The sequence below is a fragment of the Dromaius novaehollandiae genome, chromosome 9, assembly GCF_036370855.1.
Source record: "Dromaius novaehollandiae isolate bDroNov1 chromosome 9, bDroNov1.hap1, whole genome shotgun sequence".
Lineage (NCBI taxonomy): Eukaryota > Metazoa > Chordata > Aves > Casuariiformes > Dromaiidae > Dromaius > Dromaius novaehollandiae.
Genome location: NC_088106.1, coordinates 25,235,625 through 25,293,412, shown reverse-complemented (window position 1 = coordinate 25,293,412; position 57,788 = coordinate 25,235,625). Strand labels below are relative to the sequence as shown.

The window sequence follows — 57,788 nt, the reverse complement described above, 5'->3', positions numbered from 1 at the left end:
TCAACAGCAGAATTGGAAGGAACCAGCAGTCAAGACTGAGAGAGGGAAGAAAGGGAAAGAAACCAGTTACCATGAGAGACGCCTGAGAGGGAGAGTGTCACAACGTAAAAGAGTGTCAATTTAGAAAAGATAGGAATAATGACCTCAGGGGTAACAGAATAATCAGAGCTCACCTTGGTATGTACTCAGGATCAGTGTCCTCTTGATCTCTGGGAGGAGAGCCCCCTTCAGCATGTGCTTCTCCTTGATATTTTAATCATTTCCTTTTTATCACCATTCCTCTCCCCTTCCACCTGCAGGTTTTACCCAAACAGGGTGAATATCCAGGAGAAGGGAAGACTGGCATTACAAATTTGGGAGTTGGCCTCCAGCTTCCCAAAGAACTTCAAGCGGCAAGAATACTTTCAGCTACCGTGCCTTATGGCTCTTTCACTCCTCCTTTGTTCTCCCTAAAATATCTGTTTCTTACATCAGATAACCTGAAGCCAAAATTCCAACCGTGTCTGCATAGTGTGTATCAAATTATACATATTGCACCCTAGAGGCCTACAACCTTATATGGCAAACCATTTCATCTTCTGAATTAAATAGCAAATACATTTACAAGCTATTCACAACCTCCTTTTTCTGAGCAACGTATTCATCTTTTGCTTCCCTGTAGGTCTCTGTTACAGCACATTCCTCCTGGTATGTTAGCTGCATCTGTACTTGCTTGCTTTCTATAGCATTGCTCTGTTATGATTTACAGATAACAAGATTTAACCCTAATCTGTATTTCTTCATATCCTAAGGGCCCCTCAGACATTAAGCATGCACAACACACACTTCTGATTAGAATTAAGCCTATGGGATTTCCCTACTGTTCTAATAGCCTGAAGAAACAATAAAAAAAACAAATCTAGCTCAGCCAATATATTGTTTAAGTTAGTGAGAGTCTTCTCCTACTTTTGTAAGAAACATTCTAGAGCAATGATGTTTTTATCTAAAAACATAAGATTATTGTAAATCCTTAAATCCTGTGTTTATATAATTATCTGTATATTAGCTGACACAACCCAGTGCTCTATCATTCCCAAGATGGAAAAAGATCAGGAAATTCAGCACTCGCAACTGAAATCTTACATCCAGGTGAATATTTTGTAGCCTCTAGTCTCTCTAGGCTGTATTTCTCAAACTCTCTAAGCATCTAAAAGCCTGTAATACATTCTGATTTATCTTACAGCCACATTTTCCTTTATTTCCCCACAATCTTTAGAGGCTGTTAAAGGGCAGAAGCTAGAAACTGGCTTGCTCACATCTCAGTTTAAGTACTGTACTACATGTATTCCATGCCTTGAATTCTAGTTACGAAGGCTTACATATTTATCAAATGATAGACTACACAAAATTCTTAAACTTGCTGAAAGAGGCCTAAAATCTATTAAGTTTTTATTCTTGGCTTCTGTCCAATTTAAAAACAAAATGAATCATCTTCAAGTCTCCACACAGAACTGAACAGTATTAGACTCACTTCAAAATTTACTTTATAAGTGTAACTTTAACACTCACATTTTTGATCAACCCGAGTTTGTTCGTGGTAGGAAGCAAGACATTCCTCAAGGCTACCACAACAGGAAGACAGAAGAAACTCTAATGGCACCCTCCAAGATGACTTAGTACAAGGCACTTGCTGTGGAAGAAATGGAAAAACACATACCGTTGATTTAGTTTTGGGCAAGAACAGCAGACAACTCCAATCACAATCATTTATCTGAAATGGTGCACACAAAGCTGTTCTCATAGATATAAAAAGTATCATAAATATTCATGACTTTTGGTTTTCCCAAGAGATACCCCTCCCCCCAAACATCTAAAATTTATCTTCATCAGCATATCCTTTATCCTCCTCCCCTCTTCGCATGCCCTCCTGATCCAACCTTTAGTTTTAACATTATTAGGAAAACATACGGCAATTAGGCTAGCATCACATCCAGGCCCATGATGGTTCCCCACAGCAGAGCAGTCCCAGTAATCCTGTGTACTAGAGCTACACTCAGCGTCACAAGCACACGGTTGGAAAACTCTCTGCATTAGATGGTGAGGAAACCTTTACCATAAAACTTCCATTTATGAAAAGTGACAGGAAACCAGTTCTGACTAGTGCATTTTCTGAGCAAGAAAACAAGATATGCTTAGGTCTGCTGTATATACCAGAATCTCCAATACAAACCCTCTAAAAAAGGCTTGCTGTTATATTCACCAAAATCTAATTATATGTTGCCTGCATATCTCAGGGGGTTTTAATAGGGATGAGTCAGAAGATGTGTGCTTTAAGTGAGAAGAAGAACAGGTCTTTTCTCCAAAATAACCAATTTCCTTCAAATAATGCAATACTCTGAAGTGTTGCTCTCCTCCCTCCTTTCTAATTTCTTTCTATATTTTGATTCCTGCCTCCAGTTCCATTCTACACGGAATTTCAACTGGATCCAACCAGGTACACTTGGAAATACAAATTTCATACATTGTTTGGCAAGAGCTCTTCAGTAGTTAAATGTGCTCAGATCAAGCTGAACACCGATGAAAGAGTTACCATGCAAAAGAACTAGGTAATTTTCTTCTCATCAGTGGTACTAACATCATCCCAAATTACAGTATGTTTAAGAGCTAAAAGAAACTGCACTTTGAATAGTCCTGCAACAGCCAAAATCCTTGGGGCAAGAAATGCTGATAACATCACGAGAAACAAGCTAAATGACAACAGAAAAATAAAGCTGCTGCATGCAACCAGACGGCACTCTAGCTCAAGTAAACAGACATCTACAGGAAAGTAATACAGATAGGAAAATTATTCAACGAACCAGCCAGAGAAGGTCTAGAATAAAGGGAAAAATAGAGTAGCAGCCAAAAAAAGAAACCAGATAAAGTTGCCTGCTAGGAAATCCTTGGCAGGCCACAAAGAGAAGTGAACTTACCGAAACCAGCTTTGTACGTGACTCGTTTCCATGGGCTCTAAGGGCAACTTTTATTGCGGTCCTTAGTAATGTCAGCTCATAAGGCAGGTCCACCTGATAAACTCTGTAGAGAAAATAAATTTTAAAAAGTCAGTACAACATCTCCATGCATCTTCCATGCCTCCCTCCCTGCTCTGTTTCATCCAAATACCCATTCAATTACCCAATCTGATCATTTCCTCTTAATTAAAATTTGCAATTTGTTTGACTACAAATATAAACTGTTCCTTCCCCTTGTAATATGTGGTTTTACTTTGTGTAAGGGAAAAAAATACCAAAATTTTACATAAAGGCTCAAACACATGTAGCCTTTAATGAGAGCTATAGTATACCAAATATTTCTGTCTGCAAAATGTTCCAGGTAGGAAACCAGATTTTTCAGTAATTTTTGCAAAATAAAACTGGTTAAAGAATCTGCATCAAAACCCCTAAAATTTTTTTTTGTTTTTTTAAATCGAATGCATTGATTCTCTTCACATTGCCACCCTTGCATTACTTTGGGTGTCATATATGCAAAATAAGGGCAAATAATTTCAAAGGCAAAAGGCTACAGTATTTCTTAAGGAGAGAGTTACCAATTCCACAAACTTTTGCTCCTGAAATTAGGAGAGAAGGGAATGAACTAGCATTATGGAGGATTCACTTCCACTAACCTCATGACATCCTAGGTAGTACGCAGGAAATGGCATCTACTATCTTTGCCTTTGAACATGTGAAAAAGGAACAGAATCAGCAAAAGCACACTATGTATAGGCAAAATAACAGCTTATCAACAATTAACTAAAATTGATGTCTCTAATACAACACTGTCTTGATTGCTCAAAAATGTTTTTTAAGCCACCCACAGTTTTCATGCTTTAGAATTCCTTTGTCTTTTAAAGGAAGAAAGCTGAACCCCTCTAAGACAATAATGGGGAAAAGAAATTCACATCCACGAGAAACTCAACATCTTCAAAAACACAGTAAAGCACACACATTTTTCTTCAAAATTTTATTTCAATTTAAATTATGGGGCCAGCCAAATTTTTCTGATAAGAAACGCATTTTCCTCAGGAGAAACGAAATGCTACTACGGAAGTGGAAGTAGAATTACAATTGTATACATCTCAAAAAAAAAAAAAAAAAGAAAAAAAGAAAAAAAAAGAAAAGGCGCAAAACCAAAAACCCCTCACATTTAAATAACTACGTAATATCTTTAAGCCTTCAAGCAGATAAGAAACCACTTCCAGAACAATAGTTTTTTAATACGAAGAGCACGTCAAATGAGCTTTAATTTAAATACAACTTCTTTTCCAAAGCCAACATTCAAATGTTTTCACATATTAAAAAAGTTACCATAGACATTGTTTCCCAGGCCTAATAAAGAGTAACCTACATCCCAGTCCAAATGTTTTCACTTCTTTACATATATAAATCTTCAGCACTTCTACATTTTTCTAAAGAGGAAGCCGTATATGTTATGGTGAGTAACTTGGCAAATAATGTTTTCCTCCACTCAGCTATGATAAACCAAAATATAATAGACTGTTAGTACTGAACTATAATACCATATCATGGCCAATTCTGCCTGCCTGTATAAGTGATCTTCAGTAAGATTAAGCTATTTTGTTTCCAGTAGGCAAAATGAATCTGTATGCAAAGTACACATTAAGAACCTTTAAAAGACCAATTATAATATTAAGAGCGATTTTAAATTACAGAGTGAAAACACCCAGTTTTCTGGAGCTACTATCTGACTTCCCTTATGAAGGCTTTAAAATCCGCTTAAACGTCACTAAGGAGTTTCATCTTGCTGACTGCAAAATATTTTAATTAGGAGGAGGACAGGAAGCAACAAACATTTCCTATAGCAGTCTCAATCAGATTCAGCCATGCAGAATTTGAACTCTCAGACTCCAATCCATACGTTTGGTTGGTTGTGATCTTAGCATTACTATATGATGGATAGATACAATTTTAATAACATTGTTTAGCTATATTTAGTAGATTTGTTTTGTATGGTCACAGTAACAAAAACATGGTGCAAAATCAGTTGGTTTTTTGTTTTTATAAATACTGATAGTTTGCAGCATTAAAGAACAAAATCAACAAAATTAAAATAATTTTGTTACCACTAGGACATCTATAAAATTACGTTTCTTGAAGTCAGAGGGAATTAAATTACTCACTCACAACTACTGTACTGAGTTTACTGTAAGAAAAAGACGGTGCACTGTAGGCTCCCCAGAAGCAAAAGAAATCAATATTAATTTAGTATAATCTTTGCCATTTGCAGAACTGGTGAGCACAACACTAGTTTAATTGAATAAGGCCAATATTATGTAAGAATATAGTTTAAAGGGTTCCAGTTCTCTATTTCAGCCTACCCTAATTGATGGCACCCCATTTACATAAGTGAATACAAAGAATTTGGTTTTTTTCTCTTAATGCTGCCATAGTTAAGATTGTTAAATCAGCATTTTCATGTGATCTGAAGTATTCAATTACATATGAGCATTCATTTTGCAAAACTCAATATTAGGTAATAGTTACAGACTAATACAATAACATTCCTCTGCTGTACAAATTAAATCATACTTTAAAGAAATGAGCAGCCTAGGAGTTATATACAAAAGAAACCAGCAAGCATTGTTGAAATGAAATGCAAAATGTCACTGCTAGCTCTACTGTCTGAAATAAAGTAAAATTAACAAAAACCCTTAGAACATATTTCCAAGTTTACAAGTCAATTCTCAGAAAAATCAAATCATGTCAAAAAAAAAAAATCTATAAAGCAGTGAAAGGCATATATACATTTTCCTTATGAACCTTGAGATTTCACTCTTGCTAAGTTTCAATATCAGTTTATTTGCAAGACAACTGTTTATCCCAGTAAGCTCACATCTTAGATACATTTCCCCTTTGATTACAAATAAAGCACTGCACATTTTTTTTTTAATCAAGGCATATAATCTTATACTATGGTGCCAGGTATGCACAGGTCACATTGTGCTCATATCTCAAACAAGGTAAGTGCAAACGTACAGATTTATTCAGATTTGCAAGCATGCAACCTGTTGCTTAACTACATTAATACCTTCTTTCCTAAACCAAACTAGTATCTATATGTTTGCTTTCATGAACCTAGAATCTTTCTTTTCAGGACTCCTAAAACAAGCAGTGTCTTTGAATTCTGAAATGACACAAATATCAATAAAGTCCACATTGTGCAAGAAAGCAGCAGCTATGTTTTTCAACTTGGACTAAAAAAGAAAAGAGAAAAACAAAAACCGTTCACTGAACAGCAGATTAGCAGTAATGTTCCTCATGAATCGATAAGAGTGCCTGATGCTGAATATCTAACAGCAAATGCTGAATTTGGGTTTAATATTTTAGGGGTTTATTGGAGATTAAGCTTCTTGCTGTGCTGGTCTCTTCAAATCCCTGATCTGTTTAACTAAATAGGTCTTCTCATCATTAAATTGTTCATCCTCGGTCCTGTCATTCTGAAACTTGCTGAGGAACTCAATAAGTTTGGTCTGGTTCTTTAGGAGGATGTCTAATATAGGCTGTGTCTTGTTAGGATTGGCTACAAACACCTGCAAGAAATAAAAGGAATTTGGTGTAAGAGTAGGAAACAGAAGGCTCAGTTAAAAACAAACGTAGCAAATAAGACAATGATAGCAATAATTTAAAATGATGTTTTAATCACTCTACATTCCAATATCCCCACAATAAAAAAGTGAAAATAAAATGAAAATAATTTTATTTTTATTAGAATAGAAACCAAGCACCAATTCCAAGCTAAATTCATGTCCATAGGAGCTGAACAGCCCTAATGCCCTGCAGAACTCGCTCAAAATATCCCATGGTTAATTTCTGCAGCAAATGCATGGCATCATATTTAATATATCCATCTGATGCTATATAAAAGTACAACAAAAACTGCTATACCTCAAGTTATATCTCCAAACTCTTACTAATCATTTGCTTGTTTACTACTAAATCCAAAGGTATCTGTTTTAATATGCAAACTACAATTTAGGCTTTGAAGTTTAGGTGATTTGATTAAAATACTGCTATCCTCGTATCATGTAGCTTGATGAAAACACTTCTGAACCTCGAGATGCTTCATGCTTTCACATAAAACCATGCATTCTTCCTTATTCCTCTGCACTTCATCTTCCTTAATTCCAAAGTTTTTTTTATCATTACACTAACAGTCATACACTTTGTAAACAATTTATAAACAATTTTCAAAAAGATAGAAAAATAACTATTTGTAAAGATGGGCCATAAAGACAAAACACTAGCTCTTTAACTATTTAAGCTCTTTATTTCACCATTCAGCAGATGTTCAGATGAATCACATTCAGGCTTAGCACAGAATTTTACTCAACTAAATAACTTCTGTTGTGGGGTTTTGGGGTTTATTTTTAAAACATACCTTAAACACATGAAAGGCCTCAAACTGAATGTTACGACTCTTGTCTCGTAGAAGGTTCATCATTAGTTTGAGATTTTCAGGTTTACTGATGTATTTTGTCATAATTGTGAAGTTGTGCCTGTCCAATAACAATTCACCAAGAAGCTACAAGTGGGAAACAAAACCAAATAAAAAATTATGGACATTTGAAGTAAGAAACACCTTTTCCAACGTAAGTGCTTTTAAACATGCTTAGTAATTGATACTAGTCTGCAAAAGCAGTAAGATTTAAACTCAAAACTCCTGAATTTCTAAGTGCAAGGTACGTTTTTTCTCTTATTCTGATGATGATGCAGTTTCACCTTTTTCTCAATGCCACAACTGAAAAATCACCTTCCGCTCTCCCCCGTAGAGTGAACCAGAATTGGTAAGAAGAGTCTTCCAAAAGACTTCCCCTCCCCAACCACGATTTTGTTACATTTTTCATTTATAGAAAAACCATGCATTACCAATAACAATGTGATAAAAACAGAGACTCTCTACTTCAAATAATAAATACTTCTACTTCTTTTGTTACCTTCTTTGTCCAGAAGGGATGCAAAATTAAGACAGGAACTTCAGCAGATTTTATATACACATTTTCCCCAGCTCCTAAGAATATTTGCCAGTGAATAAAACACACTAAAGCTCTCAAAAGTACACAAAACCTCTTTCTGTCGGGAGTTCTGATGCAGGAGTTCTTTCCCACAAGTACTACTCTCGCCATCAGTTAGCTTAGTTATCTGTTATATTTATGTTCAATATTTTTAACTTGAATGTATGTTTGCTCTAGTCACGTTATGTGAGTCTTGTTTAAACAATTTAAACATGTCCAGATTTGTCGGGGATGGGGTGGAAAACGTACTTGCATATAGCCACTTCTGCATGAGGAGAGAAATGACCCAGTATATGCTCAACATTACTGGTGAAAGGACTGGAATAAAGAAAACTAATTCATCCAAGGAATTGAAAAATATGAAAAATTAAAATAAATATTATGCTTGTAACTAAAAGGCAGTTACCGAAGCCAATTCAATTAAAGTCAACCCACCCTGAAATTAAAGGAGTTCTCTAATTTTGCATTTAAGAAGAAAATGAAATTGCCTTTACCTTAAGTGACTGTCTTTTTGTCACATAATTTTCTGAATGAAGTAACTTCTCATACTCACTGAAGAACTAAATGGAGAATAAACAGAAGAGTTAGAACTTTTTCAAGTGTCACAAGCACTCTTCCAAAGATTTATGATTACAATATTATGAATTGATTTATAATTATGCATGTATATATATGATTATAATTATGCTTATAATAAACTGGAGGAGGAATCCATAACAAAAATCTAAAAATCTCAGTAGAATCTCAGTAGTCTTGTAAGTCACTACCGCGTAAGCACTGTATGCACTTCTAACAAAAAAAAAAAAAAAAAAAAAAAAAAAAAAAAAACACTCTTTTAGGAGCCGTCGATATTTAAACTGATATGCGTTGGAAGCACTTCTCTGGTTATTTCTTAAACCATAACAGTTCCCAGCTACTGAATGCTCTTTGCTCACCAATTTTAAGAGCGCCCAGCAGGTGGAGGAAGGCTAGCTTGCCTGCTTTTGTTGCACTGGCTGCGGCAGACAAAAGAAAAAAACCTGGGAAGGGGTTCCCTCTAGCGGAAAGAAAATACGTTGTCGCAGAACTAGATTTCCACCCTCCCTCTTTTGTTTCCACCTTAGTCTCATTTTATACAGCCAACAATAAGGTTTCAATCTTAATTTTACTGCTTTGGCACTAACTGCTGTCAGCTCAACTGGTTCAATATTGCACAGAAACTTTCAAAAAGGAAGCTAAACAAGGAATGAAAAGTCTTACTTGAGTTCTTCAAGTAAGAACAAGATATACAGTACTAGAAAATTCTGAATATTGAAAAATATTTGCTCACCCTATCATAATGTTGTTCCAAAAATTCTGCACTTAGCAACTTGTGTCTTGTAAGCAAATCCTGTAAAACAACACAAAAACAATATTTTCACTAACATATTTGAACAGTACCTGTTCATTCTGAAGAGCCAGTGAGAACGTTAAGACATCCAATAGACGATTTTGCTATTTTATTAAACAAAGAAATCTGGGACATGAATGCTGATGTTTGGACATTGCTAATGAACTTGGCATCACTTAGGAAAGGTCTGCCATGCACTATGTTAATTTACACAGGTAAATTATAGTAGCCTGTGGTATCATCACTGAAGAGCTCCACTTACGGATAAAGGCCATGCACAGAACTACATACAACTGCAGTTAAGGCTCAGCACTTAATACCAATTACTATTATGCTGATGGTCCCATGACCAGCTGTTTCGGGCCAACAAAAAATTTCTCCAAAGTTAACACCAAATATACTCAGCTTGTAACAAAATGAAAAGGAAATCACTTGCTTAAATAGCCTTACAGTTGGAGAGAGAAATTTGAAGGCCACTGGCATATGGAAGAGCACATGCATTCAACTAATGCACAGCAGTTTACATCTTGCCTCCTGGAATAAAAGTTATTGAGAATGTAGTATGTATATTTAAAAGAATCTCTTACGTCCTGAGAAATAAGGAAGAACAGTGCTCAGCTTACCCATATGCACCTGACCAAATGTTTTTTCCTCTCTCTACGCTTATTTTGCTCAAGAAAGTAACAGGCAACAGTTACATCAGTTCACAGAATGAAGAACTACAGAAATACTAATAATTCAAATATGGAACATGAATTACCTTGAATGTGGCAAATGCATCCGAAGCAATGTCAAATGTCGACATTTCCACATATCTGAAGAAATCATAGAATTGTTCTGACCACAAGATTATTTTAGCAAGTGGTTCATGTCTGATGCATTCTCGAAGCATTATTCCACAATTTAGAGCAATTTCTGGAGATTCGTACCTATAAAACAAAGATTCTTTAAAAATACCTTCAAAAGTTAGCATTGTAACACTACACCGCACAATTACAATTTTCAGTGTTATCAAGTAAACAGTAACTCAAATAATTAGAGGTACTTCACTTTGTATTAAATTCCACTTACAAATATTTTTTTGAAATATTACTGAAATCACTGAAATGATTATTGCCAACACAAATCACTTCTATAAAATGAGAAATAAGACTAAATAAAAATCTCTCCCTTTATATCCAAAATCCATTTTTTTTTCCTATTTGTGGGATTGCACATATCTGGATGTGCAGTAAGCAATCTCGGTCTAGAAAGTGGTTTGCTTACACATAACAGCAATTTACATAATACTATCTTTTATATGAGCATGAAGCTAATGGAGTAACAATACTGGACACGTCTTCGCGTGTCCTCTTTCATTAAACCTTCTGCCAGCATCCCTGCCTACTCTATGCAACATGTCCTGCTTGAAATGTTGCAACAGTGTCCTCTGATTGTAAGGACAATACTGAACACCTTCTTTCCACCTAAGTCTTGATTGCATCAAGCAGAGTATATGCAGCTTCCAAAAGGAGACCTTCTGGAACATGTCCATCACGTTGATTTGATGCAAGTGATGAAGACGTCAGCGATGGCTCCGGTTAGGATACTGCTGCTACATTTGCTCAAGCACTTTGGTGTTCCCTCAGCTGATTTTAGCGTATGCCAAGAGCAGCTGTCAAAAACTCACAACAGTGTTTAAGATGCACATTTCATAGAAATACACCTTTGTGCTCTATACTAGTTCCTTGTTTTCCCAAGTATGCTTAATAGCAGGAAACTGGATGAACGAAGGCTGCCTTTCTGGGGCAAGAACTAATCTCAACATTTTGAAATACAAGCTATCCTGATCTATAGAAAAGTTAAGTCTGTTGCTACCTACCTATATTTGGAGCAGTGAAAGCCTCTTATATACCTCCCCACCTCCCACCTGAAGAGGTCTGGGTCCTAATTCATTGAGCACTAATTTAAATTCACCAGAAGGATTCTGGAGCAAAGCGCCATTGTGTTTACTCAGCACTAACTATATTATCATACAAAAAGTTTTCTCATGCATTAATTTTCACATTACATGCTGCATTACTTTCCCATTTAACCTTTTGGGGAGATCTGAACTCTACTGAATTTTTTGCAACTCACCCCATATTTTAAATTTACTGAAATTTGACTCAGCCAGATGCCAAATAAAATATTGAAGTCATTTAAGCTAACTAAATGCTCATTTCAAACAGTTTCACTCATAACTATGTCTCAGCAAATCCTGTCAGAAAATTAGGACAAATGGGTTACATCCCTCCGTCATATATAAACAAGAGCATGCTGAGAAAATAGTTCAATTTCTCTGCCCCTCCAATTTCTTTGCCTTTCTCTGCAAGTTATTTTGAGGAAGTATTGAATCAATATCTTCGCTTTTATACTATGCCAGAATTAATAATCCTCTTGTCCTTCTAACATTTAAATCCTGCTTCCCCTCAAAATCACAACTGTAACGCAGGAAAAAAGTAAGTACCTCTGGCAGACTGGATATCTTAAACTTATAAGAATTGAAGCAAATACTTAATACCCCTTCTGGGGCTAAGCCTTTGCAGTCAGCAAGAAATTAAAAGATGCAAAACACCTGCCTTCTCCATAGAGCAAGATTTCACATTCAAGGTACACAGCTCTCCACATACAATCATGCATTCGGTATGACATGGCTCCTCAACATCCAACAACACAGATAATACAAGAATAGAGGAGGAAATAGCACTCTGGCATGAACATATGCCCTGAATCCTTCTTTGTTTGGACAAGTTTGAGCTGGTGCATTTGTGTGACTATAGGAACATGAATCGCTATGAAGAAAGAGCCACAAACTAAGAGCAGGGGATAGGACAGCAAACTGAAAATGATGGTGGTTAAAGCAAAAAAAACCCTAGCCTTTAGTACTTGATAAATAAGTAAGTTCACAAGTAAATAGTTTAAAATTTGATCAGAGAGTACATTGAAAGGAAAATATCTGCTGCATCCCAGGAAGAATCTGCTTAGGTTACTATCAGTTCTCATTTTTCAGTCATACTTTACATAAAAAAATATTTTTGGTGTTCTGTCAAACAAATTTTCCTTTCCTTAGGAAAATTACAAGCTTTAAGAAAAAAATCAAATCTACTGGAAAGGAAGAAAAAATATTTCAAAACTCACTGCTTCTCCATGAAATTTAAAACTTCTTACTTCATATAAAGGCATATTTATGCTTCATAGTGTACTTACCCTTTTAATAGCATGAACAATATATTTTGCTGAGTGCAGATGTATTCAACTGTAGGGGTTCTTGTACCAATTTGCCTTCTGAGAATGTTGTTGAAAATTTGAGCAACATCTTTTTTGCCCTGTCAAAAACATAAGCAGTTAAGTACACAATATTGAAGTCCACTATGGAAGTAAGAATTAAACGTTATCATCTCATGCCTTCACACCTAGTGAGTTTTGCAGGTCAGTCAGCCTCTGTACACTCCCTTAATTAGATCAAATACTCTGCTGCCTTATACACATTTCAAATGTGTCAAAGCACTGAAAACACTCGATCATGTTTCAATCAGATCATGAGTAACTTACATTAAGAACCAAAGCCACTTCATAGCTCATCTAATATTCCTATGTAGCGTCTATCTCCGGGACTTGTTTTATACTTGCTTTTGTTGATAACACACCAGTTTTTAAACAATGCTCTTGCTTGAAAGTAGATTTCTGCAATATCCTATTATTCTCTCACCTTCTCTAGGAACACATACCACCACCTTCGGGAGTCTGCAGAGCACTTGTGACTGCAGTGTTAACATCCAACTTAAAATTTTAACTTATGGAGGTAATAAATAAATAAAAACTCCAAAGGAAAATCATCCATTGACTTAAAATGCAAGTCTCACATTTTCTAACAGACAAAGTAGTATAAGTAAGACTAATATGCTGTAAATCATCACCAATTATACACGCACAAAAAATGCACATTGATGGCACCAGATAGCATAAAAGGAGCTGGGAATGTTCTCTTCACTGAATATAGATACACCTACCATTTATTCCTCTTGGGACATGTCAGCCCCTAGCTAAAGCTAACAAATTGGTAAGGACATTAATAAAAAGCTGACCGTAAATATAAACACTTTTCACTGTCATTCACATATATCATTTAAAAGTCAGATTTCTGAAACTAACTTTCCATTTGGTATTGCCATGAAGACACCTTTAAAACTATTTGCTATCAGATGTGATTCAGAAGAAAAACAAGCAAACTTTTGCTACGTCTAGACTTGCAGACAAAAGCCTGCTAAGCAATTCTACCTAAGGGCTCCCTGAGCCTTATACACAAGAGCTATTAGTACAGCATTTGTCTTCAGAATCTCTAGCCGTGCCTTAAAAACTCTCGGAAACATGAGCAAGCCTTCAAGCAAAATGCAGGCTGTACTTCTTTAGCAAGCCTTTTAAAAAATAACAGCAATTATTCAAAACTAATACTGGTTTCTCAAAATCAAATTAACAATGAACATTGCATAAAAAAACAATCAAATATTTATGAACATATAGGAGAATTGTTGTTTTAAAAATGGCATGTTTGGTGAATTAGCATGGATAGTTTGTTAGCGTGTTGTTTTCAGGATATAAGAGTTTGTTTGTAAATGCTTGTTTTCTCAATTACAATTCCATTGAAAGCCAGCCCAAAGCAACACCAGAACTCTTTGTTCTGGAAATGAGTGGAGCAGTGTTCCCAGAAATTGCTTTACTCAAACTCCACATAATATAGTCATCAACTCTCATTCACTAATATCGCCAATTTTGCCTTAGATCTCACTGTTTGCTTTGAATTCGCCAGCAAAAACAGCATTTTCTTATTATTCACACAATTGAACTGATAGTGGCACACACTAATGCCAAATCTAGTTATTGTTAAAAACATGTATTACTAAGTGATGTCATGGCCTAACAAGGGCAAACAGGCACTGAATCTTGTGCCAATAGTCACGACCGCGAGAGGTAAGAGTGAAACTGTGCTGGTATTGTCTTCCAAGTTGAACGATGCAGGCTCCCTTATGCAAAAGGCGTTTTTGTTTTTTGTTTTTCTTCATTTAAAAAAACAGGAACAAGAACAACAGTTATCACAAAGGATACCATCTCTCCTACAGATACAGTAGCACAAATCAGCAGGGAGATGACTGCTAAGTTCATAGCCCTATTCAGTAAAGTAGATGGTTTTGTTGACTGCTTTACTTGGAAAGAAAGCTTCCAGATACAGATATCATTTTAAACAAGTCTTTACGTACTGCAAGGTTTGGACAGTTTACACAGTTTCTTAATAAAAACATAAAAGCATTACATTTGTTACTTTTCAGTTTTTTACCATGGTATTCACCTTCAAATACACCTGAGATAGACAAGGACTCTTTACTCTGACTCTTAAACTATCATCTCAGTATATTATAAAGAAACCTTCTTCAGGAATGAGAATAAATTTCTTGACAAAATAGATGACATTTGCTCGATCCCCAAATGACTTCAGGCTTTGCAGGGGCACCAGAAGGAATAAATACTAAAGCTATTCTTAAACTTGAAGAACCAACAGGAAATCAAGTTCGTACCTCCATCAGCAATGGAGAAACCATATCAAATAAGAGAAACCCCAACCGCAGAGATCTGAAATACCAAAGCCAACATTTAATTGACTTTGTAACAAACGGGAGGCTAGTGCAGGTTTGGAGCATGGGTCTCTGCTGACGTTAATTCTGGGTAGCAGCAGTAGCTGGACAGCGTGCCAGGTCCCGTGCTTGACAAGCAGCCGCGGTGCAGCCCAGAAAGCAATGCAAATGACTTGCTCCCTCTCAAGGGGGACGGCCACATCCCCACGTAACAATGTAACCCAAAGCCTAAAAGCAGGAAACTGCTCGCAATCCCTCAAGTCCCCTTAGAATAAAATGAATAGTTCTTTTAAATGAGAGCAAGCCTGTGCAAATTATCATTCTTCATTACCAGAAGATAATGAAGGTTTCCTTCACTAATAAGCCGGCTGCGTAAACACCACGCTGATAAGAATCTAGAGGTCAGCAAAATCCAGATGACGTTGCACAATTTCCTTTCCTCAGCAATTAAATGCCATCATATTTCAGCGTTTGCTTTCAACTTTCTCAAGTCTCCTTGCTTATTTAACAACGAGAATGTTTTAAATGTTTGGGGTAAACAGTTTTGTGGGCAGGAAAAAATACCGCCATATTGTAGTAAAACACAAATCAGAGGGAGTTAGGGGTGGGTTGGAGAGAAAAGAAGAAAGAACAGGAAAAAAACTATTATTTTTTGAATGTCATACTACAACAGGACTTTATGCTATTGTATTGGCAACATGACCAACCCGTTTATGAACAGTAACATTTTCAGACAACCTTAACAAGCAGAAGGGTCTTTATGGTCAAGGCTGTGGAGTGAAATACAAGGGCTCTTGACTCTTTTCCTAGACCACCGCAGACTTCTTGCGGGACCTCAGGGAAAATGAGAAAATCCAATTGTACTGCAGTTTCTTATAAATAATCCTGTAATTTTTCACTGTGACACTGAGAAGCTAAATTATTCAATGCAATGAGGTGTCAAGTTCCAGACAGAGGTTTGTACAGAGATGTAAAATAAGTATTACTATTTTGGAGTATTCAGTAAAATCTTGTGGGTTTTGTCTAAACAGAAAAAGGATGAAGAAAGTAAAAAAAAGGTTGAATCACTTGTTACCAAAGAAGGAGAGAAACACTAAAGATCATTTTTAAAAGTAACAGCTTTAACTATTTAATTTTTTTTCTCAAAATGTTCTGATAGTTTTCTTACTTTTTCAGGTAATTTAATTTAACAAGATGAGAACAGACATAGAGCCTTTAAGTATTCTAGCTGCAATAATTTAAAGTGTGTAAGCAAGCTTGTGTTCATTACAGTATAACCAGTAAGAGATTAATCCTTTTGTGAACACAACAACTAAAGATTATTCCAAAATTTTAACAGAACTGTATAGTCAAGCTTAGAGGTTTATCTACTTCAATTTTGTGCAATTTACAATTTTGTGCAAATTCACAGATTTTGCATTCTGTATTTGCTTAATTTACTAAGTCATGTGTAATAATAAGAGTATACTTTCTAGTGGCTATGTCACAGCCAGAAAACAAAACCTGTAGATCGAAAGCTGTTTTACACAATTAAAGTGGCAAGAATTCAGATGAATTTATGTCAGCACAGACAGCATATGAAATGTCAAACTTATTTTCTTACCTCAAAATCAATTAGCTGCAAGTCAGCTACAAGGGTACTTAGAAGACCACTGTTGTACAGCTCTTGAGCAAGCTGTGCCACAGCTTCTGTCTGTGGTTCTTTTTCATTTGTGCCATATAGGATTTCTTTCATGGCAACAAGATTTTTTGAAACCTCCTCAGTGGCCTAAAGAAAACGGGAAAAAATGCAGTTAGAGTGCAGACAGTGTCATTTGGCTTTAACTATACGTCCTATTATTCTTATCATCAGCAAACTTCCATTAAAAAAAAAAATCAGGAAATGACAACCTGTTCAAAAAAAAATAGATACTCTTTCTGCAAATAAGACTATGTTACTAAAAAACTGAGGCAGCGGCAAGTCAGAAACAATTTAGTTGGCAAGACACGTTATCAAAAATTAAAATCTCTTCTTTCTCACTTCCTCTGAAGTTCTCATTCAAAAAACCCCTAAAGAATAGTGACAGTATGGCAAGAAACCGACAACATTTCCGTTTGGTAACACAGAGGTATGCAGGATCAGACTGGAAAACATGACAGACAGAGGCCTGTCTGCAGCAAACTGCTCAGAGACACCAGGCATACTCTACAGATTTGGCACTTCTCAGCTTTTCTGTCAAATAGCAGGCTCCCATCCCAGCCAGCGGGAAGGGCATTTTTCCTTTCCAACTGATAAAAGCCTGAAGAGAACCTGATTTAATTTTCAAGTTATCTCAGTATACAAGAACAAACTGGCAAATAGACCCAGGAGAAGTTGTAGTCAAAGAACACATCAGTACAGGGGACAATCCAAAAGGGCTCAGATGCTTCCCATCTGATGTTCCTCCTACAGAGGAGAGACAGGTCTGACTGCTCACTTAGGGAAGCTGGTGAAAGGAGTCCCTGGGTTCCCATGTTGGGCTGCAGCACTGTTTAGCAGTGGAAGAAGAATTATTTCATGAGAAAAACTAAATGCAAGACCAACAAGAACACTTTTAAACACCTACTTCTGTATCTTAAAAGCACAGTTATCTTCAGGGGAAAAAAAAAAACCTCCTCCTTTAAATGTATAAATCTGCATAGCTTGGAGGTAAAATGTTGAAAATGATCACCATAAATAACTGGCTTAGTTATATTTCTGTTGTGTCTCTAAAAAGTGTGAATTAGTAAGTATATTATTATATTTTATATTATATATAAACCATATTATATATTATATATAAATATAATAAAATACTAACAATATTTATTGTGTTGTTATAGGTATAATAGTGCACTAATTCTTCATAATTCCTTGAACTGACCAGCTATGTACACACACACTTTAATGTACATGATTTATGAAGGGTAGCACATGGAAAAAATCAATGAAGAGAAAGAATGATCACTTTCTGAATATTACCCATCTTATAAGGAATATGTAAAAACATATCCCATTTGCCGGGTACATCTAGAGGGGCCTAAAGTCAGCATGACCCATGTACTATTAAAGACGAAGCCATTCCAGCTTTGCTAGGTATGCAAGTAAGGACACTATGACCTTTAAGGAAGCCCTGTAGCATTTTTAGCTCCTCCACAACTTTCCACTCCCTTCTGCCTCCTCTTTCTCTCTATTTCCAGTTCCTATTCCCAGTCGTCTCCTCCTTAAGTGAAATTCCAAAGGATTTTCTGTGCACTGTTAGTGAGATAGCAAGAAGCAGGTGTTCAATATGACTGTTTACACTTCTGACAGCTCCTGAAGACCTAAAATGAGAAAGCCAGCTCACCATATTATAACACTATTACGCTACACAGCTGCTTTATTTCTTTAAAATTCGGAAGAATTATATCTTTACTAGGAAAAGAGCAGAAACACCTGTCAAACACGGAGATACAGACAGAGGCCTTTGAAACATGGCTACCAAGAAAAGAGGAAGCAGCAATGAAAATTCTACTGTAGTCTGTCTCTGCACGGTAATTTAGAAAGATGATGAAAGAGGAAGAAACCCAGAGCTTGAAGTAACTACCTATTTAAACAAGACTGAAGCAATTTTGAAGACATGCCTGCAATTAAGAAGAATGCCAGTGGAGATTTTTTCATACCAAAAACCCCAAAACAGAACAACCCCCCCCCCCCCAGACTCTAGTAATCACACTTGAAGGCTCTCCCTCACCACCACCCCAAGAAAGAGGCCTAGTAATTTAAATGCTTCCAAACCAAGCAGAAAAATCCAGCGTTTCCAAACATTGAATGCTTTAAAAATAAATCCCTCTGGCCTAATACAAACATACAACTCAATAACTTCAAAAAGAGACACCAAGAATTGAATTTCTTTCTCACTCTCTCCACTCTGTCGAGATCTTCTGAATGTGCTTTATTTGAACATGGAATGACATTCTGCTTTAATGATAAGTATTGGTGACAGATGCACAGAATCACAGAACAACTTAGGTTGGAAGGGACCTCTGGAGGCCACCAGGGTCAGCAGAGCCAATCTCAAAGTCAGGTCAGGTTGTTCAAGATCACATCCAGCCGAGCTCTCAACAGCTCCACAGACGGACATCCCACAACCTCTCTGGGCAACCTGTTCCAAAGCCTGACCGTCTTCACTGTGAAAGCATATAGACTTGCTTGTATCACTTCAACTCTGGCCAAAACATTATTTCTGGATATATATTGCAAATACAGTTTTCTGAAAATTTTTTTATCAATAACCAAGATCTTTTGATACATTAAACTTACATAAAAGATTACATTTCTATATTCCCTCTTCTACTCTATCTCAGCCTCAAAAGGACTAGAAAAACACTTAAAAACTCATTCTGGAATCTCTCTCTGCTCTATTATACTCCATGAACTCTCCAATATATCCCAAATACATGACGTGCAGAGCTATTTTTGCCATTCTGGATGCATTACAGACAGAATGGAATTTAGGCACTCTGTTGCAACTAAAAATATGATGCTATATTAAATATCAATAATCAAGAGTTAAGTGAAAAACTAGTAAAAAATACAAGAACAAACAAAAGGCTAGCTACAGAAGCATCATTTGCAAGATTTCCTACAGTATTAAAGTCTAAATAATCACTAAAAGTGCTGCCTACTTCTTTTGACAAAAGAGCCTCTAGAGAAAATCCAAACGCACAGTGAATTTGGTCCAAAAACCAAGATCAAACACAAGGTGGAATTAACAATCAGACACCAGATATGTGTAATCATATATTATGCAATATATTATACTCTTTCAGTGCAATACTGAGAAAGAGTAACCAAGGAGCAATTAGAGCTTTACAGATAGATCACATCTGAAATTCAAAGGTGTCAGACAATCAGTGATGTTTGAGGACAAGTCAGATTATAAAAGCCTAACTAAAATCTAAAGTAAGGAAAATAAATAAAGTACATACTTCTCTATTCTTATCAAAGGCAGTTAGGCACTACTTAAAAACAGACACCATGAAGTCACCTGTGACTGTCACACCACAGTCAGTTGTATGTCTTAATAGCTACAAACCATTATGGTTTATTTCACTCTCTAGGAAATTTCAGAGATACTCCCAAAACAGATTGGTTCCTCAAACACTAAGCAGTGCAAATATCAAACACTTCATTCAGACTTGTGGAGCTGGAGTATTTGCATTTTTGAAGTAACTGCTGCTTTTATTTACAGAAAGCAACAGAATAGGAATACAATATTTAAGCTGAGGAGAAGGTTATTTGTGTTCAACAGGCTCCTGGTCTATGGCTACAGGTTCTATCAACATCAGTAATGCAATTACATAATTTGCACCATTATGCAAAAGACTCATCAAAAACGTAAATTACCTACAGTTTTGGGCCTGTATGCAGTGATTTTTTTTCCTAGTGTAGAACAATATCTCTCATAAACAGAATTATTAAAATGGTAATTGGTATTTAAATTGTTTGGATTTGGAACCTTACTAAAACATACAATTCTGGAGAACATACAATATACTGCCTATATTGATGTTACTAGTTTATTATAAAGGCAAAAAAGTATTATGCTATTTTTCAGTAGACATCTGTCATAAAGACACCAAAGAGCTAGGTTCAGTTAGCAGAGAAGCATGTTGTCTCACTATTTAAAAAAAAAAAAAGTCCTAATTCAATCTCTGCGTAACAGTCCCATGAAGTAGGCAAGGCAGATTACCTAACCTTAAGCTTTCATTCAACCATGAATTGATTTTATACATATGCATAACATCTTTAAAATTTTACTGCTTTGTAAATTACGAAGTTATTTCACTGAAATCTAATCTATGGCTAGGGCAACCAGACATAATATTACACTGACAGCTGAATCAAATAAAATAGCGTATTGCATTTGTCCGTACACAGAGTATACTGGCCCGCTGTACAGAGCTGGCAACTTAAGGGGGGGAGAGAGAGAGATCATGACTTTTAGATGTTCATTTTGGCCCAAGGTTTGAATTGCTGTTCTGACACAGCCTACCTGCACGGGCGAACGGTATGGCTGAAATAGCTACCAGAGCGCCCAAACTGGAGCTGTTACGAGCAGGTTATCCCAAGGTCAGAGGGTAGGGAAGAGCAAGTATATTACATGAGTAAATATTTACCTTCACAACAGTAAACACATGTGCCACAAATCAAATGAACTAACAGCATAAAAATAAATGCTGAGGTAAGCTGGAGAGGAGGAAGAGATGAAAATACAATACCAATGTGCTAGCTCAGGGTAGGTCCCATCTATATTGAAAGGAGTTTTCCTTCCCTTTTCTTTACTCCCCCTTTCCAAAAGAACACGACTACAGAAAACTAATAGCATATGAGACGAAAAGGTTTTCAGTTATAAACCATTTGTCAATTCAGGTTTCTGAAATAACCCATCTGTAATAATAAAAGACAGCAAACTACTCCCCAGTCCTAAGCAAAAGTCATTCAAGGAGCATCGGAGCGGCAGTGCACAGGACAGGCTGCCAGCGGCGAGACCCAGCCCGGCTCTCAGCGGCCCTTGGCTCTCCTTCCCTGCTGGTCACGGTCCCGAAGCACGTGCTGCGACCCTAAAGAGCATTTCAAAATGACCTGAAGAATTACCTGTTTAACTTTTCTCCAGTATTCAGAGTTCAGCAAAAACTAGATTATCCATGCAGCACAAATTCACTTTTCATTTTTAAATTTCCAATTTTTATTTATAAAACAAATTTTCCAGGGGAAAATGTTTCATAACTGAACAAGATGCAGTAAGACCTCTATGGGTGTTTTACATCTTTTACTTAACAGAGTCCCTTCCATTTCGATTATGAAGTATATGGTATATATGAACAGGACCACATCCTGTCCAAGCTTTAAAGATCTTTCTTACACATCTGTGCTTTTTCTCCCTCTCACAAAGCAACATTGAGGGTAGAGCCAGCAGTTCAGTCTAAGTACTGGAGAAACAAGGTATTCCATTTTTACTGTAACTAATTACACATTCAACTTCTAGGGAAAATTATAATTTTCTTACAAAGCTGTATCTCCAAATGTGTCAGGCAACTGTTGGAGAGCATCCTCCACGTAGTATCGAACTAAAGTATTTTCATGACAGCATTGTGCTGCTACTGCATGGCGGGAAATACCATAAACTATATATTACACATAAACCACTGTAGTACTGCAGTAGAAAAGTACAAATTTGTGTTTGGAACCTCAGCCGTAAGACATAAAATAAAAGGGCATTTACAATGGATTTCATTTTGTGGAAGAAACGTTTAAAATGATTAAATTTTGAGAAGTTCAGTTCAACCTCTACTGAAATTTTTTTACTTTTTATTTGACACACATATTTCAAATGCCACATGCTCAAGAGTAAGGAAGTATGTAACTGTGTGTACTTATTTTTTAAAAATCATAGAGAAATGTGGGAAAAATAATTATTCCCCCCTGCCAAATACCTACCATCATGAAAGAAAGATGCCCTTACCACAAAATTAATTAACACTGAATGTGTACCATGCTGTTCAGCCTTGAGAGTTCACTATTGTTATCTGAAAAACGCACACCTTTAGATGAAACAGCAACAGTGAAGCAGAAATTTTAATAATAACAATTATAATAATAAAAATGATAATAATAATGATAAAGACAGAGAAACAGAACTATTTTATACCAGTCTAACCCCCAGTAAGATAGAGTTATTAAAAAAAAAGAAAGAAAAAAATGGCATTCTTTTTCCCTTTTCTTAAAGGGTAGTATTTGTGCTTTATGTGCAGGGAGTTCTTCCATTTCTGTTCAACTGTCAGCCATGGGACTGATCTTTTCGGCAACAGAGAATTCTTCTCCAATTGAGCTGGAAAGTTACATTGCAGAAAAGATCAGAATAATAAAAGGGATGGTGAAAGAGAGATAAAGAGATATACATATTAAGATATGGGCATGCAGAGATTTTTTTTTTTCCCAATAATGGCTATTGCTCAGACCCTTGCTATCAAGTCCAATGATTTGGACTCAAAATTATTCAATCGGTTATCTCAAAGTTACTCCAATGATTTCTATTGACTGTATAGGAACAGGCCATGAATTCAAGGTGTTCAGTCAGAGCTGGCCCCTCAAACACGCAATGACTGGTCTGTAAGATATTTAAGAACTTTATCAAACCAGCAAACACTCGGAGAACCACAGATAAACAGCTACAACCACGGTCACCTTGACGGAGATCTTAGCTTGCCAATGAAATAAGTATTTCCTGCAGAAACTCTCTATTGAGATGTGAGGACAAGTGCCTGGAGCATCCAGATTCATCAGCTGGGCTCCTTTGCGAACAGCCAAGATGACAGTGGCCAGCACTACCACATTCAACTCAGTCCTGTGAAAGTCAGTATTTAACTCTCCTCACATTTAACCTACTACAGTGAAGATGGGTTGCTTTCTTTTCTCTTTCAAGCGGAATGTATTGCTTTCTGCCTGACACAGGAGAAACAGCTCTACAGGCTTCATGCATACAGTCTGTTGTCAAAGCAGCCTCACATAAACGGAGGTAAGGGATTAAAGGCCAGCAAGAAGCAAATTGTACATAATAGCTTTCAGCTACAGCATCAAGACACAGGCATGTGATACTGTGAACAACTATGCACAACGGAATGAAGCTGGCCTGTTCCCTAATACAGGGATGTAAGGAAAAAGAAAAAGATGGCATAAAAGGGCACAGATTTCAAGGCTGAGCCACATCTCCAGGAATTAACAATGAGGTTGAGGTGAAGGAGGCAGTGCCACGTCTCATTTCAGACTACGTCTCCTCTCCTGACAGATGCCTTCAACAAAGAAAGAAGAAAAGCAGCAGCAAATGAAAATACTCTTAGCTTTGTGCTAGTGCTCTGCGATGAACGAGGAAAAAGAACAGCATGAGACAGAAGTGCGCACTCTGCACAGGTCTGAGTAACATTTGTTCCAGCAAAACAGAAAAAGCATCAGGGAAAAATACTACAGTTTGCTGTGAGAAACCTGGAACGTACCACATCCTGGCATGCAGGTGGAAGACGCTGATCCTAAAGAATATCAAGATAAAGATGGCAATTCAGTCAAGACACAGGTCTCCCTGTCTTTAAAGCAATAGGGCCAAATCTGGATGAAAATGGATGTACAGGGGCTGGTAGCACTCTACTTAGAAATACCGGTGAACATAGAAAAGATCATGACTAACTCCTACACTTGGCTTTTGTCTCAGATGAGTGAAAGAGAGCTCTAGATGAAGAGTTTGCTATTAAGGGAGCAAAGACCACAGCCTGAAAAGGACAGAGGAGCTTCATGACAGTAAAACCAAAGTAGGAAGTTAAAGAAGAGTGTACAATGCCTGACTTCCTTGGAAAGCATCTATACCTACACTTTCATGGTTTACTATTAGACCCTACACAGATGTCAGAAGAGTTAAACAGTGCTGGGAGAGGATCTGAGGAGGGTATAATAGCCTACTTGAAAAGTTGTTTTTTGGGTTTTCAGGAAAAGTTTTCTGGGTATTTGTTGTGGGTTTTTTTTTTTTCCAGTATTGCCATCTATGCTGTGGTGCTGAGTTTATCAGGAAAGCTGCAATCTAAACAGTAAATATCCCTCCATACTAGTCAGTAGGTGGGATGCGTCTGCACACAGGCCGAACCTTAAGGTAATTTTCAGTGAAGCTATCAAAATTACCAGTTGAGAAGTAAATGACTGGCACAAGATGCAGATCCTGAAAGACAGGACCTGAAGTAGCAAACCATCTTATCTAAAGGAAACTGCAGTAGCACAGGAACTTTTCACCACACCTTCCTGCAGGCTGAACAAAAGGCAAGAGAAGGTACAAGTATATCCTCTACTGATAAGTTCTTCAGTTTCAGTAATAACAGAGCCACTCTGCTCTGTGAACATCCACATGAGCTAGCAAAGACAGAACTACTGTACAATGGTAAAATCATTACAATGGACACAAATACCGGAAAGTTGTAGAACTATAAGCTGATCAGTAAAGAGTGCAAAGTCAAAGAGTTCCAAAACAAATTGTTTTAAATATCGTATCAGCTGCCAGTGGTATAAAAATACAAAAACAACCAATGTGAAACACACCAGTTCAAAGGTACATACAACTACTCCTTTATGACAGAGTGTAGAAAACAAATAATTCCTAACTGATTCAGTTTAAACAGCAGTAAACATCATAAATTTGTTTTAATTTCCATTATTGTTTAGCCACTGAAAAGTCCAAGCTGTACCTTTTCTGCCTTTTTGTCGGAGATATCTTGCTTTTCTAGAACTGCCATACTTTCCTTCAGGTTCTTCACTATGTCTGCAGGAGACTTGTGGGATTTGCCAAAGGGGAATGGCATGATGGCGAGCAACACAGGTCTTCCTTCTACAGCTCCTGCTTCACCTGGAAAAGGAAGGGGAAGAGGGGGGAAAAAAAAAAAAAAAAAAAGCACGTCAAAAATAGAAGCATAATGCCAGCATAACAACGCACATGAAGATCAAGCGAGTGTAAAGGCATTCATAAAAGGAAGAGCCACCCTTGAAAGTTCAACTAGAAATTACTATCACAAACGTAAAAACTATCTGTTTCTGATTCTTACAAAACACAAAATACAGAATTTAAGGGCTCACATTAAGATCACTATCCTGTTTTACAGCAACCAGTGAAAGAGTACATTAGTAATATCCAGAACCATAGTACTGTACAAACAACACATGCGGGCAAGACCAGCATGGATGAAATATTCAAAGTTGTGCTGGCAAGCAAAACGCTCCCTTATATCCAGTCTTTGACACAGAAGTCAGCACATCTCAGCTGCTCTTCAATGACTGGTCAGATACAGGCTTTTACCCATATTCATTCCACAAGTGTAAAGTAGACAGTAAAGCCTTCTCCTTAGCTGTTGCACTAAGAGCAGGATGCAGATGAGCCTGTGGACAGCAACTTATTCCTATGTCAAATCACTTGTTACGTCCTGGCTTTTTTGTATCAATATTACTGTAGCTTAATACTGAAATACAATCTCCTCTGAAAGTCCCCCCACTCATTTTATGGGGGAACAAATTTTGTTATGAAAACTGAGGATGTAAATAAGGCACCTAGAAACACTAAATTCACATCAGATACACCTTTTTTCAAAAAGGTAAATCTGTTCTTATGGGAGCAATTTTTCTTTTCTAAAATGCTTGGCTCTTCAAACCAAACACAAATTCCTTTGTATATTTACATATATTTGCATTTACATACATTTGTGTATTTATTTTGATGTAGGAGAAAGTATTTTATTAATATGAACGAGTACACAAAAGCTTGTATGACTAAATACATAACATCCCCATTATTAAACAATAACACAAACTTATAAATGACTACCCTAAAACATACTTCTAGAACTCCAGTCTATATAGAAGAGAACAGGAAATCCTGCATCGAAAACGCTGACAGCGCTAATTCTGCTAGACACAAAAGACAGTCGAAGCTGACAGAGCAGAGATTACACTGTCACTACAGAGAAGGGATGTTACCCTCAAAATGAGTTATTTGCTGCCTTCATGCAGTGTCTGTAAGGTTGGGAGACAGTCAAAAAAAAAAAAAGTATATGTTAAAGCTTCATATCTAATACCAAGCACTTTGATCCATGATTAAAATATTGGCTCATTCACTGTGAGCTTCAAAATGCTAAACCTGTTCTTATTCAATCGTATTACAAAAGAACCAGAAATATCCATCTGATACAATTTCTGTGTTGATTTTTAACACAAACAAGTCGGGCTGGTCCAAGGACAACAGCGTGAAGATGAAGAACAGAAGTGAGCAGATCTTTAGCCAAGAAAATTCTCCTAAATATGCATTTCAAGTAACCAATTATAGAGATCATAACTATTTTTTCATACCTATAACTGGCCTACCACAGCTGATGAGAACTATAAGGCAGATAGTTTTTAATCAGATTACTGTTCAGATAAAAGGAAAAACATCAGCATGAAGGAAGTGACAAGACCCTTCACCAGCTATTTCCATTCTTTAACAGATCATACTGGTACTTCTGTGGTTCTGTTTTGTAATACGGTAATTGCCTAGTTACAGTAATATCTCTTTCATAATCTGCACTAAGATGAGGTTATCACATTGAAATTACAAAGATAGGACCTGCACCCAAGAGATAAAAGCGCTGACCACAGGTCGTTCCTCAGTTAAAACAATCTTACGCCTCGACTTTGTCACATGTGAGTGGGACATAAACCTGCCTTTTAGAAAAGCACAACCCTCACTCAATGAAAATTTAATGCCATTTAAAACAATGTTTAATGAAAGTTATGGTATTTTTACACAGGAAGTTTTGACTTGCAAAGGCAGATGGGAAAATAAGCACAATTTCCCCACAACATAAATGGCTTATCTTTAGCATCACAGCAACATCTGAAGTGTTCCCTTTACCTCTCACTCTGATTACCATCCCTACCAAATTAAGATGAGCCCTGAAAACCAAGCTGGATTCTTTCAGGCTTGCATATCATCACTGATAATAATAGTATTTAACAACTACTCAAGCTCTTCATTCTGAAAGATGGCTAAGCACGTGACAACGCAGATTTGTTCAAAAAGCTGCTAGTCTTAATTGCTCGGACTGCATGTTAAAACAGAATAAAATCCAGTTCCGGAATCAAAACAGTTCTTAGAGAGTAAAACTATTATACAGAACCACAAAGTTAAGGAATTACAACAATACACAAAGGGAACATCAAAAACAACAAGAAAATCTCTCTGCATTCATTTTGGGGGTCTTAACTATATTACTTCCAAACAAAAAGAGTACATGGATAACATCTATAACATATATAAACATAAAGCTATGACAAACAATTGTTCTTAAGGTGGGCCTAATGTCAAAGTTTGCAAAATTAGGTTTTCCTCTAGATAGTGCTCAATTTCCTCTTCTGAATTAAAAATAGCCTACCACTTTGACTTACTCATGAAGTTTTCCAGATTCTACCTAAGTCATACAGATATACATACACATAGTATATATTATGTATACACAAATCACAAAGTTTTATTATATGCAGTAGTATATCGATTGCAAAATAATAAATTAATAACACTTCATTAATGTGTATCTACACTGAACATCTTTACCAATTAGGTAAGTTTCTGTACGAATTTCTCATAAGCAGTTTACAAAATCAGGTAACAACTACCAGCTGCAGTGAAGGAGGAAATCCACACCCCTGATTACTGAAGGCGACACTTTGCTTCAAGGTGTCCTACTCATCACGGGGAACTGAATAAATGCATTATTTCTGCTATTTCCACTCCACGACTGGAGGGAATGCAGTAGCACCGGCAGGAACCTCACCTGTGGCCTCAGGTCTGAAGAGCCTACCAACCCTGCAGCAAAATCGTATTACTGGAGACCCCATGTCACATCAGACCAAAAAAAGCCGGGGGACAATCCTTTATCTCTCAGAGATGTACTTAACGCAGCTCTGAGAACAAACACAAACTGTTCCTTTCCTAGCCTAGTAAAACTACCCCAACAAGCCAGCGGCAAACAATAGACAATGCCAACATCTGTGCGCCATCGGAAAGAACGGCAGCGACGCACATCTGCAAATTAAAAAAAAAGGAAACAACATCAAATGACACTTTCTGTACATAATTAAAAAGCAGACCTCACATCGTGTCAAATGACAATTGTTTCACATCACTAGCACCTGGTTTCCTGACAAATTCATTATAAAATTTTGACTGTAGCTTTAAAATTGACCCCAGGACTTTTCGAGAGTTAAACTACAACAAGCACACAGATGGCTCTGTGCTCCACTGGGCTGCTTTGTTTTATCTTGCATTCCTAGAAATCCCACTACTTTTATTCATTTGTTAAGAGTGACTATAACAACATTATACCAAAACTCAGACTCACCTAGGCATGCATTTTACTTTACTAATACTCAAGCAGGCCAAACCTAACAAAATATAAGGTCCACAAAGTACTGGTGTTGCAGCCAAATCTAGAATCTGAAATGACTTTATAAATCCAATTGGTCTGTGAAACAAAAACATGGCACACAGCCAGATATCCAGAGTTTTAAGCACAACTGACACACATGCAGTCACGTTGGGACATTTGGACTTTGTGATAAAAAGAGATAGCAGTCCCACTCTCTCAGATAGTATACAGTTTCCAACTATGCCAATGCAGCATGTATCCACACACAGTTTGCTTTATTTATAAGGCTTTTTATTTTTGACTACATTGACCACAAAATCAATTAACATCTAATTTAAAACTAACGTGTTTTATATATGACTGCTTTTTTAACTAATCAGATAACACTTAAAAGCATTTCTCTGAAGACAACCCTCTTCCAAAAAACCTGTTGCAAGAACAAATGCAGGAGCATGATAGACAATTCCCTCTTTTAATCAATTTTAATTCTCTAAAGAATCGATTCACTAGCCTAAAGTACGTTCTCTTTTAATTGCAATCTTTCTATTATTTGAAGGGTGAGAAAATGTGCTACCTCTACAATAGTACAAATCAAAGTGTTACAGTGAAAGCCCTGATTACTTAACAGTGGAAGGCTTTTTTTTTTTTTTAAATAAACCATATTGTAAATAAGATTCCTGCATGACTATTAACAAGAAAAGTACTGGTACAAGAAATAGTTCAGTAATGCTCATTTATGCAAAAACGTAATCCACAGACAAATGAATTGCAGACACTGCAGCCTCAGTGGTGCAGTCTTTTAAAGCTGCAACGAAGGGAAAGGAACGCTAGTGTTGCAAGCAAAGACACAAAGCAAACTCAGCCTTTCTGCTTATCAGATACCACAAACTATGGTAATGTAAAAGAGTTATAACAGTCTTCGTTTTTTTCCCCACAGAATTCACATATTAAACATCAAATGAATATTCACGTCATTCCCGCTCAGGAGAACAAATGTTTTCTTTTTCCGCCTCCAAAATGCTATCTAAATACTGTAAAAAAAAAAAAATTCAACATCCCCAATTTTGTGGAACAACCAGGTACAATAAACTCAATTTCTTCCTCTCCTGGAGGACTCACCATATAACATGACAGTCTCGCTTTTCCTTCGCTTGAAACAACACTGTATTAAGCCTTCAGCTAGATCTTGTTGACTTGTTTACACACGAAGAGTTTAAGGTGAACACTTTTAGTAAGCTGCTAACGAGCACAGAGAGGGCAAAAAACCCGTCAGCGGCTTTCTGGCTACAACTGCACATTAAAGGACTTCAGGCCCGGTAAAAATGCACATAAAACATCCTGTCAGCGTGTACTGAAGAAAACTACCACAGATCAAACAAAATCAACATAATTTTAATAAAGTCAAGCAATTATCGGTGAGGTTGCCAGAGACAAATGGGCCAACCGAAGAGGTCGCTGCCGCCAGAAGGGGCGGCCCGTCCCCCCGGCCAGCCCGGCGTCCGCAGGTGCCTCTGCGTCAGCGCAGCTGACCCGTCCTCGAGCCCGGGCTGTCGGAAAGCTCACACGCACAAGGGAAGCAAGCAACAGGGAAGGTAGAGAAACCGCATCTTTTACCCACGAGCAGCTGTTCAATCAGCTCCCCGCTCTCCCGGCCTCACGCCAGGGCGCAGGTGCCCAGGCCGAGCCGAGGGAACGGCCTGGCTGCAGGGGCAAGGTCGCTCTCCGCCGGGCGCTCGGAGCAGCGGGGATCGGCCTGAATGCCCACGAAGCGCATGCAACTTGCTGAAATGACCGAGAACAAGCCCAGTGAAAAGAACGAGGAAGAAAAGTGATTTCGGAAAGGTGCTGAAGACGAACCAGCTCGAGGCACTGCGGGGTGTGAGCCCGAGGTAGCACGAGGGTGGAATTTGGGAGGCGGCGGGGCACCGGCATGGCCCCCCGCCCCGGGGCGCTGCCGACTCACGTTGTGAAACCACGGCATGAGGCAACCACGCTCAACAGCACTAACCGCACACGGGAGGCTGGCTTAAACAAATACAAGTAAATAAATTAATGATTCTGTGACAGTAAAACACCTAGATTCACAACAGACAGCTGGATCATCTCTGCCTGTGAACTTTACACGGAGAATTTACCAGTCTATTACTGGCCAAAGAGGCTGCATCTTTCTAAAGAGTCATATATCTGTATTAACATGACAATATAACGTAGCAAGACCATCCCTGTCCTGTAAAGCTGACTCATCAGACCCTTTTCTTTTATGTATGTTACATTAACATGGATCATTAAATGTTATTAAAAACAATAACAATGTAAATCAATTTCCATCAGTTGTTACTGTCACAAGTGACTTAGTTCAGTTAGAAATCACTACCATGAAGGCTGCTCAGGATGGTAACACCAGAAACACATCAAGAAACTACACATTTTTTAGAAGCACTGCTTCCCTCTCAAACATGCACAATAACGAGAAGGAAGACTGACAGCCACTCCTTTGATCCAAGGACCTTTTTTTATGCAAGCTACTACACTTGCTGAAAAAAAAAAAAAAGAAATATTGCAAAGACAGAAGTGACAGAAGTGGACATCAAATTAGCTATCTGATCTTCCTGTACAACAGATCATAGAATCTGATCGGTCACCTTGGCATGTAGCCATAACGAAGTTACTAAATGTGCTTTCTTTAAGTACCAGTACTGAGCAGGGCAGAGGTCGCCCTTCCCTGTCCAAGCCACACAGCAGCTGGCATGTACAGGGCGACGCCAGGTACCGCTCAGAAAAATCTGAAACACCGCTGTCGACGAACCAGTGAAAATCCCCAGTTCGAGCAGGCCTTCTCGAAAGGCATCCCACCTCCAGCGGCAGGAGGAGCTGACCAAAGGCAGCACCCATCCGTTCCTTAGCTGGTTTATTTAAAGCGGGTACTCATATTCATAATGAAAACCCCGAGTCACATCTTTCTTGTGCTGCTGTCTACTACAGCTTCCAGTCCCCCGGTTCCAGATACGTGGTTTTCCACCAGATGAAAAAAATTTCTAGAACCAACATGTTGTAACAAAATAATTTTTCAGTTTTCTTTTTGATAAGCTAAGCAGACTGGAACATCTAAGTGTCTCATCAAAACACATGTCTAAATAGCAGATTTTATTGATATAACCTCACATGGAAAACCTGCCTATCGTACGGAAAATGAGACTGATAAAGAGCACACGCCACACCTCAGTCTACTGCAGCATAAACTACATAGCACAACCCTGCCTTTACCTGCAAAAGCATGCCATTAACAGAATGGCTACAGTAGTAAATAATAACAATAGTTACTGCTAAAACCAGCTGGCAAAATTTAGGAGTGTACTACAACTCTAAGGCATTTTTGCTAGCTCCAAAATACTTCTGTATCTCCATTCTGCACTTTTTTCAAGATGAATTTACAGCATGAGCAGAATTGCATGCAGTACTCCATCAACTGCTGCACACATGACAAGTACAACTTTAGACATACTAAAAGTACGAAACAATCAATAACTAACTACAAGATTCATTTGGATCTGTTGCAATAATCTGTAAGGAATATAACTTATGCATATAGGTTTGTTTGGGTTTTTTTTATTAGATGGGCACTTTCACCTCATACCTGACACATCACATCCATCATTAAATACTAGCATCTTCCTTGAAACTCACTATTAACTTATTCTATGAGGTTTGTAGCACACAGAAGCTTCAATCAGATTCAAAAATAGTTTCACAACTCTGAGTCACAGATTTATTTGCAGCGTGACCCATTTAAAGAGGAAAAGGAAAAAAAATCCCCTTTCCAACTAAGAATGGTATCTTACTTCAGAGATAAATGAAAATCATCAAGAAGAAATTTTCTCTATTATAACATGGATAGAGCATAGTAAGAGAACAGAAAAGATGGATTTAATGGAGTCAGAAAAGATGGAAAAATTCAAAAATAAATCTCTATATAGAATGAAATAACATCATACATGACAGCTTCTCACTTTCTGAAACGCTCTAACAAATTAAGTCCCCGGCAGTTCACTGCCCTGCTTGCTTCTTCAGCACCAAATGCCAGCTGATTCCTTCCATTAACCAGACTTCTCTCTTGCCATTCAATTACTTTATTGATCCTCTTCCTCTCTGAGAGCCTACTTTTCTAGTAGATATCTGCATCATGCTGGGGGAAGAAGACAGCAATGACTGTCATTTGGCTCCGCTAGCTCACTACAGCTTCCTAAAAGTACACACATTATACTTTGTGACTGGTACATTGTTTTATTCATTCCAGTTTAACACACAGTTACAGAGCTTTTGCAGAAACTTATGTAAAAATTGTTTTAAAATAAAAATGCTTCATTTAAGGGGCTTCACAGATGCAGCGTAAGTGCAAAAAGCTTTTTAATACTAATTCTTAGTATCTGAAATCCTAGTTCTTTCTCCATATTGAAGGAAATCTTATGAGTCAGCTTCTTTCCCTGGTGTGCACTTTAGAGTTACCCCACCCATTCATTTCACTTTCACAGACCTTAGTGCTATATTGCAATATGGTATACAGAGAAGCATGTAAATGCCTCACCCAATCCTTGGTAAATACATAAGAACATTTAAAACATCACAAGTTTCACCACAAAAAAATACTAATATCTCTAACACATTGCTTAAAAAAAGCTTGCTTCAGTCTCTCAGAACTGTCATTAGGCAGTTTGCCTGCTTCCGGCCAGGCTGAAGGTCAAATAATTTTCTCATAACCTGGCATTATCGTCAAACCCCTGTTGGCTCAGCTCAGGTGCCTTTACCACATCATCACAAAACCCAGAATACTTGTTACAGGAGAAAAAACACTGCAACTATGCACATGCCATTCCACTCACCCTGGAAGCAGAAACGCAACGCAAGAGTCCCCTCTTTAACTATTCCTATTCCATTGTATATATTATTCCCATTTCTTTCCAGAGGTTTTCCATTGTATCAGATTTTAGGATATACATCTAAGGGTTAATTTTGTGAGGGAAGAAGTGGCAAAAGGGGAGGCAAAAAGTATGCTGCAGTTTAATTCCCGAGTTCATTTCACAAACTGTGATATGGTCTACAGTTAACATGTTCCAACCGTATGAAGTTTCAATATCTGACACTGCATAGATGAAGCACAGGAAGCTTCCCCAGCCCCACATCAGCATTTACTTTTTAAGACAGAAAGCCAGTGCAAAGGACACAAGAAAAGTAGACTTTTTAAAACATGAATTAATTACATAAGGAAGGAGGTTAAGAATCATAAGATAAGGAAGGTAAATGCACATGCACTTTTTGGAGATTTTATTTTGGAGTAAAGTCAAGAGCAATTAAACTACAGGAATGGTCCTGTGCTTGCTGCAGAGGCAATCCTCTAAGGTGCAATCTCCTTTAGAGAACATGCCATCAATAAATGAAAAAACTATACTCAATAAAGTCGTTCTTCAGACATAGTCAAACTAAAAACACAAAGTTAGATAAAAAAAGAAATTCAAAATAGATAAAGTATTTATCCAAATGTAGTTTTAATAAGAACTGTATTTTTGTGATAGTACTACTTTTAATAATAATTTTTAAAAAACACTATTTTTCCCATGCTTTCTTTACTTCCTTTGGCGACCACATTGTTTGGCCTGCTAGAAACTTCTAACACTCAACCTACGTTTATTTAAGTTCACCACATCACAGCTCTTCACATAACATACCTGGAGAACAAAGGGATCTTTTATAAACGTAACCTATAATGGAACAAGATCACGTTAAGGAGCAACCAAGTGAAAGCCTGAAGTTGATGGGCTATGAAACACTGATCCACATGTAGCTCAGAAACATCCTAAAACCACTGACTTCAGAACCAGGAAGATACATTTTCCTTAAACAATTACTACTGGCCACTGTCACAGGCAAAATATAATAAACTACATGTGTCTCTGCTTCAACATACGATGTCTGTTAAGGCTTCCCTTCCAAAATAATGATTTTGGGAGTTCATAATTAAATACTATTTCTGTCAGACTGCTGCACAATTCACCTCACTCCTAGGAGCCGTTTAGAAACTAGCTGAGATGACGCACAACCAAGCACAGCTCTGTGTCTCCAGGCTTACTTTGGTGCATTAGCTTGACAAAACTAGGGCAGAAACCCAATCACGACGCGCACGGCAGGCTGCGCCACAAAAAGGTGTCGAGTCAATCGGTGCAAGCGCCTGAGAGGGCGACGCTGAGACCACGGATGACTCCTCGGTTCTGCTATTTTCAACTCTATTGAGAAATCTCATGGACACGGCACAAAGATTAAAATGTAAATTATTCTGAGATCAACTTTCATCAATCCAAGCTGATTCTTGCTACACAAACCAAGAGAACTTGGCATTTTCTTCAATGATTACACATCTCCTCTGTGAAAGGGAGTTTCTGACCAAAAACCTACAGGAGTTGTGTCCTGAGTCACGGAGAGGGCAGGAGAGGGTGATCAATGAACAAGCTCATGTTCAGTCAGGAATCGTGATTCCACCATTATTTTGAATCCTTTTCTTCTAGTTCATCAGAGCCTCATTCAGTGAGGCAAAAAAGCTGTTCACTTAATTTTTTCCTCAAATTATCTCTTATCCAGTAGTAAGAGCAGTCACACAGGCAGCATTTGAGCTGATCCCTAAGATCATTATTCATTTGACAGACTTGCTTTCTGTCAAACCTTTATTTTTTGCCATTGTTCCTGGCACTTAAAACACAGGATTTTGATTGCACTACAAAGGCTTTACTGACACAGCTCTGCTGGTAGAGCCTACTAGCGCAGATACAGCTTATATTAGTAAAAAACACCTCTGACCAGTCCAACCGCAACTGCACTTGGACTTTCCTGGCTTGAGTACGTTTATAAAGAATGCTCTTTTCTTCACACTTCTAACCAGCACAGCTACCACCATAAATCCAGTGTCTGATTTTCTCAAACTAGTTAGGGCAGATACGTTTTTTAATATGGAACTTTCATCCTGCTTATCATTGGATGGAAACCCCTACTTCTTCCCTGGTAAACTGTATTACACTGAAAGAAAAGGGGTTCCAAGGGCTATGTGACACACGGGAAAACAGTGCCGAGATCAGCGAAACCAGACGCCGGCCAGGAGAAACCTCTTTTTTCCTCTAAATACTGAAAATCAAGAATGTAGCACCACTTGCAACAGCAAGAAACCAAAATACCTTAAAGGTGAAAACACACCTACGATATTCAGATGTACATCTAGTTTTCCAAAGGTGTGAGTATTGCCACCAGAATGTCACTGTGCTTACAAGATATTATATCTTCCAAAAAGTACCCGGCTGAAATTTAGCCTGAACAAAATTGTCATGGGTTCAGGAAGAGGAAAATACATTGATAATATTATTTTCCTTTTTGACTAAATCTCAGACTCATTAGGGAGCTGATGATCAAACTGCATGTCATGATTTAAAAAAAATACACAAAAAACATTACAGATAGTTCACTCCTTTCTCCCAGGAAAGAATCTAGCCACAGCGACACAGAAATTCCACATACTGTCAGCTTGAAGGTATTTATATCCAAAACTGCTGTAAGAAGCATCCTTTATCCAGCTCCCTCAAACCAGCTCCCATACTCTTTTTCTCCACCATCAGTTCAAGTGTTTAGACTACATCTTAAAGGTCATCAATGGATTCAATTTCTGGTACATAAACCACACTGCACCTAAACTGCCAAGAAAGGTGTGTTCCCTTAGGGCCAAGGCAGATCACAGAGCCCAGAAAGATACACTTAAGGGCAGAGATGACGCATACCGGGGTTAGGAGAACTGCCTATGGAATGAACCTTCAGGAGACACTACTTGAGAGCCAGAACTTTAAGACCATGCCATTGCATTTCTCTTTTGTAGCAAATATTTTGGGGTGGAGGGAAGGAAGCTCCAACTCAACCCCTGCTATGAATGTTATGCAGCACAGGAATCAAGACCGGGGAAAGATGCAGACTGTCCCCCAACCAAAAACCCATCCAGGCTCTTGCGTTATCAACCTCAGTAAGAGTCATCCCGATGACTCACAAGGTGCCCGCAGAAACACCAGGGTATGTCAGCGCACACATACTGAAGAGCCAGACACTCCACAAAAGCCCACCTGAAAGTCCCTTTCCCTCCTGACACTGCCTGAATGTTTCAGTTACTGAAAAGTTACTTGCACATTAAATGGAAATAGAAAAGAAACAAAGTTACAGATGTCTGTGGTGATCCATAAGGTATACAAACCTATACGCTACATTTCCTCCATCACAGTTGCTTTCCCTTTTGAGGACACCAGGTTATCCTTCTTGGTAGCCCCCCACCACTGGAAGTGAACTTCTCTGCCTCTGTTGGAGTAACAACAAATAAAACACAATAAAAGCCTTGGGACAGGCAGGCAGAAGGCCCTCACAGAAACATTTAAAAGTCCAACTTTATGCCAGTCAACCCATATTACAGTTCCCACTTGCTAGAACTAAGACAAGTTGTCTACCAGTTTCAAAAAGTACTTATGTCTTTCAAAAGTGGGGGGGGGGGGGGGTAGAAAATACTGTAGCAGAAAGATACCCCTGCAAAAGGAAAACTGCCCAGCTGATCACTAGCTGTTTTCAAGTAAATAACTGTTGGAGACGTGATTCTCCAAGGCAGAACAGTCCAGAGGGTTCACAAAAGCTAACCGAGTACTGGAAATAGTCAAAATTTTCTATATAGGAGTCAGCTCTTCTGGAAAAGCACCTAAAGGTCTACAAATCAAAAATGTTTGGGAACTACCAGTCCAAGGGCAGTAGATGAAAAGTGAGGCTTGTAACAAGAAGTAACTAAAATCAGACCAACTAACACACTGGAAAAAGTTGAAGCATCTTTGAGGGACAGAGTTCCTTCATCTGATCTGCTAAGAAGAGTTGACTGGAAAAGGGAACTATCGAACTGTTTCACAACACTAAAAAAAGAGCTCCTAACTTCAGTCCTCTAACGCAGTTCCTGCGTAACACTACTAAGAGAAATTGAACCCTATCATAAAAATTTACCGTCTCTAGAAGTTTACCCAACAAGTAAACTACACGGCTTTTCTCCAACTACTAGAAAAACCATTCCTCCCAAAGGACAGCAGATCTTCCAAAGGACTGACACCAAGTTCATTTGGAAATAATTGTGTTTTAGCTCATATTTATAGCCCCACATCATATAATTATTAATGATTTCAGCTATACCAGTGTCTTGTCAACCCCATCTTTTTTCCTTAGGGCTATTTGAAAGAAAAAATCTTTTCAGAGCAAATAAATGCACTTAAAATGCACTTAAAAACAAGTGTTTAAATAAAGGATTATGAAAAGGACGCAGGTAGGAGTTTAAAACAATATAGTATCATTGTTTTCTACATCACCCAGAGGCTTCAATTAGTCTTTAAATCAAACAATCAAATACTCTAAAAATTGGCAGCTATCAAATTTCATAGTCTTGGTAAACTCTGATGTTATTAAAATAGCTCAAATTGTTTCAAAAAATTCTTTTCTAATGACTTGTAATCATGAAGGCCAGTCAACAAAAAATCATAATTCTCTGAAACCTTTTCTATACTGTAGTTCCATTTTCAGTGACAATAATAATCCTAAATTTAAGAAGAAATCCTAAATTTAAGAAGGACTGGGTAAGGTTATGCTTTTAAGACGCCGGTCTAAGAGTATAACCCTAAAACACTGCAATCAAAATGTACAATTGTTTATAAATTCTGCAAGATAATCTCTAATGGTATCGTTAACATTTCTGAAAACAACAAAAACAAAACATCTGAAATGGCAATTTCAGAATCTGACCCTCTATTCAATAGATACAGAAGCAAAACATGTGACTTCACACAATCCAGGCATTTATTAAAGTAAAATTTTTCACTACTAAGTTGAACAAGATATAATATAAACTTCAGCTGAAAGGCATTATACTGCATTGCATTTCGAACTATCCAGATCTCCCTTTTGGTTCCTAAAAATGTAATTTTTAATTTTCTCATTTAATAAGAAAAGCAATCATTTAAAAATTATTAGTTATATTATCTATTTTAGGGACTTAATAAAAGGACAGATTTTCTTAGTTTTAGTGTAAATCTTGGAGACAGGAATCCACAGTACCATAATAATCGTAATAAAGTACCATAATAAATAGAAGCAACAATCTGTAGAAACTTCTGCTATACTTACTAAGACTTCTGCATGGTTGTAAGGGTTTCTGACAGTTAAAAATAACCCACTTAGTGATTCAAGATCCTATATTTCTGGCCAACAATCCTTTTCCTTGGTCACTAAAAAGCTCAAGAATGGCTAACTCCGAAACACAGATTTGATGTTGTTCCCTAGATTTGCTTCTGTCAAGTCCTCAACCTGCATAAATACCTTCGGAGCGACTGCCAGCACCGGTGTGAGAGCAGAACTACCCCTCCGAGTCCCTTCCGACAGCTCCACTCTAACAGCACTGATAGCTTATTCAGTGCAACTCCTAGGGGAAGCAAAAAGCCTTGCACGGTCAGTCTCAAAGGAAAAATATAATCCATCTTTTGTTGGAGCTACATTATAAATCCATGCTTATATATAAAAAATCTGGTAGCCATATATGCACACACACACATATGTGCCTGTAAGTTCCCAAAGAAGAATGAAAGTTCACTAAACAGAGTTCATTTCTGTTTACGCTTGATAAAAATGAATATGTATGCAAAAAGAAGTAAATACAACTACAAGTCAGAAAGTTAGGGGAGCTGGGATTTTTTTGCTTTTTAAGTTAAAAGAATGAAGAAAACTGCCAGGCAATTGGTTCACAGAATTCAAAACCTCAATACATCCTTAAGCTTGTCACCCTACTGATAGAGCATGATCGTGCACAAACATACTGAAGTTTGGGGGATTTGGGGGAAAATTTTTCCATAATCCTGAAATAAAGAGGCTTTCTTGGACCCAAGGACATTAACCCCTTCACGTAACACACAGTGTCAGACTGCACGGCTACACCACGACTCTACACAGAATGCTCTGCGAATGGATGCAGTTTCTACCAAAAGAGCAGTTTATTCCAGCTCCACCCTATTACAGAGTTAAGAGTTTAAATATTGCTCAATGTCAATTACAGATGTAAAACGGAAGTATATTAGTCAATACTGATGAGTCAACTGACTGCTCTTCTTAGAGATTATAAATCTAAATAATCATGTCCAGAGAGCACTTGTTTAGAAAACTTAGGATCAAGAAGATTCCTTTGTTGTCAATCACTATGCGTGAAATCCATGGGAAAAGCATGCTTCCTCCGGCGGCTGGAGCAACTCGGCTGCCCAGCGCAATGGCACGTCCTCACTCAGCGTGCAGGGCGCCGGCGGCTCAGGGGGACGCTCCCTCGGAGGGCTGGAATGGAGAGGTGCCAACTTTCCTCCTGCCTCTCAGGGGTCAATGAGGTCCTGCAGGAGCAAATTTTTGTTTGCTTTCAGACCGTATCTGAATGCAAGCTGTAATTTTCCATGTTTAAGTAGCAAGGCTCTCAAGTCAAACACCTGCATTTCCACATTTAAGGTTTTCTAATTATCCTGACTATTTTAGTTTTCCTTCACTCTGTAAGAGAGGCCCTCATTCATTTCACAGACGATCTACACCAAACTACTAAGAAGAAGGATTTTCCATATGAACTTTTCCCTATTTGTTTTTGAAACTGGAAAGCATATGAAGGGCAAGGCAGAAGACAGCAAAAACAGCGCTCTCAGTCAACACCCTCAAGTCCTGCCCAGGACAGCAGCACTCTATCCCGATTCTTCCTTTCTCATTAAGCAAGATATAGCCCAAGTATCCAATACGTGGCCACTATCTAAGTATTTATCTTCTGGGAGCCCAAAATGAGATTCTAACAACTAACACCGTGGCAGTGATTCAGGTGCCTAAATGACTAATGCCACTTCAGGTGTCTAGAACAGCATACCTGGTCTCCAACTGCCACTTCAGAAAACCACAAGCTTCCTACCTGTCTTGGGCAGATGCTTGAGAGCATCTAAAAATCGTATTAGATACTTACGTTTAGGCATCTGAATCCCACATCATGAAAGGAAGCTACTGGAAAAAATGCTTTGAAAATGTAAGCTCCTGAGTGTCCCATCACACAATATGTATAAAGTCAGGCATTCACATGTAACAGAAAATTCTCTATGCTTAAGCTTACTACCTGAAAAACAGGGGGAGGAGAACCACCAGACTGCAGAAGATCACTTCCGTTACCATTTGTGAACCAATTCAAGTCCACAAGGAACTGAATCCTTTTTCTTCAGAGAAGTATCTGAATGAGGTGCAATAAAGACTATCAAATATTACGTCATGATTAAACAGACTCATTTAAAGGATGCTCATTCACTGAGCATCCTCTGGTGCACTGACTGAACAAAAGGTCCTGGAGAAACAAAACTGTAAACAATCATGTAATCAGAGCTTTTGTACAGCAGTGTAAGTAAAGCAAACTGAAGTTCTGCTATGTGTTAGCTTTGGAAAGATTAATTTTGCTTTCTCAACATTTTTCTAAAGTAACACTGAGCACACATAAAGCCTCCATCAAGAAGTTTGTCTCAACTCTTCCCCCTGCAAGGTATCTCTAAATTCCCCTATGAAGTTTCTCCATCACTGACAATCTCTGCTCAGAAGAAACCTAAGACTTGAATAGCAGGTGTTACAGGTTAGAAGAACGAAGCATTCATAAATCGTGTGGAAGAGACTTCTCGGTGCTCACCTATGTGACACTCAGCGTGTGTCAGTATCACTAAGGTCTCATTTAGGTAGAATAACCCCCCCCCCCCCCCCGCATTTTCTTTTCTAGAATCTGAGTTCTCTGTGACTTAAACTTTTCCTTTACTACTACTGCTTCTCTAGAATACGTTCCATAAAGTCAAGACATTATATGCTGATTAATTTCACAAATCGTCTCAAGATAACAGGCAATAACAACAACAAAACCTTCTTTTTGACACATTTGAAAAAGTATGATCTGCCAAAGCAGAGAAGTGTGTGTTTCACACATAATAAGCAAAGTAAAACATAATGATATCAATAACTTTTGCCTCATTTGTACAACTGTAGCAAAAACTCCTGAAACTGCTTACTCAGAGAAAGAGCTCAGAGATGCCATCGGGGCAGGATGCTCTGAAGCACTGTCAGCACACACATCCACACCACAATACAAAACTTTACTAATCGTTCAATGTCTATGGACTTTTCTAAAGCAAATTTCTCAGCGCACACGTTTGGAAGTTGTATTAGTTCTGAAGCAATATTTGAGAAGAGCTGTCCATGCATGGTAAGCCTTCCCAGGTGAGCTGCTGGCCAGGGGAGTAAAGGGAGAACATTAGTGGAAGTGGCATCAACCTCATAGCCTGCTTCTGCCTAGAAAGTATTAAAGCTGGCCAGATAGAGGCTGCGAAGACCACCTTCTACAGCCTCCTCTTCAATACGCTTTCCTCCTATTTCTATAAACTAGAATGCTTTACTTAAAAGTAAATTAAAAAGAACTAAAACTTTGCAGAAAGGTATTTCTTCAGATGCTAACCATCTACCTGGGCACCACTAGCAGCCAGAAAAAGATTATGCATTCTCCATTTCTAGGAATGCGTCTCTCAACTTTTTTTGAACATTAGTTTTACTACAGATAACTTCAAAGGAGGTAAGACACTGCACATACATGAATGACTGAACATAAGTACTTCTCAGAATCATGCATTCAACTCCCTGAAAAGGTGACATATTAATCCAATTTCATTAATAGTCAAGTCCTGTCTTAGCTATTTTGAAGTGTCGTGTTTCAAATCTTGGGGGGGAGGGTGTCAGTTAAACTTTTACTTACATTCTTTTAATAACAAAAATGACTTTGTTATCAATGCAAATTGATAAAAGTACACAATAGGGTAAGGATCAAAAGCAGCACACAGAAATTTTTCACTTAGGTAGCAATTTGTATGTGCACCATTCAAAAGCATACCTGAATGTTTTAAAACAACTCAAAGTAGCTGCTCCTAAATAACTCCACCCAAAGACATTTCTCCACTTAGAAAAACGTATTACTGTATCATTACAGTTCTGTACTAATTATAACTGCTCAATTTCTGAACTGCCTTTATGAAGATATATTTAACTTTTTAGTGATGAATTCTCTAAGTGTTTGAAGGCGTGGGGGGAGGAAGAAAAAAAACTACAAAGCAAATGTATCTTAAAAAAGGAACTAGGTATTTTCTTAGAAGTAGCAGAACTTCCAATAAACAGAAGGATTAGCTACAGCATTCAGCAATTTGACCCCGTAATTTTGTGCCCTTGTGGATGGAATTAAAATTTGCTTCCTTTTGGCATATTTAAAATCCACAGTCAGGAACTTTTTATAGTGCCCATTGACTATACAGGACATTAGCTAGAATACTCAAAACAAGGGAGTTAGAAAGCAAATTGCAGCTGTTTATTTAAACCTAGGAAAATTACCTTCTAAATTAATGTTCTCTCACAAAAACAGGCCATGATGGCTTCTGAGGAATGACCACAGTTACTCTTGTAAACACAGCGTATTATAGCTGTTACCAGTTTGGATCAATCCTGAATTCAATCCTTTATGCAGAGTATTTAAGTAGGGACAAGTGAACGTGTCATTTTGTCATAAGGTAGAATAAGGAAAGCATACAAATTTGTTAAGGTTAAAGACCAACCAAATTCACAAGACACCAGTTTAAGCCTTAGGTACTACTGAAGCATGTATTGAAAAGTCTAGATCAAGACCGTTAAAATAATCCAAGACAACATCATCTTCTAATTTAACCTTTGTGCTTGCGCTGGGGGGAGGTATATCAGCTTAAAGTTTCACCTTCTAACTGGAGGCATGAAGTTTCTTTAAGCCATGCACCTCCACCTCTTACGGAGCAGCAAGCGCAATAAAAGCACAACACAGAGAAACTATGCGAAGAGAGAGCACAGAGAGAAGGGACTGAGAACTGAACTGCAAAAACTTTCAGGCTATTAAACACCTAAATCAGACAACAAATTAGAGAAGTAACATTTCTAAAGTTCTCCTCCTGTTAAAATAGCGCAATCTCGAGGATTGATAGAAACAGGATTTTTTCAAGCTTGTTTGAGATTTATCTATAGTTACAAAAATACACAGTTACAACGAACCCTATGACTTAAGATCACGGAACAATTAAGGAAATTATCTAATGTAATTAGTTAGCTGCAAGTTGAGCTCAGGTACAAGTGGTAAAAACAGACATAAGTCACTATTTCCTTACCAGAAATTGCTCTATTTACAAGATTTCAACTGTATAACCTAGAAAATAAGATATTGAAAATTTCTATTTTTGTTTGGTACATTATCCACTTAAGCGAGCTGCTGCAGGCTGTTGTGATACTACTGCTTTTGGAGGAGATGAGTCAAATCCTATTTTTTCTAGAAAAAGCTGCAGAGAAGTCCTCCAAGACCCATCCAATTAGACACAGGCAATCATACTTTAATAGTCAGTCTTGTAATTAAACCATGTTATAAAGTGTCAGAATTAGAGAAAAGCAGGGCTAGAAGGGAACACAAAAAGTCATCTTGGCTCATTCCTGCCCCCTGCCCCAAAGCTGCACCAACTATTAGTGTGTCATTCATACACTCTACATGCAGTAGAAAAAAAAATACATTTTACCAAGAAATGCATCACAGGATTATCAGAGTTTCAAGAAAGATCTAACACAAGAATTAAGGCTGTAAATAATAATTCATTAAAAAATTGGCTAGTAATGCTAGCGTTCACAAAACACCAAAAAAGGTAGAAAGTGCAGAGCATATAGCACAACAGTAGAGTCTCATTTGACTAGCATTAGTTAATTAATGAGAAACTTAAGCATTGGCTTCCATGACAGAATGCAAACTAGATGCCATTCCCTCCTGAATAAATGTTTCACAAAAGCAATCAAGGAATTCCAAGAGGTGGAGCCTCCTTAATATTATCACACCCCACTAGGAATACACATTTGTCTGTGCTTGATAATACCCAAAGAGCACAATTATCTCTCAAAGACAGTGTCATGAAGTATTACTTAACTGGCATTTTTATTTAGTCTCATTTATTTATCTAAATGCATACATCCCAAATAAATACGAATTCTATTTTATAATTCTGTTTTACAATGTATCTCTGTCTGTAACTATGCGGTAAATGCCTACAGAATGTGTCAAACTTTCAGAACTCTCAGTCAATATAAATAAGAGAATATAATTAATTAAAAAAAAATCAACACTACTAGCATTTAAAACAAAAGATCATCAACATGTCAGTCCATACAAACAAATGTGTATTATGAAGACCTTTATTCTGCTGGCTCTCAACGCCACCAGACAACCTCCACCTAAACTAAAACCTTTACTATCTGAAAACCCTTAATGACAAACATCACACTACCATCAAGATTACAATTTAAATATAAGTAAACTTAAGCCAAGTGTACACTAGCTGGCTGACTCAAGAGTTTCTCATGTCCCAAGACAACCACAAAGCTAATTGCAAAACATAATATTCTTATAACATGGAGTCAATGACAGACAGAATCCAACCAACATGTAGTGCCGTGGGGCATCATGCTACTCCTAAAAATCAGGTAAGCTATCAATTTGCACAGGACAGCTAAAAAAACATCAAGTTATTCTTCTGACACCAAAACATCTCCAACTTTTGGCCTTTTTTTTCCCTCCACTTAAAGCTATATGCTACGTCCATAGGTATTAACGAAAGGTACGCAGCATTGTAAATAGTAAAAGTCTGTTATTTGAAGGTTTAGATGCCAAGATACCAGCTCAGGATGTTAAATTTCCTCTGACAGTATATGATTTCATGAGCTCCTAGCACTAAAAAGGAAAACACATTTCCTGATGATAAACTAAACCGCTGATAGGAAAACACAAGGCCGCATTAGAGTTTCTAACAGGTAAGTCAAAAAAGCACACACAAGAAACTTTAATATATGTTATACTAACTGAATTTCATTTTTGATCTACATTTAAACCGCTTTTCAGAGCACTGCTGAAACTAAGGAGCCCAGGCCACATAATTTAATCTTTGACTCATCACGCACATTAAATCACACCAGTCTTATAAGACAGCACAGAGGTTTTAAATAACTCATGCGGACCTATGCGACCACTCACCAAAACTTTTGGCGTTTAGGGAAAGTTACCCACCAGAAAATGGAGCACAGAACACTTCCCAGCTCCAGCACTAGTAGTATTAACCAGAACTGTAGGGGAAAAATGGAAAAGCTGGGTTTTTTGTTTTTAACGGAAGACAGACCGCGCTGGGTCGGGCTCCTGAAGGGCAGCTCACACACGCCAAAACGGAGATGTTAGCAGCAGCCCGCACACGCAGCCACCGCCGCGCCGAGGCCTGCGCGGGCTCCGCGCGCGCACAACAATTGTAGGAAGCGGCCCGGGAGCGGGCGCGCAGCGGACGGCGAAGTTCGTGCCGTACCGCGCCGCGCCCGGGCGCCGCCGAGAACAAAGGCGACCAGCCCGGCGCGGCCCCGCCGCAGCGCCGCGCAGCTACCGCGCCGCCGCCGCCCCGCCCGCGAACGGCCCCGCGGACCCACCAGCGGCCCGGCGCGGCCTGCGCCGCCCCCCGCCCCCCCCGCGCGCCCCCCCCCCGCTCCCCCCCGCGCGGGCGCCGCCTCGTACCTCGGTGCGGAGCGCGGCCTGGCGCCTCCGCGGCGGCGCGTCCGGCAGGGCCTGCCGCTGGCGTGCCCGCGGACCGACCCACCGACCGGCGGCGCGGCGCGGCGCTGCAGGCGGGGCGCGGCGGAGCGGCGCGGAGCGGCTCGCCCTCGCCCCCTCCCCCCCCCCGCCCCGCGGAGCTGCTGCTGCGCAGCGGCCCTTCCCTCGCCCGGCGGCGGAGCGCGGCGACCAGCCGGCAGCGGCGGCGCAACGCGGCCACGCTTCCGCCACGCGACGCCGCGCGACGCTCCCTGGCGGCGCGGCGGGCTCAGCGCGACCCCGCCGCCGGCCCCGCCCCCCGCCGGCACCGCCCCCGGCACCGCCCCGCCGCCCAACGGCACCGCCCCGGCCCAGCGCGGCCCGCAGGGACCTGAGGCGGCCCCGAGGTCCCGGAGGTGGCCCGGAAGGACCCCTGGGACGGGCCCAAGGAGGCCCTGAGGTGGCCCCCAAGGAGTCCCTGAAGCGGTCCCCAAGGAGTCCCTGAGGTGGCCCCCAAGGAGTCCCTGCAGCAGGTCCCCAAGGACCCCTAAGGTGGCCCCCAAGGGGTCCCTGCAGCAGGTCCCCAAGGACCCCCGAGGCAGCCCCCAAGGGGTCCCTGAAGTGGTTCCCCAAGGAGTCCCTGCAGCAGGTCCCCAAGGACCCCCGAGGCAGCCCCCAAGGGGTCTCTGAGATGGCCCCAAGGGGTCCCTGCAGCAGGGCCCCAAGGACCCCCGAGGTGGTCCCCAAGGGGTCCCTGCAGCAGGTCCCCAAGGACCCCCGAGGCAGCCCCCAAGGGGTCCCTGAAGTGGTTCCCCAAGGGGTCCCTGCAGCAGGTCCCCAAGGACCCGCGAGGCAGCCCCCAAGGAGCGCAGGCCCACGCCGAGGCGGAATGCCTCACAGGAAAGCTCAGCACAGTAAGGGGCTGCAGCCTGACCGCACAGAAACGGGATCCGAGCGTGCCGCAGGTCACCCGCACCTGCCCCCAGGAGCCTGTGGACACGCTGTGGGAGTGCTACGAGAAAAAGCTCTGTTTCACACCGTAATTAATGCGTTGCACAGACACGAGCTTTCCGATAAGCTTGCAAAATCCGTTCGACAGCTGCATAACGCCTTCCACTCTTGTGCAGGAAGGCTGTCGGTGACCCAAATAGAAAATGCCAGTTCTATCTAGGGAGGCAAAAGCCCCAAGAATTTCCCTTATCTGCGACTCGGCAAATGAATGCTCTGCGTATTGTAAGCCTTCAGCACTCACAGACAAGCAGAGCCGAGCTAATTCCTCCCCTTTTCATGCAGGAAAAAATCCATTAATTTCTTGATGTTGTGTCATCCAGAGCAACAAGTACTCCCCCGGCTACTAAGCACCACATGATCAAATATTAAATCCAAACGAAAGCATGAATCACACACCTCTGTATCACCCACCACTCCCTAGCTTTCTGACCCACATGACAAATAACACCACCCTAACCTTGAAAATGCCCCAACTGTAACACACCGTTTCCCAGAGGGCACCTTCTTTTCCACGGAAAGTGCAAATGCTGAGGCAGGGAGGCTGTAACAGCTCCCAGAAAGGTTGAAAAGCACTCTCGGTCCTGTTTTGGGGGAGAGGCTCAGGTATGAAAAAGTCTAGAAACATTAGGTTAAAACTTCAAAATGCCAAACTACAAACCACTGGACAAAATACGTAGTAACCTGGGTAGTGACCTGGGTAGCTGGTTAGTCAGGCTAGCACAGGGAGAAGAGCGTGAGGAGGGCAGAGACACTTCTACTCCGGTGCCTAGCACACCAGGACACCGAACGGAGATACCTCCTCACATTATCAGAAATAACGTGACTTTTCACCGGAAGGCAATAAGCACCGAACTCATACAACCGTTGCAGAAGTACACTTGTGGACTGCAGCTGCTCTTTGAATGCACTCCCCTCGTCCCAGCCTGCCTTTCATCTGCTGTGCTAAATCATAAAACACAGGATTAGCGATCGCAGTCCTTACTCACCTGACTGAGGTGCCTAAATTAGGGACACGGCCACGCCATGAAGGTGACGGCCCGTGTTCCAGCAGTGCCGCTGCTTGGCAGGAAAACAAGCTATTCTTAGCACGCCGTGAGCCAAGGTTGCCAGCCACTCCACGCGGGCAAGGAGGGAGGCGGGCAGGCAAGCTCGTCCGGGGCAGGGGACCCTGCCTGCAGAGACAACTCGGGCTGGGGCTGTTCCCACCTGCCTTGCTCCAGCACGGCCCTGGCACCACGCTGGAGGAGCTCCTGCGATGGAGGCCGTGATGGAGGCGCTCCCATGGAGGAGGCCACGGCGGAGGCTCCACAGAGGAGCGAAGGGGCTCCGCAAAGGAGACGGCAGGACCGCGTGGGCTGCCGCTTAGCACCAGGCAGTCCAAGGGCCCACGTACCTTCCAGGGACCTCCCCAAGCCCCAGCCCCTGCAGCTCTGGGGACCACAACCAGGGCAGCCTGTGGGCACTGTTTTAGGAGAACTTCTGCTTTATCGCTCCCCTGGGCTGGGATTTTATTACCAGAATACCTCTGTTCAACTACTTATTTGTCGCTATCCTCTTTAACTTAATTCACTGAAGGGAGTTTGTATCCCTTTACCTGCCGAAAGACTTTTTTCTGCGTTGCTGACCTCAGGCATTGGCTGTATTGAGACTTTGGGTTCTGATGAAGTATTGTATATTGTGCGTGGACTTTAGACGATCCCTTTCACTGGATTGCTGACGAATTATAGTCCTAAGGTTTTCTGCTGGTTCTGGTCATGATGTGGAACAGGTTCAGGCTGTTTCTATGTCCCTGGCAGGTAACTAATATATTGTTCTCACTGTGCCAAATGCAGATTAGCCTGAATTGAATATATATATATATATATATATATATATATATATATATGTATCTCCAAACATATACATATATCAGGTTGATACTGTCCATTAGTACAGTGTAATACACAACATGATTTTAAAGCAGAAGGATATATTTTTATGGAACGAGTCATTAATTTCTTACAAGCTTTGATCTGAGAGGAAGACTTGCACCTGCATGTCTGATATATTACTGCTGTACAGCAATTTGGGACTTACTGGCCTGTTTTTTTAGAAATATCCTTAAGCTCCTCATGCTCTGCTTCACTGTACATCTTCAGCTGACAGTTTCTATCTTCGGTTTCTTTTTAATTACCTCTGCCGTGTTACATATCTCCACATTACTTCCCTCTCCTTTCCCTGTCACACCGAGGGGAAAATTTTCTGTTGTGGTTCTTAGTGCCCTTATTTTTTCAGTATCAGGATGTTCCTGTTCTGGATCTCATGTGTTGCGGTTCGTCTTCTCTGCCGCAAAGGAAGCGAGCCCTGCTTGGAAGGCAGCGCTGCCTCTTGGTATCCCACACGTGCCTTAGGTGGACGCTGAGCTGGACGTGCCAGCGCTTTCCCTCCCTTCGTCATCGCTGGGTGTGGATGGGAAGGTTAATGCTCAGCCTGCCGGGCAGAAAGCTCGCGTTGATACTGTACTGCTGGACGCCCGCCAGACGCCTGCGGGTGCTCTGCTCACCCGGGACTCGGGACGGGCGCTCAGGCTCACGCTGCCTCCGAGCTGCCCGCAGCGGGATGGTGCACAGGTGCCAACGCTGCTCCAGGTGACCTGCAGCCCCAGCCCTCCTCCCTGGCCAGGTCCTCTCCACTAAACCAGAGCCGGGCCACAGGAGCTCGAGTAGGGAAAGTAGTGGCTATAAAGAAATGGGACATTTTGTTTTCTCTTTCCCCCACTTCACATGCTTCCCCACTCCGCACGGGGCACTCTGCAGCGGCAGAGCCCAGCTGGAGGGAGGGAGATTTGAAGACTGATTTTGCTCCTCGTTCAGCTGGAGCAAGGCAACCAGAAAGCAATTTGTAAAAGGGGTGGAAATGGGAGGATTTGGTCCATTGAAAACTCTCCTCTATGGAGTAAGAATTTACTCTGGACACCATGAGATGAAAAAGCAAAAGGGAATTTCCCTAGAGACACCTGCATGAGTACAATAGTATTTCCACATGCTGCTGGGCCTATACACTCCCCTTGAGGACTGGAGAGTCATTCTCCAAAAACTGCTCTTCTCTGATGCCTGGCAGACCTGCCCTTCCCCTAACTAGAAAGCTTATCAAATTGAAAAAAAAAATACAAACATAAGCAAAAATGCACTCTCCATACCCATACAACAAATATGTCCGCTGGCTGTCTCGCCGCACGGCTCCCAGGAGCTCAGCAAAGCCTGGCAGCGCGGCGGAGCGTGGCCGGCGTACACCAGCACCGCGCTCCGCCTGCCGCATTCGACCGCCTGTTGCATTTTCAGCTTTACCGGCCACCCATTCCGCACTACCTGAAGCTTTCAGCTGCCTGACCACAGTCTCCAGTATTTCACAGTCTGGCTCCTCACCCCCATCAGACAGATTTTCCTTCCCGGACCCGTCAGCAACACTGCCGGCAGCTCCCGGGTCTCTCCTCCGGTCAGACTCTCCTTGTTCTCCTCCGCTTTCAGCCCTGATAGCTCCCTGGGCTCTACTGCCGTGTATTGAGAGAAACCACAGACCTCTTCACGACATAAGCCAGTCATCAAACACAGAAAAAGCAGAGTACTCATGCGGACCAAGGGGGAAGAAACCTAAAGATAACACCATTTCTCACCTCTCTGAGCAGCAGCCGTGGTATTTCCGGGCGAACAGGCTGATTAAGACAAAATGAGATTCCTGGTGCTGTCTCTGATGTGGACAGAGATTATGGCACCTATGAAACGCCTGGCAAACAGGCCTCCAGCACGTGTGTCACTGCCCTTGGGAGTCAGGCTGCCCTGCGAGTGGCACGTTACAGCTCACACTCAGAAAAATGTTTATGACCACACTCGCAATGATCCCTACCTACAACAGCATTTAAGCGCAGACAAGCTTTGCATTCAGCTGAATGGTTAGGCCTCTGCCGAAGCGCCGTTGTCACTGGAGATGCTCTCCTGCATCGCTCACCAGCTTTGCAAACTCAGAGCCCAGCCTTGCACTGCAGGGTTACCCCAGAGCGTCCTGCAGCTGCTCAACGCCTCGCGACCAGGACACCACGGACAAGCAAGCGCGGACGGGATAAGCAGGGAAACGAAACAGGAAGGTGGGGCAGAAAAAAAAAATCTATTTATGGTGACAGTTCATCTCACAGACAGACCCCGCGGTTCTGAAGGTGCAGCAGGAGGGGCGACGCGCTGCCCGTGCAAGGTGACATGGCACTTGGGTACCATCTGCCAAGCTTGTCTGGGCCCACAGCGCGCAGCCAGGTAATGCTGGCAGTTTGTATAACCCACTTGCAAGCTGGAAATCACTGTTTTCAAAGCCAACATGGAAAAAGCGTGTATGTCTGAGTTCAGATTGTTAACCTGTAATTATACTAAAAGCATTCAAGTTTAAACAGATAATATTCAGGGGGCTGAACAGAGACAAGTAAGTATTAGAGACAAGCACTAGTACAGTGATTCAACACCAGATCCTGGAAGACAGACACTACTGCTTTAGAAATGACCACTGGAAAAGAGACCATGCAAGCAATGCGTTCTGCATAATTACCATGAGCACGTAGTATACTTCAGGGAAATCCACCAGCAGAGAGAGCATAATTTTTCCAGGTTCTTCAAAGCAGAAATGAAATTCAACATGTGAGAGACCTCTTAGTACAACAGCAATTCACCAAGTCACAGCCACGACTGAGACATCCATTGTGAATTACTTAATTCTTACAAAATAGGACATGAATAAACATGATTAAAAAAAAAAACCTAAGGAACTTTGCTGGAAAAAAAGCTGTTATAAAGGCAAGTACGCAGATGCTTTGCTCAAGGCTTTTTGCTGCAGGTCCGAAGTCCCAGGAAGCCCTGCAACTCCACTCCAGCTCCTCTGGCCATCATCCCACATCAATGAACGGTGAAAACGGGGGGGAAAAAATTACTCCGTCTTGTGAAACGGTGCAAATTAATCCTCTTTACAGCACATCTGCTTTGCTCACCTTGTTTCTTCCTCTGACTGTGCCTTAAGCAGAGCCCCCGAGCTCCTCACGGGATGTCTGACCCTACACAGCCCCGGTGAACGCCTTGGGGCCAGCCTCCCTCAACGCTCGCTGCTGCCACCAGCAAAGGAGGGCACGTGCCTGCAGAAAGCACCACGGGCTGGTAGGACTCAGCCAACATCCCGACTGGGCCAATACGTCCTTGCAAGAGCATCACGCTTGCAGGATGGCATTCAGCTAGGGTTGGTTTCTTTAAGACATCAGCACAATTGCCTCTAAAATATGATTTTAAAGTAACGCAGTCAGCCAAAGCAGCCTAAGGCAAGCTATAAAGCAGAAGCCAGTTTGATTTACTTTTTTTTTTTTTTTTTAATAGGGAAAAGGGGAAGAGGGGGTGCCAGTGCCACCGCCAGTGCCGATTGCGCTGGGGTTTCCTGCAGGGCCCAGCGCCGCAAGGCACGCAGTATTTCTAGTTCCCTCCCGCCAAATATGGAGCTGAGCTGACACGCAACTCACATGCATTTTAGCACAGTGATGTAACAGCACCCAACCTCCTCTGGCTGTCTCTGATTAAAGACAAAAAGCAAGATACTCGGACCTGGGAGGAGGAGGAAGAGGCAGAGGCGGTGGCCTCCCATCACAGTCCCCATGGCTTCGCCCTGCGCCCTTGCAGCCTGCCACACGCTCTGCAAGTTACTGCTTAGAGTGCGAGTGTGCCCAAACCAGCAGGCTGGAAACTCCCCAGGAGAGGTAAGTGTCACCCCCGCAGAAAGCCACACACGGAGTTTTACTGACGCTGCTGTGAGGGAGCGCTCGCCGACACGAGTCCTGCTTGCACCGAGGAGCCCAGACCGCAGCAGGAAGGCAGGAAAAGCAGCACAGAGACAGAGATAGCGTGCTTACCGTGGCATGCCGCAATCCTCCACGCGACAGGTAGGGAGGTGTTCCTGCTAACTACGTGGCCATCTCAAGTCAGCTGAGCTGACATGACACAGACCATTTAAAATAATAGATCAGGCCTTCCTTCCAGCTCGCCTTGACAAATGCACAAAGGATGAATAACACAAACCAACCCCCAGTGCTATGCTTCAATTCAAGAAGGCTTGGGCATGGGCATGCCTTGATGTGATTCAGAGACCAAAACCCAGGCTAGCGCTCCCTGACACGTGCTTCGGGAAAGGAGGGGGAGGAAATATTAGCACTAGGAACTACTCAAGCTACGCTAAATATCTTCTACTTAACGTGTGGAAGAAAAAGAATTCTGAGCCTTTCCGTGGGCTTTCGACCAAGCCTAACTGAAGCGGCTAAATTTAATCACCCAGCTTTTGCAAGTGCTTGTGACTTTGCCTGAAACCGTGTCGCACCTCTGCTGGGCTTTGTATGTTCAGTCCAAACTCTGGAAGCTTTTCTCAAAGAAACACCTGTCAGTGAGCATTTTGTTGACTTTCAGTTCATTCAATTAATACATAATGAACGGACTCACCCTCCAAAAACTTATCCACAGTAGAACAGCACAAGTAAATCTAATGTCACCCATATTGGGCAAAATTTTGTCACAGGGATGCTATGATTTACCCTCAGGTCAAGCTGTCATTTCAGAAATAAAGCACATTGAAAAAATATTATTGCAAACCACAAGAATTAAAGGTAGCTTGTAAAGATTGTCAATAAAAGAAAAATAATGAGCAAAATAATCTGTTGTAAATTAAAGCCCTGGACAGCAAAAAGAGCAATGTGTCATTTGCTAGAACCATGTAATGTTCATTAACATTTTATTACTGTGGAACAATTGAAAATTATGTATAAAGTGCAGCATCCTTTCCAGGGAGAATCTACTACACTAAAACCAAAAAAGATTTTCATGAGCTTGGTAAACATGAAAGGAAATAACACAACCCTCTCTGAAAAAACAGCACCCTGGAAGAATGCATTTCCTGGGTAACAAAAGGCAAAAAAAAAAAAAAAAAAAAAAAAAAGTCAAATAGATGACTAATTCAATAAAACTGCAAGCAAATATATCTGTGCATCTGAAACCATGCAGGAAAGAAACGAGGCTGCAAACACTGGTGACATGATTAAAGCATATTCATTATAGTGGGTTCTAGCTGCAGTTTTCATACTTTTTGTGAGATTTGCACTGGGGGCAATGTCTGAATCCAGGTCAAAGCCTCGGGCCCCTCCGCGTGCCACCGAAGCGACGAGGGGTGTCGCAGTGACCCGCTTCCCTCCCTGCCGCAGCCACCACCACGGGCGCTGCACCCAGCTCCGCTTTTCTAACTTTTATTTTCCCTCAACACTTGTATTTTCCCCCTTTTATCAAATTAATTTTAAAATAGAAAATTATTAAAAGACAAAGACAAGTCCTGTAAAGGTTTGTGTCAGTGCACAAGGAGCAAGGAACTCAGACCGAATCCTCGTCCTCTTGGATGCCAACTTGTTTTAGTGGCCCTTCCTCGGGGTCAGTGCTACCAAACCGAACATTTTTGCCCGATGTGCTGATGTAGAAAAGTTCATTTAGAAAGCTGAACTGTGCAAGGAAGCAGTATTTTACCAGCACTGAAAACACATGTGCTGTCATCTGATTTCATGTTGCTAGAGGAGGAATGGAGAATACAATTAAGAAATAAAAAAAGGAAAGAAAAGATAAACCAACACACGGAGAGGGCCGACGAGCTGCGAGGCAGGAAGGCTGGCAGCATCTCCAGCTGTAGCAACCGCATCCCAGGGGACCCAGTCCCCAGTCCCTGGGGCGCCCGCAGCCCCGGGCTGCTCGCTGCGGTTCACCGCAGGGTCCTTTTCTCAGCTCGCTGTGATGGAGGCCCGATTTTGAAAAACAGCGTTGGACTTTGCTCAAAGGCCTCGGAGAAAACGCCGTTGCCCGCGCGGCCCCTGCGGAGCAGGAGCGGGTCGGCCTCCCTTGCGGCCGGGCTCTGCTCACGCGTGGCGGTGGCGGCTGCGGGCACCGAGCCTGGCCCTGGGGATGGGACCCACAGCAGTCACTGAAACTGTAACAACCCCAGTGTTTTTACTTCCTGCACTTACATTTGAAGGCAGAGATGGTATTAACTTTCTCCTTTCTTGTTTTCTCTTTTCATTCCCTCGCTTTAAGTTCCTTTTCATTTTTAAAGAAAATATGAGTTTACTAAGGTTCATATTTAAATAGTTCTCATGAAGCTTTGAAGCCCACGCTCTCTGGATAATGCTGCTACACACTTACTTAGCACTCTACACCTTCAAAGGACTTACAGAAACTAATTAATTAGCTCTCACAGCAAAAAACCTGCTGCAATGAATGGCACGAGATTAGGGCTGTTGTGTTTGCCGTTCAGCTGGATTTGGCCTGCTTTGGGGCTGAGCTAACAGAGAAGCCAGCGCAGTTCAGTTTGAAACGTGAATCTGTGCTGTGGCACTCCAGCAAACGTGTGCCGAGAACTTCCCCGAGTCTCTCGCAAGCTTTTCTGCGCTCCTCCTCCTCCTCTCTCTCCTGATGCCAATGCTGCCTGCCAAAGGAGGGGAGCACACGGGATTTCTGCCTTTTGCCACCTTCAAATTCAGGCACTTGAATGGGCAGCTGATTTTTAGAAGTGCTGAGCCCTGTTCCCCCAGCTCAGCATTAGTCAGCTGGATACCTTTGAAAATGAGTTCATGTATGTAGGTGGCTCACTCAGTTCTAAGGCTAAATTTGTATCTTTGAAAAATCTTAAATATGCAGGTGTGCAAGAGAGTAGTCGCCTGTATGTGTATACACACACGTACACACACCAGGGAAGGAGGAGACACGGAAACAGGCCACTACCTCCAAAACACAAAAAACACCCATCCAATCACAGTTACTTTCCTGGACGACTCCTTGCATAGCTCCCGTGTTTCTCGTGTTTCTTAAAGGAGCAAACCAAGAGCAGAACACTTAACATTAAAAATAAACAAGAAAAAAATAGTGATGTGACACGGTTTTTTTTTTATTATTATTATTATTATTATTATTTTTAAATACCTCATTATGGAGAACCTGAAACTAGTGCAAGCTCTGCTCTTCCCCTCCAGCCTGGCTCCTGAAGCATCACTCGTCTTTCCACAGCAGCCCGGCAGCTCTGCCTCCTCGCTGCTTCCTCACCCAGGAGGGTCTGCGTTCTTCCACAGCATCACAGGAGCTGGCAGGGCACCTAGACCCTTTGGTTTCTCCAGAGGGATAAGAAATCCTCATCCCTATAAAAAGACAGTCTCCTAGATATATTTGGAAAAGGAAAAAAGAATAAAAAAAAGAATGAGGGGAGAGATAAGGCTGAAACCAGACAGTGTTTATAAAATAAGATGTTTGTAAAACAACAGTGTAAGAATTGTCATTGCTTTTTGCTTTAATTGGTAAAAGAAATTAGATGTAAAAATATGGATATATAGAAATTACTTTAAAAAGCAGGATGTGATTTTATGTACAATCCAGGCTGGATGTGGCTTGCAAAGTCCAGGGACTCTGAGGCTCATGCGCTCCTATCTTAATCTCCCGGGTGTTCTGCCGTCCCCACAGCCCGCTGAGCTACTCCGAGAGCGAACTGACAAGCGTGAAAAAAAGAACCAAGTGTTTCATCACTTCTTCCGGGTGCTGCAACTTCAGCCTCGGCAGAATCAAAAACAAGCAGCACATAAGAATCACTGTTAATAAGCACGTTGCCTTCCTGGCCATCCTTCTGCACCCTGCAAGAGAAGCCGATCTGCACAAGGTTGAGGACGACGCACTGCCATGAATGTTGCAAGGTGCTCTTCCTGCAAAGAGTTAACCATGACCAGCCTCATTGCTTCATTCATGCTGACAACATTTCGTGTCAAGGGGTCAGGATGTGGTGTCAGTGCATGTACACACATGTACTATAAAAAGAAAGCTGCTGTTGGCATGTGGCCAAGCCAGGATGAAAGCTGAGTTTACTCATAGTCGCGGAAGAGAGATTTGTCTCACAAAGGTGAAACTTACCCCAGCTCCTTTCAAGCAATGGAGAAGCCAAGAAGAA

The 57,788-nt window shown here is 40.5% G+C and overlaps 1 protein-coding gene across 4 annotated transcripts; it reads right to left on the bottom strand.

The window, feature by feature from the left end:
• Nucleotides 1-3,964: 3,964 nt before the first annotated feature.
• Nucleotides 3,965-53,836, bottom strand: CAB39 (calcium binding protein 39). Of its 4 annotated transcripts, none has more exons than XM_064516954.1 (9): nucleotides 53,689-53,836; nucleotides 25,331-25,488; nucleotides 16,671-16,835; nucleotides 12,648-12,766; nucleotides 10,180-10,348; nucleotides 9,360-9,419; nucleotides 8,545-8,610; nucleotides 7,417-7,560; nucleotides 3,965-6,568 (listed from the first exon to the last, which is right to left on the bottom strand). In XM_064516954.1, exons 2-9 carry the CDS (start codon nucleotides 25,442-25,444, stop codon nucleotides 6,380-6,382), a joined length of 1,026 nt encoding a protein of 341 aa, XP_064373024.1. In that variant the 5' UTR covers nucleotides 25,445-25,488; nucleotides 53,689-53,836; the 3' UTR covers nucleotides 3,965-6,379. The 4 variants fall into 4 exon arrangements, with proteins under 4 accessions (XP_064373024.1, XP_064373023.1, XP_025965505.1 ...); XM_064516953.1 differs by lacking the exon at nucleotides 53,689-53,836 and adding an exon at nucleotides 46,755-47,042; XM_026109720.2 differs by lacking the exon at nucleotides 53,689-53,836 and adding an exon at nucleotides 46,266-46,398.
• Between the last annotated feature and the right edge of the window lie 3,952 nt (nucleotides 53,837-57,788).

Coding starts and splice junctions, on each gene's coding strand:
- CAB39 (XM_064516954.1), bottom strand. CDS start 25,444: ATGCCATTCCCCTTTGGCAAATCCCACAAGTCTCCTGCAGACATAGTG. Junction 16,836..25,330: donor CCGACAAAAAGGCAGAAAAG/GTACAGCTTGGA, acceptor CGTTTTCTTTAG/GCCACTGAGGAGGTTTCAAA. Junction 8,611..9,359: donor TGGAACAACATTATGATAGG/GTGAGCAAATAT, acceptor TTCTCCATTTAG/TTCTTCAGTGAGTATGAGAA.